This window comes from Cryptomeria japonica, chromosome 2 (genome assembly GCF_030272615.1).
Source record: "Cryptomeria japonica chromosome 2, Sugi_1.0, whole genome shotgun sequence".
Classification (NCBI taxonomy): Eukaryota; Viridiplantae; Streptophyta; class Pinopsida; order Cupressales; family Cupressaceae; genus Cryptomeria; species Cryptomeria japonica.
Window position 1 is genome coordinate 632457616 of NC_081406.1, and position 72089 is coordinate 632529704.

Genomic DNA, 72089 nt, shown 5'->3' on the forward strand with positions numbered 1-72089 from the left:
GGGTAGGTAGGAAAAATAGTAAAATACTCCACATGAGGTGCACCCATCAAAGGTGGAATGTATCACACCATAAAAGATGGAAATTATCCTACATACACACTCCCAATGTATCACATCTCCCTTTAGTGTTTCATATGCAAACTACAATGGTGTGCATACATCTAAGTAAATTTAAGTAAAGTGTAATTATATCCAAGATGAATAAATAATTACACCAACACCTCTATAATACATCCCAATTCATTTTGAATTAGGAACTCCCTTTTTTGAGTTCTAATTATCTTTAATGATTTGGTTTTATTCTTATAGGTATGGTATTTTATTCTTTTAAATTACAATTCATAATGCTTGTTATCTGTGTTGAAATATTTGAGAAAAAATTGTTATGCTTGTGAAAAATCATCTATGTTTTCTCTAGTTATCATAGTGGTGCTCATGTTTGATTTTTTTCTTATTTTGTTCCACATTTACATGGCAATATTTCTTATCCTTATCCTAGGTCTAATTGAGGACTTAGTCGAAAAATTGTAGTTTGTGTTCTATTTTAAGGTTGGCTTGCAATAGACAATCACATAATTCATCCTCTTAAAGTATCATCATCATCATCATTTATTATTTATTTATTTTGTGGGTAATGAACCTAACCAATCATCATTTACTTATTGTGAATATGTAGTTAAAAATTTTATTAAATAAGCATTGGGGGGTTACATATCTAATTTATTCTAGCTGTGTAAAAACAATAAAAGTTAGCTAATTACAACTTTGTAAGCCTCATTTTTACCTTAATTATTGACCCTTTTCTCATTTTTTCCATATTGGGTTTTCCACATAAAAATCTAGTGTTCATGTGTTTAGTGTTTGTTGTTTCATCTTTCATTAGTATTTAGTTGGTTAAAGGTCATTGATAAGTGTTTGTAATTGAAAAATTTTAAGGATTTATTCAACACTGGTCCACCCTACCCCCCTCTTAGTCTTGTGATGTTTTTAACATAAGGATGACACTTACTAAGTCTATAAAAAGACTCATGTTTCATGATGTCTCTATGCAAGTTACCATGACAATGGAGGTATCCAAAGACAAGTTTGTTAAGGTGTTGAAGGACAACACCATGAAAATTAACATATTTGAGATTAAATATGCATAACACTGGCCATTTAATAAATCAGATAATATCCCCTTTTGGAGACAATATTTTGAATTCCAAAGAAATGTAACATGAAATACGTTGTTGAGACATTAATAAAGGACCCATAATTTTAGGAAGGACCAAGTTTCCATATCAACAAAGGATATGAATTCTCAATTGAGGTAGTGAGATCCAATGATAACATATCAAAAATCAATCCAACAATTAGATGTAAAGAATTGGATGAGTTCAGTGATAGTAGAAACTTTTGATAGTTCTTTTTTAATTAATATATATGTATTGGTTGTAATGAATGATGTGAAAAAATGCATGACTAGTATAAACATAGTATATAGGATAGATGACCACTTATAGTAGACAACTTTAATATTTAGATACATTATTTTGGTATGGTTTGAAGTATTTAAGTCATGAATAGGCGTATGTTTTGTTAAGATAATGACCTTTCATGGTCTATATTTTTTTGTGAGCCTACATTGTTTGTTATACAATAGTGAGAGGCATAAAATTTTAACAAATATGTGATCTAATTTGATTGACTATCTAATTCAAAAAAATTAGTTTTGGGGGAATTACTTTCTTGTAAGTAGTTTGGGTAGTTTGTACGAGAGAATAATGACTTTATAAAGCCAAATATATTGAAATGCAAATCATCTAAAAATATCAAAAATGAAATCAACATATATTATTTTAGATATTATTTGTAATAATGGTTTGATTGCAATGTTTTTCTATGTTTACCATTTCAATAGTGGACTAATTGATTAATTTAATTTCCCTTTGTCATTCCATGTCTAATTAATTGATAATAATAAATAATAATAATTAATAAATGAACTCCTAATTAATCTATACAAATGTATCCAATTACAATAAATAAACAATCCTAATTATCCTCACACACATTTCACTCATGTTAGTTTAGTTAGTTCTACTTTTCAGTCACCAATAAAATTAGTTAACTTGTTAGTTGGTCAAGTTAACTCTCAATCAAATTTGTTGATTGATAAATTAGGATAGTTATCTAGCCAGTCAAGTTAGTCTATGAATCAATCAATTGAGTTCATTAGGTAATCAAATTAATTATCTCTAAATCAAATATTTGGTCCATCCATATTTTCACTTTAAAATTTATAAATTCACCATTCTTTTCAGAAATTAGGGGAGCTATATGAATAATCTCTAATCTATTTTTAAACATTTGAATTATATCATCATTATGTTGCTAAAAAGATTGCATGCATCCTTAATCATTTGTCAAAACATGAGCGAAAAATTCACTTCATGCTCCGTCTGTGGTGAGCATAATTTTAGAATAAGATTTTTTAAAAAAAATTTGGCTTTTAATTGTAGACTCATTGCATTCATAAACTGCTAAGTAAAATAATTTACTCTATTTTAACTTAATAACCAAATTAATCTCGATTATAATACTACAAAATTTGATAACAATTCTGACTTCACTCATTAAATTATTTTTTATATATCATTCATTTCTATTTTGAAGTCATATAATATATAATCTTAAAAATTATCCGTTTCATAAATTATAAAACATAAGTTTTGTCAACTCCACCCAATATTTGTATAAATCTATTTAAAATCTTTTTCCTTTTACTTTTAAGTAATCTATTCTTAAAATTTAATTATATTATAATATAAAAAGTTTAGTTCATAAATTATAAAACACAAGTTTTGTCAACTCCACTCAATAGTAATATAAATCTATTTAAAATCTTTTTCTTTTTACTTTCAACTATATGCAATCTTAAATTCAATTATCTTATAAAGTAAAAATGTAGTTTAACTAGTAAAATATAATTGGTGAGGGTGATAATATGTTCTTTGATTAGACCATCCACTGATATTTGTATCTCCTTGAAAATAGAATAAAAAGTAATGGAATGGGGTTATAATATATAATTTTAATAAAATTAACACTACAAAAAATATCAACTTAGATTTTACTCCCATTTCAAACTATAAAAACAATTTAACTTTAACCTAAAATTCCTTTTAAAAATAAAATAACACCATAGACTTATACTCCAATTACAAACTATAAAAACAAAGTAACTTGTTAATGATATCAGATTTCCACAATCCATAATATTAATCGATGCTGAATTTTTAGATTAGATTCCCTGTAAGTTTTTGCATGAATGTTTCGGATCACACTTCATGATTCATCATCCTTCTATCTTTCCTCCATTAGAATGATGGATCATTGAATGCGATCCAAAATGTATAAAAAACTAACATCCAACTTAATCCAAAAATTTAACATTGATTAAAATAACTTTCTTTATTGCAGACCCCATTAGAAAAAAAAAAAGAGTGGACGATTTAAAAGCGAATATTATTGTACCCAAGCTCTTTATGCAAATTAAAATATACTTTTCCAAATATATAAGTAAATTTGCAGGCACAATCATGCACCCACAGCCTGGTAATCCTTGTTGCAGAGATGGAGTCTGACAAAACAATGTTGTGGTCGATGATGGGTGTCATGTCGCTGCAATCCAACGGCCTACCAAGTTATCTTCACCAACTCTACAAGCTCTGGAAGCTCTACAGAGACAATCTAGGCGCATACGCCCACATAGAAATCCCCGAATTCGAAGAATCCTCAATGGGATGTTCAAACGAAATCTACTATTCTGTGGGAATGTATCTGAGCAGCCTAGAAGCAACAGCAAATGCCCCACGAGTCTCCATGACTCGACCCAGTCGAAACACCAAGCCAGCCTTCAATCTGCCCTCTGAACACACCATTAAAGACGAATTCCAGGGGACCCAAATATGGTGGACGCACCAGCTCAAGACAGATGAAAAGAATGGCGGTCGAGACAGAGGATGCAGGAGTACAGAGAGAAAGTATGTTCTAAAAGTTCCGAACAAAGACAGAGCAAGGATTTTGACATCATATATCGACCACATTTCGAAATTTGCAGAGGATGTGCAGAGGTGCGGCCAGGAGAGGAAGCTCTTCAGCAATAATGAAAACCGAGCAAGATGGAGCTCTGTGGCGTTCAAGCATCCATCGACTTTCGAAACTCTGGCCCTTGATCCTGTTCTAAAGCACAAGATTATGCAGGATCTCGACTGTTTTCAGCAAAGCAGGGACTTCTACCGCAGAACAGGGCGGGCATGGAAAAGGGGTTATCTTCTGTATGGTCCTCCTGGTACGGGTAAATCCAGCCTCATTGCCGCCATTGCTAACTACATGAACTATGATGTTTATGATCTTGAGCTCACTAAGGTTTTCGACAATTCATGTCTGCGTGAGCTTCTGCTTGGAACTTCAAGCAAATCTGTTATTGTCATTGAGGACATCGACTGTGCTGCAAATTTGTCCTCCAAGGCAATGTGCAGGAGGCCCAGTAAGTCTCACAAGGAGGGGTCTAAACAATCTCGACGGGGTTATTCTACCATTACTCTGTCTGGTTTGCTTAATTTTGCAGATGGGCTCTGGTCCAGCTGTGGTGAAGAGAGGATGGTGATTTTTACTACTAATCACAAGGACAGACTTGATCCTGCACTGTTGAGAAGTGGTCGCATGGATATGCATATACTTTTGTCTTTCTGTGGGTTTGCTGCTTTCAAGCAACTGGTTTTGAATTACTTGGATATGGAGGATCACAAGCTTTTTGCGTCTGTGGAGGAGAAGATGCAGTCTGGTGGGTGTCTGACACCGGCAGAGATTTGTGAAATTCTTATACAGAATCAATCTGATCCTGATTGTGCAATTAAGGCTGTTGTAGCTGCTCTTGAAGCCAATCTTGCTGGCTCGGGCATGGATGCAGGGGACTCTGTGAAAAGTGAGAGTGAGAGTGAATCTTCTGAGGAGGAGGAGGAGGAAGAAGATCTGTCATGTTCATCAGAGGAGGATGATGAATAATTGCAGGTGCTTGATGAAATTGTTTACTGTAGCAAATTTTAATGGAGTTCAGTAAGTTGGCAATGGTTACCACGCAATCATTGGGTGGAAGACCCACTTACGAGAGCTGGAAGACACATTCCTGATTCAGACCTGCAAGAACTTTTAAAGATCACAAATAAACAATGGGATTTCATTCCATTTGCATCTCGTTTAACTCTGCACGTTGTATTTTTATATGAGATTAATAAATAAAAAAGAATTTCTTTGTTGTACTCTGTGTCAAATCCTGATCAGACCATCACTTACAGACTTAAGATGTTGCTGTTTCTTGTTTTCCTTTTTGGGAAATGACGGTGTAGACACTCAAAATTGTCATGTCTAATTAAATAAATATTTTATTTATTTAATTATCTAAGCCTAATTTTTCTATTAATTAAATAAATCCTTATTTATTTAATTAATTCATTTATCCTCTTCTAGCCTTATTTCTCATTTAAATAAATACATTTATTTATTTAAATTATCCCTTCCCTAAATTAAATAAATATTTTATTTATTTAATTATCCCACTTCTTCTATTAATTAAATAAATCTTTATTTATTTAATTAATTCATTATCTTTTTCTACACATGACACATGTCATTCATCTCTTATTTCCTACACTACCTACCTCTTTCATTATTTTACTATTTCTTTTACCTACCCTCTAATCCTAGCCGACCTCTCTTTTTACACCTCTCAATCTTAACCCTCCATTTCTTATTGTGTCTTCTATTTAAGAAGATGCTTTCTTCATTGTCAAAACCCTAATGGCTAATGACACATGCTAATGATCTTTCATGCAACTTGGCTACACTACAATTCCACTTGCAACCACATTCCGTTCTTTGTTGAGCTCTTGTGCATACAAAAATCTGAGAGCAAGTATATCAAGCAAGATCAATGGAGATAGGAAGAATGGAGATCAAAACCCTATTGGACATGTGATGGTATAATCTTTATGATTTTGAGTTATTTTGCATTGTCTTAGGTTATCTTCATATGTTATGGTGGATCTTTGTTCATTGTTAGGCTAGGGTTTTGTGGTTGAATCCATTTTAGTCTTTCAATATTGTTGTTATTTGTTATCCATTTTCACCATAAACAGACGGCATTTATAAGTTATATAAATTTTTGGTGAGCTTTTAATTAAATTGCCTAATACTTTTAAGAGCTGGATGTACAGAGTTTCATTTGTTTTATGTGAGATATTTTAAGTCTCCCAGTGGGCACTATATAGGGGGAGAGGCCAGTAGTTGTAATGGGCACTATCTAGGGGAGAGGCTAGTAATTGTAGAGGGTTCGGTAATCATTATAGAAATTGTGGCTATTCATATTAATAGTAGAACAAATTAATGTTATATTTTGTAAATATTTATTTCATATATTAATCACAATATGATCAAATATATAATATATAGAATCAATTTGTACATTAAGAACTTGTAATTATCTAATATGGTGCGAGAGCATTTACGGTTAATGGTAATCGAGATCAATCAAAGAGAGTATTTTTTAATTTCTTAAGCTTTGGTAAATTATGTAGTTGGAGAATAAATTGCAATATTAGGTCAAAATATTATTTTAAATAATTAGTCTTCATTTAATATATCTAGATTTATTGTGGGAAATTGCTTAGGTAGTTTTCAAATTTCAAGTTCTAGGCAAGGGAGATGGGAGTTGTTGCTTAATGACAACTCATTAAATGCTCCTAGGAAATAGGGATTCCAATTTTGGGCATTCAAGTTGTGTTTTCAAATTTATTCTATTCTAGGCCTCTTATAGATGTGATGATTGAGAAGACCAATGAGAAGTAGGGAAATGCCATTAATGCATTTTCTAAAAGGGGTTTAATGGCTTTTCATGGTTTTGGTCGTGATATTTTGAGGGAGGCAAAAAATGGGGGTTTATGGAAGCTTTAATGCATTATTGGTTTGACAATTTTAGGGGGTCTTTTTTGGCCAAAAGTTGGATTTGTAGGTGTTGGGCATAGATATTTGGGAGGAGGTCTAAAAACTCATGATTTTTGGTTAAGGTGAGGGTTTTGCAGTAGAAAGATGGCTTCTAGAAGCCATTGTTGGAGACATACAAGCTATGACAAAGATTTGTAGGAGCTAAGATTGCTAGTGAGAAGAATCAGTTTGGTAATAAATAATTTTTAGCTTATTCTCCATGATTGTAAATGTTGTTGGAATCATTATATATCAGATTCCATTTGTTTTTATTAGCCCATGAGGTTGTAATTTTATGTTATATCAAATTTGTAGAGACTTAGTCTCATTTCAGGTGTTGTCGAATGAAGAAAATTGTTTGAGCCTATTCTACTCATTTTATGAGATTGGTTTGATGATGTTGTGTGGGTTTTAGAGGGGGTTTTGTGTGTGAGAAACCCTCTTGCATCAAAGTAAAACAATCATTTATACATATTGTTTATTGTTATGTAATATATTTTGCTCTGATTAATATTATATAACTTGTCTACAACAAGTGTATCAATTTTTAAAATAAAGAATCTTCCATGATTTTTTTTTATATCATGAGATAGCCCATCGACTTAGTCGAGCAACCCAACCACATCTTGCCTTGGTCTTACTTTTTGTCGAGTTTTGGGATATAAAGGGGGCAAGCTAAGGCAAGAATACCTCGATGGACGATTGAGTGAGAGTGTTGTGAAAATTAAATATATCCATTGCATATCACATTTAAAAATAAAATATATAAATATAAGATCCAATATGGACCAATACAAATTAAAAGTATCACAATTTAACATTTAATTTGTAATTGACAAACAATGCAACTTGTACAAGTTCACCAATATTTATTTTCTAAATGTCATCCTTCGATGTACAACTACTAGGAACTTGTTAAACCTAATACAATTTTTTTTGTAACGTTGTCCAACAAAGTACAATTTTTAGACTACTTGTCAAATCTACACAAATATTTTTTGTTAATATTGCCTAGTAGGGTACAACTACTAGAGTACTTGTCAAATCTAATGCCAACACTCTCTTCCAATTTTTCAATCCAATTTGCCCCGAATTGGTCTATTTATGTCATTTATTTGACCTCATCCACCATTGCACTGGTAAAAATAGACAACTTTTAAGGCTCGCCATAAATTCAAACACAATTAATGAAAATTCTTAATAAAAAGAAAAATTAAATATCTAATCAATAAAATCAAGTACATAAAATAAAGAGTCCATGTATTAAAATTCAAAATCATTCAATCCATGGCAATAAAATCCATCCAATAATTTAATTCACAGCAACAAAATCCAACCAATAAAAATTTAGTCCATGGATCAAGGAGTGTAGAGATATCATTCTTCAAAATGTTATAAAACACAAAGATAGAAGTGGTCTTTTTTTTCACCGTACCTATTTAGAAGTTTCAATATTTATGATTTTGTATAAATTGTTCACTCCAACATTACTACTACAACTATACAAAATTGGAACCAACTATATCTGCAACTCTTCTCATCATCCATTCTACACATATTTAGGTGCATGTAAGTTTCAATATATTTTTGTATTCACATTTTGTTTGTTTGAATCTTGCTATTATTTTTTCACATAAAGAATTACACAAATCAAAACTGTTGTTAGTTTAAATCCTACAATTAATTTTTGACATGAAAGAACTGCATAAATTTAAATAATTGTTATTTTTTTTAATCTTACTATTAACTTTTTACATAAAAGAAATTCATTTAACAAAAAAAATCATGAAATGACTACATATCTATTTGTTTTCTTCATTAAAGAACTACACAAATCCATTCAATGTCAAATGAGTTGCCTTTCATAGAAGGAACAACATAGACATTAGGACATATGAAGGTAACAATAAGTGCTAAATGAAATGAGTTGCCTTTCATAGGATAAACAACATGACATAAGGACTTGTAAAGGTACCAATAGGTGCTAAATGGAAACATATTATATGTAATGTTTTGTTATTTTATGGTTTTGTAGTTTTTTGGGAAGGAAATGGAATCTATTTTGCAAGTAACAATAAGTGCTTAATGGAAACATATATATCGTAATGTTTTGTTATTATTCTATGGCCATGCATTTTTTTTAAAGGAAATGCAGTCTATTTTGAAAGCTTAAGCAACCACATTTTTTACAATTATTATTAAGATAAATAAAAAATATAGATTGTAATGTTCGGTTATTCTATGGTTATGCATTTTTAAAATTTTATTTTTAAGAAAATGCAATCCATTTTGAAAGCTTAAGCCACCACATTTTTTATAATTAGCATTAAGAATAATTCATTTCTGTTAAAAGAAGATGTAGTCTTTGGTAACAAACAAAAGTTACAAATGGGCTACAATTTTACTTGAAAGACAACAAACAACTCGCATGGCTTGACAATACTAAATGCATGTATATGTTTATGTAAGAAAGGTTAGATTCTTTATATTGGTTTAGAAATGTAATATAAAATCTCTAACAAATTTGTAATTAGTTTAAGGTGTCATTAAAAAAAATTGGTTAACAATTTTTTTTCACTACGTTCAAGTATTGGTTATTTTTATTATTTGCTACATCAACTAGTTTTTTTTAATTACATGTTTTATTTATCTATTTTATTCATACGACAACTAGTTTTTTCAACATACATGTTTTATTTATTTAATTTTTTTCATGCAATATATTTCATGTAGACTACATATATTTCACCATGACAATTTCTAAGAAAAATCGATTTCAAAGAACAAGGCCTTTACCAAAGCATAAACGAGGGGTTATGCTTCATTGTAATCTTGAAAATGAAAGCATTAGTACAAATCCAATTGAAGCTACTAAATCAACCTTAGATACCAATTCCAAATGAGATACCAGATCCAACTAACATACCTTATGTGTAAGTTAGTGGTTATACTGCATCTAAGAATGCACCGAATGAGAAAATGTAGACAAAATTTGATATGGATTATGCAATCAAAGATGTGGAGGATAATGAGTACTCTTCCTGAGATATTGTCAAGAAATGGGGAATTCATTTTACAACCTTGTCATATTGGTTACAAGATCTCACAACTACGACAAAGAGAGGTCCACCAACTATATTATGTAGTGAAAAAGAAAATGGAGATATAATGCAATGGTGTCAAGACATGGTAGAGTTGGGATATGGTTTTAAAATAACACAATTGAAAACATATGTTGCTCACATTTGTGAGACTAGGACAAACCCCTTTAAGGATGAATTTCTTGGGAAGTTATGGTGGACCGATTTTAAAAAAGGTATCCTGAGTTGGCATTAAGAACTGGAAAATTTATAGATAGAAACATAACTACTATGCTTAAACCATTCATAGTAGCAACATTTTATGAGAAAAATGAAAAAAAATTACAAAGATAAACAAAATGGCCCACATCAAATTTGGAATTGTGATGAAACCTATGTTCAAGTTGGGAGAAGTTTTGGAATGAGGGTAGTAGCTAAAAACGTTCAAGAAGTGTGCCATACATAATGTCCAGAAGTAGAGAAAGGATTACCATATTAAGTTGTGTTAATGATGCAAGTCAAAGCATTCATGATTCTACATCTTCAAAGGTCAAAGGCAACCAAATTTTTTTATTGCAGGTTGTGAACTAAGGGCTTGAATGACAACCCAAACTCATGCATGGATGACTAAGGAATTGTTCCTCAATTGGTTACATCACTTTGCCAGATATGTACCTAGTGGAGTTTCACCTAACAATAGGTATTTTCAACTAACAATAGGCATTTTCACATAACAATAGGCATTTACTTATCTTTGATGGCCATGTCATCAATGTAGCACTTCCCACAATTCAAGTCGCAAGAATTTTAGAAATTGATCTCCTTACATTTCTAGCTCACATAAGTCACAAGCTCCAACCTTTATATGTAAGTGTATTTTCTCCTTTTAAGAACTATTTTAAAAGTGTGAGATCAGTGTGGATGAATAAGTATCATAAACTAGAAATCAATAGATTTGAATTAGCTAGTTGATGCAAACAGACTCCTAAAAATTAGGAGATAGACTGCCAACTATTTCCACAGAAGTAGGAGTTGATTTTTCTGATTGGACTACTGTCAATTTCAGTCTTTGTAGGAGTTCATTTTAGAGTTAATTATTTTGTTTAAGAGTGTTGTTGCTTAACAAATTTCATAGGATTTCATTTTTTTGTTTAGGAGGTAATTTGGGAGTTAGCTAATGAATAAAAAGGGATAGTAGGAATAATTTTTTGGAGATGTAATTTTCTTGTTCAGAATATTGAATATAGAATATATATTTCAAGGAATATGAAACCCTCTATTCTTGTTGTTATGTTCTATTGTACTTATTGTCATTAGTATGCATAGGATGTGTTTATTAACTTGCAAGATCTAAGGATTGTTTGCATCAATTTGGTATCAGAGCCAATCCACGTTGGAGAGGAAGCTGCAACAGAGATGGAGATCTTTGGGAGCCACATATGTGATAAAGATCTAATATTTTTAAAGAACACAACTTGTCAAAAACAACTAGAAGAATGTTTAGAGGATCCTGTTAGTGATGAAAAAGAAGTAGATCATAACTTCCCTAAGGAGAGAATAAGGATAATTGAGGGAGAGAGTAAAGATATGAATAATTATGGTATATAGGACAAATTCCAAATGGATTTTTGTGAAAAACATCACATTGAGCTAAGAAATGAAGGCCACCTCACAAGTACGAAAAAGAAAGCATGCCTAAATGGTATAATGCAAAAGAAGAGAAAGCACTTTTGGGAGATTTTTATTCCCTTAACTTTATTTGTCTTAAATGATTTATGTGCAGGTGATACAGATGGTGTAGAAAATAATAAAAAAAAATTCAATGGAGAAGAATTCATGAGCATTCGAGGAGCTAGGAAAAGAGGAAGAAGACCAACACGCAAAGGAGAATGAACTATATTCCAACAGGTGGGTGGAAGCAAAAAAAAACAAGAAAAAATGTGATGATGTGAAAAGATATTCAGTCTGGTGGAAGGGAATGTCGTGGCTTGCTCTTTTTTTAGCCAAAAGGATGGTTCTATCTTCTATTCCAATCTCCTTTCTAGATGTTTGATAGCCAAAAATGTAATAGTTAGGTTGTTGAGATTCTTAATGTTTTAATTATTGAAGTTCATGTAAATGGGCTTTGAAATAGGATGTTCAAAATTCTAAAAGAAGGGGAGAATGATGCAAACAAAAGTGGGAGTTGATTTTTCTGATTGAACTGTTGTTGATTTTCAGTCTTCATAGGGGGTATATGCACGAAGTTGTGGTACCGAAAAGGTGCCACACTTCAAAAAAAATGAAAAAAACTCATAAGGCGCACGCCTTATAAGGCGCACGCACTATAGGGCGCGCGCCTTATAGGCTTGGTGTGCCAAGCCTTAGGCTTGGTGTGGCTTGGCACACCAAGCCTATAAGGCGTGCGCCCTATAGTGCACGCGCCTTATAAGGCGTGCACCTTATGAGAGAATGTGGGCTTGGATCATGGGTCAAGGGTCCCATATAACCATTTTTTAGTGCAACTCATTTGGCTAGTGCCAAATATGGCGCTAGCCAAATGACTTCCATTGAAATTTTTTAACCTTTGATAAATTTATACTTTATACCCTATAATCTATACTCTATACCCTATAGTTTGATAGCCACAACCATAAAAATTAAACCATTTCAAACCTATAACAAATACCCTACATCGCATGACCAAATATGCTAAATCCTCAACCCTATACAATAACCATAGACCCTACAACCCAATATGCTAAACCATATGAGGTCGTTATCGGTAGTATGGTGTCATAAGGGGTTATATGGTGTCCTATGATCCCTTAGGACACCATATGACCCCTTAGGACACAATGTGAACCCTAACGACACGTAAGGGGATATATGGTATCCTAAGGGGTCATAGCACACTATATGACCCGTTAGGAGACCATATGACCCCTTAGGACACCATATGACCCATAACGACACTATATGGTGTTCTAAGGGGTCACATGGTGTCCTAAGGGGTCATATGGTGTCCTATGACCCCTTAGGACACCATATGACCCATAATGACACTATATGGTGTTCTAAGGGGTCACATGGTGTCCTAAGGGGTCATATGGTGTCCTATGACCCCTTAGGACACCATATGACCCATAACGACACTATATGGTGTTCTAAGGGGTCACATGGTGTCGTAAGGGGTCATATGGTATCCTGAGGGGTCATAGGACACTATATGACCACTTAGGACACCATACGACCCCTTAGGACACCATACGACCCATAACGACACCATATGACCCCTTAGGACACCATACGACCCATAACGACACCATATTGTGTCCTAAGGGGTTATATAGTGTCCTAAGGGGTCATATGGTGTCGTAGTGGGTCATATAGTGCCGTATGACCCCTTAGGATATCATATAACCCCTTACGTGTCGTTAGGGTTCACAATGTGTCCTAAGGAGTCATATGGTGTCCTATGACCCCTTAGGACACTATATGACCCCTTAGGACACCATATGGTGTCGTTATGGGTTGTGTGGTGTCCTAAGGGGTCATATGGTATCCTATGACCCCTTAGGACACCATATGACCCCATAGGACACAATATGGTGTCGTTATGGGTCGTATGGTGTCATAAGGGGTCATATGGTGTCCTATGACCCCTTAGGACACCATATGACCCCTTAGGACACAATATGGTGTTGTTATGGGTCGTATAGTGTCCTAAGGAGCCATATGGTATCCTATGGGGCCATAGGACACCATATGACCCCTTAGGTGTCGTTAGGGATCATATTGTGTCTTAACGGGTCATATGATGTGTTATGACCCCTTAAGACACCATATGATCCCTTAGGACACCATACGACCCATAATGACACCATATGGTGTCCTAAGGGGTCATATAGTGTCCTCAGGGGTCATAGGACACCATATGACCCCTTACGACACAATGTGAACCCTAACGACATGTAAGGGGTTATATGGTATCCTAAGGGGTCATAGGACACTATATGACCCGTTAGGATACCATATGACCCCTTAAGACACCATATGACACCTTAGGACACAATATGGTGTCGTTATGGGTCATACGGTGTCGTGAGGGGTCATATGGTATCCTATGACCCCTTAGCAAACCATATGACCCCTTAGGACACAATATGGTGTCGTTATGGGTCATATGGTGTCCTAAGGGGTCATATGGTGTCCTATGGGGCCATAGGACACCATATGACCCCTTAGGTGTCGTTAGGGATCATATTATGTCTTAATGGGTCATATGGTGTGTTATGACCCCTTAAGACACCCTATGACCCCTTAGGACACCATAGGACCCATAATCACACCATATGGTGTCTCAAGGGGTCATAGGACACCGTATGACCCCTTAGGACACAATGTGAACCCTAACGACATGTAAGGGTTTATATGGTATCCTAAGGGGTCATAAGACACTATATGACCCGTTAGGACACCATATGACCCCTTAGGACACCATATGACCCATAGCAACACTATATGGTGTTCTAAGGGGTCACATGATGTCGTAAGGGGTCATATGGTGTCGTTATGGGTCGTATGGTTTCCTGAGGGATCATATGGTGTCCTATGGGTTCATAGGACACCATATGACCCCATAAGGACACAATAAGATGTTGTTATGGGTCGTATGGTGACCTGTGGGGTCATAGGACACCATATGACATCATAGGACACAATAAGATGTTGTTATGGGTCGTATGGTGTCCTAAGGGGTCATATGGTGTCCTATGGGGCTATAGGACACCATATGACCCCTTAGGTGTCGTTAGGGATCATATTGAGTCCTAACGAGTTATATGGTGTGTTATGACCCGTTAAGACACCATATGACCCCTTAGGACACCATACGACCCTTAATGACACCATATGGTGTCCTAAGGGGTCACATAATGTCCTAAGGGGTCATGGGACACCATATGACCCATAATGACGCTATATGGTGTTCTAAGGGCTCACATTGTGTCGTAAGGGGTCATATGGTGTCCTATGACCCCTTAGCGCACCATATGACCCCTTAGGACACAATATGGTGTCATTATGGGTCGTATGGTGTCCTAAGGGGTCATTTGGTGTCCTAAGGGGTCATTTGGTGTCCTATGGGGTCATAGGACACCATATGAACTCTTAGGACATAATAAGGTGTCGTTATGGGTCGTATGGTGTCCTAAGGGGTCATATGGTGTCCTATGGGGCCATAGGAAACCATATGACCCCTTAGATGTCGGTAGGGATCATATTGTGTCTTAACAAGTTATATGGTGTGTTATGACCCCTTGAGACACCATATGACCCCTTAGGACACCATATGACCCATAATGACACCATATGGTGTCCTAAGGGGTCATATAGTGTGCTAAGGGGTCATAGGACACCATATGACCCCTTAGGACACAATGTGAGCCCTAACGACACGTAAGGGGTTATATGGTATCCTAAGGGGTCATAAGACACTATATGACCCGTTTGGACACCATATGACCCCTTAGGACACCATATGACCCCTTAGGACACAATATGGTGTTGTTATGTGTCGTATAGTGTCGTAAGGGGTCATATGGTATCCTATTACCCCTTAGGACACAATATGGTGTTGTTATGGGTCGTATGGTGTTGTAAGGGGTCATATGGTGTCCTATGACCCCTTAGGACACAATAAGGTGTCGTTGTGGGTCGTATGGTGTCCTAAGGGGTCATATGGTGTCCTATGGGGCCATAGGAGACCATATGACCCCTTAGGTGTCATTAGGGATCACATTGTGTCTTAACAGGTCAAAATGGTGTGTTGTGACCCCTTAAGACACCATATGACCCCTTAGGATACCATACGACCCATAATGACACCACGTGGTGTCCTAAGGGGTCATATAGTGCCCTAAGGGGTCATAGGACACCATATGACCCCTTAGGACACAATGTGAACCCTAACGACACATAAGGGGTTATATGGTATCCTAAGGGGACATATGACACTATATGACCCGTTACAACTTTATATGACCCCTTAGGACACCATATGACCCATTAGGACACAATATGGTGTCGTTATGGGTCGTATGGTGTCCTAAGTGGTCATATGTGTCCTATGACCCCTTAGGACACAATATGATGTCGTTATGGGTCGTATGGTGTCCTAAGGGGTCATATGGTTTCCTATAAGGCCATAGGACACCATATGACCCCTTAGGTGTCGTTAGGGATCACATTGTGTCTTAACAAGTCATATGGTGTGTTATGACCCCTTAAGACACCATATGACCCCTTAGGACACCATACGACCCATAATGACACCATATGGTGTCCTAAGGGGTCATATATTGTCCTAAGGGGTCATAGGACACCATATGACCCCTTAGGACACAATGTGAACCCTAACGACACGTAAGGGGTTATATGGTGTCCTAAGGGGTCATAGGACACTATATGACCCGTTAGGACACCATATGACCCATTAGGACACCATATGACCCATAATGACACTATATGGTGTTCTAAGGGGTCACATGGTGTCCTAAGGGCTCATCTGGTGTCCTAGGACCCCTTGGGACACTATATGACCCCTTAGGACACAATATGGTGTCGTTATGGGTCGTATGGTGTCGTAAGGGGTCATATAGTATCCTATGACCCCTTAGGACACAATATGACCCCTTAGGACACAATATGGTGTCATTATGGGTCGTATGGTGTCCTAAGGGGTCATAGGACACAATATAACCCCTTAAGACACAATGTGAACCCTAACGACACGTAAGGGGTTATGTGGTATCCTAAGGGGTCATAGGACACTATATGACCCATTAGGATACCATATGACCCCTTAGGACACCATATGACCCATAACGACACTATATGGTGTTCTAAGGGGTCACATGGTGTCCTAAGGGGTCATCTAGTATCCTATGACCCCTTAAGACACCATATGACCCTTTAGGACACAATATGGTGTCGTAAGGGGTCATATGGTGTCCTATGATTGCTTAGGACACCATATGACCCCTTAGGACACAATATGGTGTCGTTATGGGTTGTATGGTGCCTTAAGGGGTCATATGGTGTCCTGTGGGGTCATAAGACACCATATGACCCCTTAGGTGTCGTTAGGGATCATATTGTGTCTTAACGGGTCATATGATGTGTTATGACCCCTTAAGACACCATATGACCCTTTAGGACACCTTATGTTGTCATTATGGGTCGTATGGTGTCCTAAGGGGTCATATGGTGTCCTAAGGGATCATCGCACACGATAAGACCATACTGACCCCATATGGTGTACTAGGGGCTCATATGGTGTCCTAAGGGGTCATAGGACACCATACGAACCATACTGACACCATATGGTGTACTAAGGGGTCATATGGTGTACTAAGGGGTCATAGGATACCATATAACCCCTTAGGACACAATATGACCCCTAACGATTCCTAAGGGGTCATATGGTGTACTAAGGGGTCATAGGATACCATATAACCCCTTAGGACACAATATGACCCCTAACGACACCTAAGGGGTCATATGGTGTCCTATGACCCATTAAGACACCATATGGTGTCGTTATGGGTTGTATGGTGTCCTAAGGGGTCATATGGTGTCCTATGACCCATTAAGACACCATATGGTGTCGTTATGGGTTGTATGGTGTCCTGAGGGGTCATATGGTGTCCTATGACCCATTAAGACACCATATGGTGTCTTTATGGGTTGTATGGTGTCCTAAGGGGTCATATGGTGTCCTAAGGGGTCATACGGTGTCCTATGACCACTTAGGATAGAATATGGTGTCGTTATGGGTCCTATGATAACCTAAGAGGTCATATGGTGTCTTATGACCCCTTAGGACACCATATGACCCCTTAGGTGTCGTTAGGGGTCATATTGTGTCCTATGGGGTCATATGGTGTCCTATGACCCCTTAGGACCTAGAGAGAGGAGGGAGTGAGGAAGAAACTGAGGGAAAGAGGTGAGAGAGGGAATTAGATGGGTGTAAGGATAAAGAGGGAGATAGCTCGAGGGATCGGAGAATAAGGGAATTGTGAGAGCTAGAGAGAGGAGGGACAAACAAGACTATGTATCTATAAGAATGAAGAGCCTAAGAAGAGGCAAGGGGAGAGAGAGAATATGAGATCTAGTTCATAAAGAGAGATGGAACTACGAGATGGCGGTTTCTATGTACACATTTGGCACTCTCCCTATTTGGCGCGCACCAAATGTGGAATATGGACCACATTTGGCACGCGCCAAATGGAAAAATCCATTCATCACATTTGGCGCACGACAAATAGGATGAGCGCCATATTTGGCGTGCGCCAAATGACCCACTTTGGGAAACACCAAACCTATGGGTTGGATTTGCCTTGGGCATCCAACCCAAAGGTTTGGACGACCATTTCAGGCTAGAGACGTGTTTTTATCAGAACATTGAAAATTTTGACATATTTTTGGTCGTGCTTTCTGTCAGGTTTGCACGTGTTTCAATGAAGTTAAAAAAAATACCGTCATAAACTTGAGCTCCCTCTTAGCTATCCAACAACGTAATTTATTTCAAATTTTGATTTCGTTAAGTCTTTCATCTATAATTTCTTTTGTCAGTGTGTCTGTTTTTTGTGAAAAACCAACATGCACTATTTTAGGTATAGATTTTTCCACGTTCATCAGATTTTGAAAAAAACTTACATTTTTAGAAAGGAGACTCCATTCTACACAATTTAAAAAAAAAGTTTTGATTTTTTATTAGTTTTCAATGATTTTAGGGGGGAGCACGCTCAAATTTCTGTTTTTCAGGATGTGTCCACTTTGAAAACTAGTAAAAAATCATATACTCATTAAAAAAATTAGCTGAAAAATCTGGCATAAACTATAAGGTGTTAGCTAATTTCTCACTGAAGTGATTTTAAAAATTCAAAAAAAAGGTTAACATTTTAGGGGGGCCACAACAGATGCTATGTTATGTTTTTTGCATAAAAATAGGACCACTTTTTGTGGCCCCCCTTTTTGAAGCCCTTAATCTCCACCATTTTCAAAAAAAATTAGTAGTTTAGAAAGTAGACTCGAAACACTCCGACTCTTGTTCTTGTTGCATCTTCAAATTTGGACTGTAACTATCTTCAATTTGTCGTTGAAGTTCAAACTTTGCCGATTTCAGAAAAAAAAGTGGCATCTTAAGACCCCCTTTTGGTACCACAACTTGGTGCACATACCCTAGGAGTTCATTTTGGAGTTAATTATTTTGTTTAAGTTTGTTGTTGCTTAGCAAGTTTCACAGGTTTTAATCTAAGAGGTAATTTTTCTATTTAGGAGGTAATTTTGGAGTCAACTAATGAATAAAAAGGGATAGCAAGAATTGTAGGAATAAGTTTCTAGAGATATAATTTTCTTGAATACAAAAAAAAAGAGTTTTCAAGGAATATGAAGCCCTCTATTCTTGTTGCTTTATTCTATTGTTCTTATTGTCATTGTTATATAGAGGATGCGTTTATTAACTTGTAGGATATTAGGACTGTCTGCATCAAATTGTATTTTTCTTTTTATTAAGAATTTGCAATGATTATGTATGAATTTATGGCGAGTCTTACAAGTTGTGTATTTTTACAAGTGTAATGGTGGAGGAAGGGTCAAATAAATCACATAAATGCACCAACTCCAAACAAATTGGGTTGAAAAGTTGGAAGAGGGTGTTAGGATTAGATTTGACAAGTACTTGAGTAGTTGTACATTGTTGGATAATATTAACAAAAAATATTTGTATAGATTTGACAAGTAGTCGAAAAGTTGTATTTTGTTGAATAATCTTAGTACAAAATAATTATTATATTAAATTTGACAAGTTTGAGTAGTTGTACAAGTTGCAATGTTTGTCAATTATATATTAAATATTGAATTGTGATAAATTTTGTATTTGTATTAGTCTATATTGAATCTCATGTTTAGATTTTTATTTCACCGAGAGGCGATCTACAATGGGATCAATCTTGTTCGTAAACAAAAAAATCAATCCAAAAAAAATTAACATTCATTTTCTTGGCAGGATAGTTGGCATGATGGTGACAAAGTAGTGGTTTGTTCAGTTGAAACACCTCTTTTAATGCACCCTACAGTCACAATCTACATTACCTGCCAATTGCAGGAAAATATTATCGCCCAACCACCCAAGATGGAAAATCGCAACATGAGTGTCATAAATGAAGTATTCCGTCAACAAAATAGTGGATCTAAACTAAGAAAATCAAGAGCAATCATAATGGTAAATGCAACATTTTTTAAAATTTTGAAAGCCAAGAAATCGGAGCTTCTTGTTATAGCAGTAAAGAAACGAAAGAATAAATGAAAAATACAAGGTGAGTAATGCATGCGAAGGTATGTAAGGTATAATCTATCAAAACCGTTATAGAAGAGTGAACGACTTAAAATCTTTTTGTTTCCGGATCATTTTCATAGTTTGTTGATGTCAAAACCAGTTTATTAGCATTATTTTCGTTTCCACATTTAATAATAATTTGAGATGGGTTTACACCATTACAATGAAGTGTTATTACTAGAGTTTATTTGTGTTTGACTTTCAATACTTTTTATTTTTACAAACATTTTACACATTTTTAAAATATTTATCAATTTTGTTTTGTTTGACTTATATTATGATATAAGAGAAATAATACTTTTTTTTGGTAGGATTAGTGTGAGATATTATGTGAGGTTTCCATCAATATTGTTATATATACATACATTTTCTTCTATCAATTTGATTATTTATAATGCATGTGTTGAATTGTTCTTATCTTCTTGCAACATACCTATAATAATATATTTATAGTGATTCTATTAATTGTTGCAATAGTTTTCTTGCATAGTTCTCATTTGGCAAATAGAAGATATGGTGATTTATTTATTCATTTATGAATTTTGGGATACTATGTGAGATTTCTATTCGAAATTGCTATATTTAAATGCATTTTCCTCTATCAATATGATGATTTATAAAGCATGTGTTTGGTTATTTTGATCTTCTTGCATAAGGCCTCTAATAACATATTTATAGTGAATCTTTTGATTGATGCAAGTGTTTTCTTGCATAGCTCTCATTTGTCACATAGAAGGTAAAATGATTTATTCATTTTTATGAATGTTAAATATTTTAAAATTTGATATCTCTCGGCAAATTTTACATAGATTTTTTAAAATATAGGTATACTAGTTCTAGTCGCTATACAAGTTGCAATGTTTATCAATTATATATTAAATGTTGAATTGTGATATTTTGTATTTATATTAGTCTATACTGAATCTCATGTTTAGATTTTTATTTTTAAATTTAATATGTAATATTGAAATTGATATATGTATAAACAAGCTATATTATAATAATTAGAGCAAATCATATCGCATAACCTCAAAGAAATAAATTCACAGAGCTAATAGCAAAAAAGAGGGGGATAGAAATGGTTTTAGCTTGAGTTTGTAACATCTTTCCCATTGGAACAATCTGATTCTGAAACACTATAGATCAATTCTCATAGATTGTAAATGATGTATGGGAAACATTTTTAGCCGAAAGAATGTCAGTTACAAATTTCAAATAATTTGTGAGAAACTCAAGCAGCTTAGTGAACATATTCTAAGGGATTCTAAGGAAATCAGATAATTAGGCAAGGTTATGGAAAAAATCTGAGGTAAGAACAGAGCAGATTTGTTACAAAGAATTTAGAACGGATTGACGCGATCCATACATCGAATGGTATGAAAGCGGCTATGAAATTGTTGAGCACAGAATTTGCAGACATGAATGTACAACGCTTCATCATCCCATGGCTTTCCAGTGAGGTGACAAAGATCATCAATCTCACCTCCTACTGATTGCTTTGCACTAATCTCAAAGTAATTGATTTAAGCGGCGCTGTTCAGACATTTTCTTCGTCCTGATAAGATAACGCACCTTTCTCTGCCAGGTTAGGGTTTTGGGATTCCTAACTGCGCGAGGATTGTCTGCGTGACGGTCATTAACAAAGACATCAACAATGTCTCCATTTGCAACATCTGCATTCTGTTCTTCCCCTTTATTTAAAGGCACCTCCTCTTCTTCAAATGGCTCCTCAAAATCCTCGCATTTTCTTACAATACTGAGATGCAGAGCAGAAACCACGGCCTTGAGCGCCAGAAAAGGATCCTGATGCTTGTGCTTTATCAGAATCTCGCTAATCTCGGCAGGCGTGAGGGCACCCCCTGCTTGTATGCTCTGTTCAATAACAGGAAACAGGTTGTGTTCTTCAATTCCTAAATAGTTAAAAGCCAGGCATTTAAAGGCAGGGAAGCCACAATTTGAGAGCAAAATATGCATGTCCATTCTGCCGGATCTGATCAAAGCAGGATCGACATTGTCCTTGTGATTTGTAGTAAAGACTATGATGCGCTCCTCACCGCAGCAAGACCAGAGTCCATCGGTAAAATTCAGAAGTCCTGATAAAGTCACACGGCTGTCATCGGTCTCCAAATGTTCAACCGATTTGGTACTCTCCAGTCGTCTCGGCGCACCGGCAGGAAATTTCGACAGCCGGTCAGTGAGATCCAGTGAGCAGTCGATGTCCTCAATGACAATAATAGATTTATTAGTAGTCTGAATAAGAAGCGCCCGAAGCTCCGAATTGTCGGTGACCTTGGTGAGCTCCAGATCATAGACATCATAATGCAGATAATTGGCCATGGCGGCAATGAGGCTCGACTTTCCTGTTCCGGGCGGGCCGTGCAGAAGATAACCCCGTTTCCACGCCCGCCCGACTCTGTGATAAAAATCCTTCCCCTGCGCAAAGCTGTCGAGGTCGGCTTTAATGGTGTCCATCAGCTCAGGGTCCAACGCAAGCGTCGAAAATGTCGCCGGGTGACGGAACGGAACGGCAGTCCAACCGCAGTCATGAGATCCATGGCCATTGTTGGTGTAAAGTTTCCGGTCTCTGCTCCGGCTGTCGTACTCCTCTGCACAGTACGCCACATGTTCCAGGTAGTCGCCGAGAATTCGAGTCCGGTCCGGTTTCTTCATTTTGAGTGTAAAGCTACGCCTTTCATCCAGTGAATCTGGGACTGGATCGACATTGTGTGTCCACCAGAGACGAGCGCCGGCGAAAATGTCTTCCATTGTCTGATCCGGCGCAAGCGTGTAGGACAGATGACTGGAATTTTTGGCCCGGCTCACGCTCACTCTGCGAGAATGAGCGGCCGCATGAAGGCTGTTAAGATAGATCTGCACGCTTCTGTAAAGCTCATTCATGTCTACACCGCAGTAGCCGTTGAATTCCGGGATCTCCACATACGAATTAGGGCTGTAGAAATCCTTCAACCCTTCCCACCACCCATGGAGTAGCCGCACCAGCCGAGAGGGCAATACATTCTGCAACACAGTCAGGAGACCTAATACAGACCAGATCTGTGCCAACACCATGGTTAAAGCTTGATGATCTTTTGCTCTGTTTCTAGGGTTTTCGAAATAGCACTCTCAAATAATGTGCTAGGGTTGGGGTTTTTATGATCACAGGGAACGGCATTTGACGACTGAGGAAAGGGGAACCTGCAAGCTCCCATTTTGCAGAATATGAAAAGCAAAAGGCGCCGCTGTAATGGTGTCACAGGTCCCACACCGCCTTTATTCAATTCATCAGGTCGGTGACTTTGATATGCCCAAATCATTTTTTTGCTTCGTTTTGCGGATTTGCAGAAAGCAAAATACGAAATTGAGCACCTGCGTCTTTAAAGGAAAGGCAAATTATTTGTTTTTTTGTTACTTTAGCTTTGATATCCGCAAAATACGAAATTGAGCACCTGCGTCTTTAAAGGAAAGGCAAATTATTTGTTTTTTTGTTTACTTTAGCTTTGATAAACCAGAGGCTCCTTTTGGTTTAGTTGTGTCTGTGTCAAATTGCGATAAAGTCAGAGCGTGTTGAGAAAATTTTGTATGTTTTTTCCTGAAGAGGAGAATCAACTGTGCAAGCTTTCTCTCTTTACGTGAAAGTTTTTTTAAATAACAGTGAGTGCTTAAATCGCAGGCAAGTTGCAGTCAACATGCTGGTTTTTTTTATGTTGAGGTGGGCCTTCATATAAATACTTGAAATCTATCGGTGATCTGATTTACACTGAGCACAAATATTTGGTGTTCTTGCCTGAGCAGGTATGCTTTCACAAATACCCTCACAAGTCATAATTATGTAATTGGAAGGAATGAAATAAAGTGAATTGCTTGATTTTAATATGGTTGAGGTGTTATTTATCAAACTAGGCTACTTTAATGAGAGAGAAATTTAGTGTTGCTTTATTTGTGTAATAAATTTGGGTTTTAAATCTAATTTTTTAATTCAAATTTATATCTTTGGTATAGTGGAAAGTGATATGCAATGATTTTTATTTCTCCATTACCAATCATTATATTCTTTTATTTGAATTCATATCGGATGTTGTGATTTTTATCGCTCTCTAATCTATTTTGAGGTGGGGTGGGGTCTTAAAAAACTCAAATTTGAAAAATTGTATTTTCTTTAACAAACCATGTGCTATCTTAGGCTCACTCTTGCTTATATCTAGTGTTTAAAACATGCTATCATGTCCAAAAGATGACATGGGTTGAATTATATGATGGATTTATGTTATTACTCACACTACTCACTTTTTAAGATTCATGGCTACTAACTATCTAGGTTTATCACAAGTCTTAGGGATCATGTCCTCAAAACTCTTTTAGCTTAAATATGTCATTCCAAAAACCCTTGTGCCTTCAAGTGACTAAAGTTTGCCACTAAATGCAAGTCATTGACATGTATACTACTACAAGAGCTCATATCAAAGCCAAACTTCATTGATTGAAGATTTAGGATATAACTATTAAAAAGTTCTTACAAGCCTTGTGTGTGGATAATTCAAACCGAGAGATCAAAGGCAATGTTAGGTAAATAAATAAACACATTTAGAGATTGTTGAAATTTTGAATGCCTTTGTTCAACACTAGAATATTTTTTTTCAAAGCTTGAGATCCTTCATAGACTTATGAAGTGAAACTTAAAGCAATGTTTAGATGTGACCCCTATCATCTATCTTCCCCCAAATTGGCCTTGCAACAAACTGCTTTCATAGGAAGACCACCATTTAGCTATTTTTAGTATGACCAATGACAAGGTACTCATAATTGTGATGGTTTCCCGTGTAAATTCTACAAAATTCTTTGGGATGAAGTTTGTGATGGGCGAAAATTTTAAATTTAGGTTTATTTTAAAAATACGAAAGATTGATTTCTAGATTTTTACAAACATGTATAAATAATGAATTGTAATTTTCATATTCAAATATAGGTAAACATATAAATATTTAAACCAACAAATATTCTATGTTAAGATCATGAGAAAATATTAGAAATGCTTATTTATTAAGAAGGAAAAAATGCATGTATAAGACAACTTTATGGAATATGCCACACACACTTATAGAATAATTTATAGAGTATGTCCCTAGCCTATGGCCACAATCTAGAAGGAAATAAATTATTCGTGCATGCCCTAGCTAGAACCATCCAAAGTGTTTGTTTGAACCAAGGTGTGTTATTCACTTGCAAAGAGCTCCCTAATAGAGTTTATATGTACGAAATCGCAAAATGATGATTTATAATGTGGTAAGTTGTAACGAGTTCTAGATCTTGTGATGTGGTATGAAAGTTTGTATTATTCTTTTGGTGTTGTATTTCAACCACAAGTTATTTGGAGGAGAACTCAAAATAACATAATCATAGGTATGTCATGTAAGTGTACGTGATATTATGCATGTGCACTTACAACATTATTGGAATACATGTGGTGATAATCAAAAGCATGTGGTAATATTCTTATAGATTCTTAAAGGTACCAAGTAGTTATGTTCCATGAAGGGTTTATCTTTACTAACCGAAGCCATAGATAATATTTGACTATCACGTAGGGAGATAATTATATAGTTCAAGTAGAGTAGTGGTTACTTATATGGAGAAGTTATGGTACATGTAATGTGTGACATCCTAACATAATAATATGGTTGTGTAACGATTGATATATTGTGGCAGTTTTAGTTGATTGAGCGATTTGGATTCCTTATCGGATGGCTTTACAACTATAATTATCTATGCATATGTATGTACCGAGGTTAGAAGGTTAATTGGCTAGAGTTTGTGAAGGTTGATATGACAATAGACAAATGGGTGTTGTAATCTAATAGATTAGGGCTCAAAGATTGTCTTGGTGGTGGGTTTTATCTTGTAATTATTTTTCACATAATTTGGGTGTCCTGTATTTCATTTGGATTTCATAGAAGTTTCAATTGCTTCGTTCAATGTTGCTAAATAGATTATAAGAATATTATAACTACTTTGTAGTTTAAGTTTTTCCACTATCTCAATCTATCAATTAGTTGTAATAAGGATCTACATCCCAATATTTGGTATTAGAATACAATGCACTAGACTGAAGTATTTTGCATTAGAGTAGCCAATATCACTTTATTTCACAAACAAGAATATGCAAGATAGTAGCATATGACCAAGTCATAATGTATGGAGGAAATTCACATGATAGCATGAAATTTTTTTAAATTGGAATTAAAAAATTTGAATCTTAGACAAGATCATTTATTAGTGTATTCATAATTTTTTTAGTAGTGGTTTTACCATAAATTAGTCAATAAGCCTATAGAAATACTATCAAGTGCATAAAGCATTTACAATTAATGTGATATGTAATCCATTTCATTAGTAGCTATGGTACCATTTAGAGACTAGGATGCAAAATAGTAAAACTAAATAATTTAAATCAATTGAAGAAATTGAGGCATCTCATAAGCTCAAAAGTAAAATTTAACTATCAAGAAAGTTTAAAGTCAATAAGTGTAATATTGGATTGCTATTATTTATAATTATATTACACATTAATATAACATTGTGCAATGATACCAAGCTAGTATTGGCTCTACTTGTATGGTAGAAACTAGTTATAAGAAAAAATATCCTCACACATTTTATAAATGATTGTTCAAGTATTGAGGTCACATAAATATGCATATGCATGGTTGTGCTTTTTTGCGATTTTTTATAATGCAAAAAATGAAATGGTTGAAAATAAATAAAACACATGATGGCCAATGTTAGTATTAAGGTCACATAAATATGTATATGCATGGTTGTGCTTTTTTGCGATTTTTTATAAGGTAAAAAATGAAATGGTTGAAAATAAATAAATTACATGATGGCCAATGTCAAGTGTCAAGCTTTTTCATAGTATTTGAATGGAGCATGATGAAATTAAAATAATATAAATATAACTAAACAAAAGTAAAAATCTATTCTATAGATACTAATAAATTTTCTTAAGATTTGGCTTTAGGATAATTTTAAAACATGAGCACAACATGTCAATCTTCGCTACATCTAGGAAATTGAGAAGAATTATGTTATATTTCACAACTCTAGGACTAAATATAACCTATTAGAGGGTAGGGATTGGGACATTTTGTAGGTTGCAGATATAAATCAAGTAATTTAAATATATTTTTTCACATTTTTAAGCATCTTCAATCAATGTATCTTTTATTAAGAAAGCTATAAATATCAATTTTAGGGAATCATTTACATTTCCATGGGTAGCTAATTCACCATAGAGTGAAGGGTGTAATATCCAATTAGAACTGTGAAAGTTGATGTTGGGAGATTTGTTTGAAAATAAATTTATATTTTTGCATTCATCATTTGTAGAATTAAAATCCCCTTTCTCAGGTGATATATACAAGTCCATTTTCAAGCATGTTTCTTTACTATTTTATGATGGTGATTGCTAATTGTATGCTTGGTAACATATATTAAAGCATCTGCCATGAAAATGATACAATTTTTTTCTTTACAATCTATAAGTTTTTTTTGTCCTTTTTGATATTTTAGTTGAATGAAACACATGAAAGAGGAGGTTCTCACAAGTTGACTACTATAAACTTATATTATAAATAATGAATCCTTAATATTACGCTCTAAGGAATTTGACACATTTCCTACCATTTAAAACTAAAGGAATATATCAAGGAAATCAATAGTTCAAGAGGGACATTAGAATCTGATTTGTTATCTACCTTGAAAGGAATATGTGGATTCTATAAAATTTGTAGTCTTTTGGAGGAAGCATATATCAAAGCTTTGGGAAAAGAAATAAGTGAAGCACATCTCAAGGAATTTTCCATCCATAATAAACGCCTTCTAATTACAAAACATTATATTGAACACTATGAATATTGGTGGTTATGATTATGTTGTATGACAAAAATAACCCTTCTCATAGCATGTATTGGCTAAACTTTGTTAAGAACATTAAAAAATATATAAGTAAAGGAAGTAAAACAATACAAATAAAAAACCACCATATTCTTGTAAGATCTTTTAATTTAAAATATATTAGATGAACTAAGTAGTACCAGTTAATATTTCTTTAATATATGAAGAATTCGTTTACCATTTTCCTATGTCACAAGTAGGAACAATAAAAGTAAAAGCTAAAAAATAAAAAAACTTGGTGCTATGACAACTAATTGGCATTTTTTTTTCTCTTTTAGGTAGCAAACTTGCACTATGCTTTAGTTTGCATTGAACAAGATGAAAGCTCCTACATGGTAGGTTTTGAACTTTTGTGTAAAGGAAATGAATCGAATCCATATTAGAAGGTTGCAACATATTTTGTATAAATTCTCTCCTTTATTAGATAATTATTTTAATTTGAATGATAATATATGTTTACAACTCTTGAGAACAATTTATTTGAAGTCACTGCATGAGGACAATCTTGAACTTACAAATACAAGATACAATATGTAGCTAAATCCATCATTTTTATTTGTTGAAAAAATATTTAAAGCTTGTTGTTCCCTAGTTGCAAATGATGAAACGAGTCAAATGAGAAATTGTTCTTGTCTCAAAGTTCATGCCTGGGAAACTATCTCATTAGTGAAGGGTGAGTCTCTATCTGTCAAGGAGACAAATAGAGCATCCACTAATGCTAGAAGCTTTCCACTTTATTTAGTGGAAATGCACATGCATTATTTATACTTACAAGAGGTAAGTACAAACCAATTTTTTGGTTTGAAGTTTCTTAGGATACACTATGTTGGTTTCATGCACCTAGATGTTCTCTTTGGAGTAATTATAACTTTTGCATCTCAAGGTTGTATTACATGCCTTTATTTTTATTTGTATATTTAGATTTAGATAGATATATCAATTGTAAATGCTCTATGCATCCATATTTTATGTATCATACATGCTTGTTTACTTTTTTCCACAAAATATTAATGGGGATGGCAGTTTTGGATCCATAAGCATAATTCACAAATGGATCTTGATAGTGAATGTCATGTTGTCTATTGAGTATCGTCACAATTGGTTATGACTAGTCTCTCATATACATGTATTTCATAGGTGTTAATGGTCTTGGGTTTTATAGTCAAAACACTTTTATTTTATTTTAAAGATGACCATATTGCAATACTATAACATGATGAACGAGGTCCAAAGGCTATTGAAAATGGAGAGGACCATTTTTTTGTGATCCAAGTCCACTTTCATAGTAAATGTTTAATTAAGCATTGATGTTGCTCAATCTAAATATATTACATGAAACTCAATTTTGGAAACAAAATTAACCCCAAGTCCCAAAGCTACAACTTATAGAAATAAAGACAAGCCTGAGTGGTTAGAAGTTAAAAATCATCCATTAGGAAAAAAATTCCTTTGTGACAAGGGTGTTAATAATGTTGTCCAATTCCAATAAGGGTTGACATGTTGCATTCATCAAGGATTGATTAGTTGTCCTCAAAATTCTCCAACGAGAATTCTTCCCATGGGATTCACAGTAGCTTATGTCATAGAGGCTTGGGCCATTGTAGGCCTAAATTTGGTAGATATAGAGGAGGAATGAGCTATGGCCATTCGAGATGTTGTTGGAGTTTGAAGGTGGTCCAAAGGAGTGACCAACTATCATGTTTAATGTAGCATATTATGATACAAGAAATCTTCACTTTAATGTGTTTCATATACAATCAATATAAAAATTGATGTTTGTTAGGAATAAAAAGTGATGCTTAATTATGGGGAACACATGCTCCCCATGTGGGTTGGTAGTCCATTTTCAAGGTGATCATATTGGTGTCATAAACTGTGGGTATGATTTGAAGCATATTGGGTTGGATAACCAAAGTTGATTTTCATCATTTTCTCTAGGGGAGATTGAAGCAACACCGCCAACCATCATTTATAAACATACGATTTGTATTTCAACACTAGCTACATCTTCTCGATGATTTACCCCTAAGTTTCGTTGAACCTAAAAAAGATACTTGACCCCCTGGTCCCAACAATCTAATGTGGTATTCATCCTTTTTAATTTGAGTTCAATAGGAAGGGTCTGATAGAGATTCTTTTTCTTTGCAATGAATCTATTATGAGTTTGATTATATGATGCTTTATTCATTATAGGACCTCCAAAGGGGGAAGATGGATCTAATGAATGTAACAAGGTTGTCCCAAAAAACCTTGTCAAGGGAAAACTCGTGTTGATCAATTTGATACAAAATCAAGTTAAAAACCTCCAAAATATCAAATAAAAGCCTCTAAATTCTCACATAGATATAATCGTTTAGTGACAACTTGATCAATATTGGCAACTTGTATTTACATTAGTTTTTTTTTTTCTCATAATAGTATACTAGCATATGTTACGATCTTCCATTTTCCTTGTACAAAGTTTTTCCTTTTCTTTCCTAGGCCTTCATTTTTGCATCTCGGGTTTTTCTCGACACCAAGATTCAAGGCTCTAGTACTCTAGTTCATGTCAAAGGGAGGTTTTGAACAATAGTTGCACCAAGATTGCAAGTTGAGTTTAAAGATGAGATTGCACATTACACTAGATGTGGTGCATGCTATAGAATATTTACACCATGATTATTCTCATCTTGTTGTTTATTGTGATTCAAAACCCTCGATTTTATTAATTGATAATAGAATGATAGCCCATGTGGTTGATTTTGAGATTTGCTCATCTAATAACTTCCACCGATTCTACAAGCAGCAACATGGTTAGGTTGAAGGGAACACATGGCTAACCTACCCCAGGTAAATTCCTTTGCAATATGGAAATTCAAACTTTTGAACTAGATTTTTTATTTGTATCTCCACTTTTTCCACTTTATTAGTTACATTATGGATGTTTTGTTAATAAGAACAATGAAATGCTACAATCTATTGTAGAATATGGATCAGGGGTTCATGTGATGACTAGGAGCAATGTTTAAGAGTTCTCATCCTTGAAATGGTGACAAGAAACTGACCCACTGATGATTTTTTCTTCACTGGAAACAAAAGAAAAATATTTTCTTTAAAATATAATTAAGTATTTCCTTTAATTTCCTAAGGTGAGATACACCGTGAACCTCCTATTGGTACAAGTGCTAGCTTAATTCCTAAAGTGCATGTTTGTACTTTCTTAAACATGCCCTTCAATAATAAAATTCTTAGAACAACTTTTATTTATGTGTATTCTAATAAATTATTTCTATGTTACATCTTTAAAAGAGGAAGAATTAAATTTTTATTGTTGAGAAAAAAAAAAGGAAAGCTTCTTAAATAGGATGAATAGGGTGAAGTTAAATAATATAATTATTTGTTATTGCTTTTAGAGTGAACAAAGCTTAAATTATCATTCAATATTTTACTATCAATTGGATGATGTTTAATTAGAGTAATGCCAATACACACCTCAATAAACACTCAACAAAATAAAAATTAAAAATTAAAAAAAAATCAATATATACCTCAATAAGCACTCAACAAAATAAAATATATAAAGAAATTATATAATATTTTAAGATCTTATATTTCTCTAATAGCTATTGTGCATAAGGGTAAGTTTCCAAGGAGGGAGCTTCCTAAAAAAAATTAGTGGATGCTACTTATTTTTAAGTAATATTTTAAAGGTGGTGCTCCCATGAATTTAGTAGTGTGGTTCAACTTAAAAGTTTAAGCTCCGAAATTTAGGGAAGTTGGTTGTCTCATGATAAATGTTGTGAATAAAAAAATAATAAATAAATGTCATTTCAATCTATTTCTTTTTTGGCGTGAATCTAAAATATAGCTTATTGACTAGTGGCATAAAAAATTCATAAGTTGGTAGGGCAATTTCTAGCCCATCCCCAATTTCAACACTTGAAATATGCAAACCTAAAAAGTAGGGGGCTAAGATTCCAAATAATCTTTTAGCATGATTTTTTGTTTAATGGGACCTCCTCTCCCTAAGTAAAAAGTAGAATAGAATAAAATAAAATAGTATTAAAAAGTTTTTAACATCGACAGAGTTAAATATCTTTTTTTTAAATAGATAACCAAATCGTTTTAGTTTTCTATTATTAATCCTCTTATCATTTATTTTGATAATAAACTTTCTTATTTCTTCACAATATATATTATACATTCTAATAAAATAATTTAAAAAAAAAACACTACTACTAAAATGCGGACGCATCTATTCTGGCTCCAAAAGGGCAGTACAGATTGACTAACATGTGTTAGTTGCGCATTTTACACTGTCGATTTTGCAATAAATGACTGCGATTGACTAACATGTCGCTATCAGGCTGCTATCAGCTGAACGAAAAGATTCATTTTAGAACTATAATAGCCGCGGCCCTAAAATGCACAGTTAACTGACAGCCTTAACAACTGTTTTTTTGGTCCAGTATAGCTGTACGGTTTTCTATATTTACTTACCTTTTAAAATTTGCACTTAAATTTTTAATAACTAATTCATAAAATATATCTAATTTAAATATTTTTAAAATTTTGAACGGTGCGTATTATTATAGGCGGCATAAGGCCCTGCGTTAACATAATATGAATCGTTTTCAAAGAAAGAATGAAGTGCTTTTGAGTTGGCTCTCTTTTGCTTCAAAAGTAAAAGAAAAAAAGAAAAAATGGCAGACTTTTGGTCGGAATATTTGAGTGGAGTTAAAAGTGTCGTGCAAATCGTACTGTCCTCACAAATTTGCTGTTCGGGAAAGTAAAGTCACAACTGTCCTCTGTTCTCCTTTATCCGTCACGGGTTGTGTAGGATGTTTGAATTTGACGGTCGGCCAACAAATTTTCAGGACTTCTCTTTTTCACAAAGAAAGAGCACCAATTACTTTATTCACTTAATTACTGGCTTTACTTAATTAAAAAATGATAACTAAAAATTTATTAATAGGTTTCATTCGTTCATTTTTTAGCTTTTTTGTTCATATAATTGGTTTATTTGTGCACGATTAGTGGGCCATTTGTGTACGACTATTAGGTCATTTGTGCATAAGTATTGGCATTTTTTAAGTATACATTTATTGGGCCTTTTTTAAGCAGGTATCAGGGGACACTTTGAAATGTGTACTTTTTAATCCTTGCATGCATAATGGATTCTATAATGTGCCTTGTTACTACCCAGAAGCCAAAACAATAGATATAAGCAATTAAGTTGCATACGAAGACAACAAAAAAAATGTCAAAATCTTATCTATAGTTATCCTAACTCTCTCAATACATGGCATAACATGTAATTGATAAGGCCAATAAGTGTGCAAGTATCAATAAGAATGAAATTTTATGGAGGAATACATGATTCCCTTGATATGGCAATGGTGGTATGGCATGTGAAGAGGATAGAGTGGTGCCCCCAATGTAAGTATAAGTGCAGAAGATATAGAAAGGAAAATGCAAATGTCATGGAAGAAGACATGATGCCCTTAATGCGAAAGTATGATAATGAAAGTATAAAATGTAAGCGGGAAAGCATGATGCCCTTGATGTAAAGGTGTTGCAATGCATAATATGTAAGGGGGAAGGCATGATGCCCTTGATGTAAATATATAGCATAGAAGGTATGAGATATAAGGGGGTAAAACAAAATTCCCTTGATACAAAGGTATAACACTAAAAGCGTAAGAAAATAAGAGGAGGCATGATGCCCCTCAATATAATGTGTTAACTCTAAAAGTGTGATAGGTCAATGTAGGATCAATATGCAAGCTCTAAAAGTATGGTATGGCAATATAGGATCATAGCAAGTAGCCATTGGTCAAATGATAGATTATAAGCATTATAGTATGGCAAAATTCATAAGCATGTGCATGGTAATAAATGTGAGAAACATTAGCATAGCATAATAGTAGGCCTGGGAATGTGTGACATGTCATATGATAAGAAATAATAAGGCAATATGAGAAATCAAAATGGTAAGACAAGGGCCTCAAATTCATGAATAAGCATAAGGATATTCAAGGAAAAATAGGAAACTAATAGGTAAGCAGTCAACCCAAGTGGAAAATATATTCAAAGGCAAAGGTAAAAAAGCATAGGCATAAAGAGAATGTAAATAACTTCATAGGTTAAAATATACCAAAAAAACAAAATTGAAAATAAAACACCCCAGTAGGAAAGATAAGCATGAAACTAAAAATACAAGTTGACACAAGTGTGAAAATGCAACGAATAAGGAATAAACAAAAAAAACTAAAATAAAAGTTTACACAAGGCAAATGGAAAACTAAGCAAGTGGGATATGACATAAGAAAAAGGAAAAAGTAGAAATGGTACAAACCACAAGGAAGGAGTGAGATGAACAATACAACATATTTTAAATTCACTCAAGTGTCAACATGCATTAGTTAAGGTATATTTGCATCATCCGCATGCAAACTAGTAATATGGTAACATAAAGACAATAAAGGAAAGCAACAAGAATATAAATTTTTTAAGTAGTAGGAAGGATAAATAAAGATATCTAAGCAAAGAATTGATCTCTCATATTATGTGGTTTCTCCTTTATGTCATGTATAACCTTAGTATAGGGTGTATTATGGTAAGTAAGATTAATTTCTTGACATACAATTTTTTTTCCCATGACGTTGTAGGTGACAATGCAGCAAACTAAGAGGTGGGGTTTGAATCAGTTTGCTCAAAAACTTACTGCAAATTAAACCACAAATTAGATCTGATAATTAACTGTTTAAAGCATGAAACAACACCACATCAATAACACACATAAAACCAAGATTTTTGATGTGGAAAACCCGGTTAAGGGAAAAACCATGGTGGGAACCTACCCACAATGATATAATACCCTGTTAGGAGTAAGTGAATTATTACAATGGGGAATGCACATGCATTCAGCCACACTGCCTAGAGCTCATTGCTCAAACAAGAAACCCAGAAGGGCTACAACCCTTAGGGAAGGCGCACTGCCTTACAGGAAGTCTCGCTGACTTACAAAAGCAATTGGATTACATCTGAAGAATCATGAACTGATGAAATAGCATCTCCACATGCCTGAGTACAGTTTCGATTAAGCTCACTGTCAAATATTCTCTGCAACACACTTCTTTGCATAACTTCGCACAATTTCCCTGCTACTAAATGATTGATACAATATCCGCACATAGAATGATTCCTCTCAATGACTATTACATTCATTTATACAAGTCATCGACCCATGAAATAGAGGTCGGCTCAACACACGTTACATATTACAAAAATATAATTACACACGCTATAACAATGCATGCAGACCAAAACAATGTCGGTTAAGACATAGTCTGGACCTAAACAACCACCGCAAACACACAACACCTCTAACAATTACACCTTGATCATCTGCAACACGCTACAATCACCAAGAATGTCGCATAACACAAAGAACATCATCAAACAAGAAAAATCTTCAATAACACGCACGATAATCAATTTGGACCGCCAAAACGCATAGAACGTGATCTAGAAACATTCACAAGCAATGTGAATTGCACCACAACAACTGCAACAACTTGGGTTACTAGAATCGTCATCATCTCTCTATTGGAGCTCAAGAACACCAACATAACTAACTGTCATTCTAAAGGATTTGCTTGTGGATTTCCAAATCATAAGCCAATCAAACTGAGGACACACATCAACATCCAGAATACATCCCACACATCCACAACTAAAGATATTACAATTCTGGAGCAATACGGAGCACAAACTACAATACTGAATAACACGAACAACTGAATAACATCCTGGATACTAGACTTTATAACTCGATCAAATCAACATGCGGACCATTGAAACTTTTGCTGAATCAACTAGAGATAAGTATCTCAAAACCCATTAATCTGCATCATCTCATCTGCAACACACAGAATAAATCAACTCATTCAACCTAACTGCAACACTGGAATACGTAGAAGAATATGTTGACATCAATGACAACACATCATTCCAGCAAACTTCCCAACAATCTCCAACAAATGTATCTTATCAAGTGAAGGACTTGTGTGATCATTAGGGTTTTTAATGTGTATCTTCCAATTTTCTACAAGTTCTCAAATTTTATGGTTGACTACAATGTTTACATGCATGGAATATCCATATGTACGATGAAAATCAAATTTAGTATATGTATAAGCCATGTGCATTATAGGGAACACGGATTGAAAGATAAATTATGAGAAAATTACTAAGTCCATATTATCTAAATGTGGACAAGGACTATATAAAAATAGTTAATGAAAGCATGAGTTAAATTTGTGAAGAAGTCTTAAAGCAAACAAGATACATTGAACCATTGTATAAACTTAGCACTTGAGTATAATATAAAATCACTAATAAGGAACAAGGCATAATCTAAATGTTCATTATTAACAAGTAGGAATGATTTTACATAAAGAACTTGGCCTCCATAGAAATCATAGTAATCATTTATAATAATTGTTAACTAAGGCTTATAATATTATCATTCAATGTAGAAGGCAATGAACTATGAATAATAACTACATGTGAGACTAACGAAATATCATCAATATGTATGTTATCAGCACGAGAGGTATCTATATGTAAAAATCTATCTTGAATGTCTATAGTGTTCACACAAGGTCTCAAATAATTATCATCATGCATATACTAAGTTAGCATATCAAAATAACATGGCTCTATTAGTGTATTATCATCATGACATCTAGAGGGAATATCACCAAACGATTTAACAATATCACGATAGGTGAAGTAATTATACTTCATCGCATAATATTTTATTGGAAGGTATAAGTATATCCTAAGTATACTCCACAATAGATGTATCATAAATTGGTTGATGTGAAGAAAATGTGATTGAAGCTAGTATGGAATTATAATCATAATCACCCTATTACAATAATTCTCCATAGAAAAGGTATGCAACACATGGTAATTTTGGAGGGGAACATAAGACTATCTAATTTAGAGAAGGAAAAATGATGATAAAATCCATGAATGTATAAATTAAAATATATGGTGATATGATGCTTCTATGGACAAAGTGATTAGATATGTGCAATAAATGTCATAAGTGAATCAAGGACAAATGAATTACATGTCATAAAGTGTGTACAAATGTCAAAATGAATAGGAAAATCGATATATGTCAAGGATAAAGGACCATGAGAATCCATGACATGTTAAAATAATGACTTATTATAAGATAAGAGGTGTAGGGTTCACAAAACTATATTATAAAGTCTCAAAACCCCAATAGATGTAAATAAATGATGTGTGAATGAGGTATAATCTTTTATAAATAAAAATACAAATCCTAAATCATCTTAGGCACAAGTGTAAAATGTAAAGCCTAAAGCCAATGCTAGGGTGAGTGAAAGATAGAATATGTAAATAAGCACAATAAACCCTAGTTTAGATTTGTAACAATGAAGAACAAGAATATAAGAGGGTTAAAATGTAAAAATAAGACATAATATTAGAAAATGGTAGACCTTAAATCCTAATAATGATAAGAAATATTAGGGGATAAACTAGGTCATGTAAGAGTAGATAGGTTCGCAAAAATAAAATAAAAAATAACACGCCTTAAGCTTTGTTTAGACTAATCTAATATGATGTAGACAACTAAGCATAACTAAGTAACCTAGATTAATCAATGATAGTTGTGAGTAAAGATATCAAGAAATTAGAACATCAAATGTTAAAAGCAAAATATAAATACTAAAATAAAGGTATTTGGCTTAATATTCAAAGGAGAAGAGTAATTATATCAATGCATTGAATTCTAGACATTGAAGGAATGTGATTGTTTGTAGGTTGCCTCATGGTTTGGATAGTTGATTTGTGTTTTGTCTCTACAAATTAGGTTCATATTCATGCCCATGAAAATGCCCTACATCCATATAAATGATTTGGTAATAAATACACCTGTGCTTCCTAATTTGCTTATATTTCCTTTTCCTTTTCCAAGATCTAAGACTAGTGGTATTTTAAAATATCTATAGAGGATAGTCAATAGTTGCAAGGAGAAATGACCTCCTAGGCTAATTGTCGAAAAAAATTAGGTACATGATTAGAAATATTAAGTTTTGGTCAAGTGAAAATGCTCTATAGTGATAAGATGTAGAACTAGGTTCTTTTTTAGCACTTCAAGTGAAATATTCCTCGGATGTTCCTTTTATAAATACAAATGATACTCAGTGTTATGCAAGGTGTGTAATTGAATGTCTTAGATACAAGAATATGGCAACATATCACGTAAACTTGTGTTAAATCAATTAGACAAAAAACTAATAGATAAATCAACAAAAAGTTTAATTTTAATTTTAAAATTTGAGATATCAAATCTATGTCTAGTGCATATTTTGTCCATATTTTATTTTTATTTATCTTTCATTTTATCTTCAAATTTAATAATAAAAAAGCATGAGACCACTACTTTCCAAAAAACAATTAGAAAATTGGACTAGTATTAATAAGGTCAACTGGTATACCTTTAAGTCGAATGAACTATATTTTTATCTCTGATAATTTTTTATTTTCTTAATTGAAAATAATTTGAATTCGATGTATTAAGCTCCAAATCTTATATTGAAAACATAATAATTTAATCGATGACTAGCATGTTTAAAAGATTGAGAAAGAAATAATATTTGTAAAAGCATTCATAATCTTGGATATGATTTCTAATGCATTTTGTAAATATTTATGTGTTCAATCAAATCATAGAAAAATTAGATACCTCTTATGCATGTTTCTTTAGGATCCTTTGACACTTTAAAAATCATGTTAGACCTAATTCAGTTGGCTTTCCAAAAAGTTGATGTTGGTCTTAAAGATAAACTATCTCCAAAATTCTCAGCAAAGGACATGGGTCCCCAAATTTTTGAGGAGGTGAGCACCTCATCTATGAATTTACCTTGGCTCTTCCATTTTCTAAAGGACCTAAGTGAAGGTGGTGGCACCAATGAGTGGCATGTTATGCAGACAAAGATAAAGAATATCATCAAAGGTGAGGAGGCCTACAACAAAATGCTCCTCTGGTATCACTATAAACTAGATGCTAAGAACTTAACATAACTTATGCACTCTTAGGGATATTCTTTTGTCTAGGAGATCGCTTTGGATTATGCAATGCTTCCAACTTTTGATATACTTGTGTATTTGTGCCATGATTTTGTTAATGCCATGTTTTGTGTGGGCACCAGACTTGAGCCTTTACTATCAAATTATGCAAAACTTTTTATGTTAATTTAATGGGAGCAACCCTCATAACGAAAAAAATAGATTTAAAAAAGTTATTAGGGAATTTTGTTAAACTATTCTTAAGCTTTTTAGAATTGATTTTTATAAAATCATTCTTCATAATTATAATTTTGTATATCATTTTTTCAAAAGTTCATTCTATTTTTAATAGTTTTTGAAATTTGTACTTTGTTTTTAATTATTTTATTATATACAAAATAATTTAATAAATTTTTAATCATTATTTAAATCTTTTTCATTTATTCATTAGAAGAAAAGTGATTATTTCCACTATAGTGTCTATATTATAGTATATGATAATTATTAATAGGATTTTATTAAGGTGTAAGATTCAATTAATATTACATAAACATATTAAAATAATATAATCTTGAAATAATAATGAAAAATTATATTTAAGATTATAATTAAAATTATAAAAAAAAAATTGAATTAAACCAAAATTAAATTTTTAAGAAAGTATATTTACTGTATTATTTATATTATAATTAGTAATATTATTTTATTAAGATGAGATTAATTAATATTACATAAATATAATCAAAATAATAATGATTAAGAAATTATTGTTTTTTTATAGCAGCTGACTTGCTTTTTGAAGCTATATGTATATATTAATCAAACGCCCAAGATAACTACTATCATATGCAGACGCTTAAGATAACTCCTATGATATGCAATACCTTTTTTAGTGGCTTTCACATATTTATATCAACGATTTTAGGATGTAGAAAGCATGCAATTTTATGCTATAGGTTTTATTAATGAAGTATCTATCTCACCATAAGTATACACACATAGATGCAGGTGTGCTTATATAATGCAAGGCAGACATATTAACTCATTTGCATTTCATGTGGCTATAGGTATGATGTTGTAGATACTTTTTTTAATATTTCATCTTCATGCATCTATGATCATGTAGATGAGGTACATTGGGTAGCTTTAACTCCTCCAACTGTTTGACCACGGTTGTAATGGCCCTAGTTCATTTTATTTTTTTATTTTTTGTAGAATGCAATTCTGCAGGACAACCTTATTCTAGGAATTCTCTCTTTGGTGTTTTAACTAGTGGTATGTTGGGAAGAATTGGCCTTATTATGTCTCCGGAGAGGTTCTAGTCTGTGTTTTATCTTTGGTTTCTTTGTAAGGAGTTGTGGTGTCTTATTGATCCTTTTTCCGAATGGCTCCCCATATCCCAGTATAGTGCTATGATACGTCTATACTTTGATATAGGTAGGGTTCTGGATTTGAAGTTCTTTTCATTTCTAATAGCTCTGTGGTTGTTGTTGCTTTACTGATAAAGGCTTGGCATCATAGATGGAGTATATTTGCGGGCTAACATCTCTTGAAGTGATTTAATGTAGAACAGGTCTGAAGGTCTTTACAGGTATGGTCACGGTTAGCTTAAAGGGGCTTAACCCTTTGAGGGAAGTGGGGCATTATTAATCAAACAGGGAGTTTCTTGATGTTATTTATTTCATTCATGCTTTGTATTGTTCTTCCTAACATTGATCTTAGTCGTAAGGTGTGTTAAGGTCCTTTGCAGATCAGTGGAATAGTTTGTACCTATTTTTCGCGAGATAAGAACAAAGGAATAAAGGTTAGAGTTGTCTTTGGGGCATCATTTTCGAAGACATCATTCTCAAGAAAGGGTCGATTTTCAATGCATCAGAAATCTTGGTCGAAATTTTCTTTCAAGAAGTTTTAGCCTGGATGTGATTTACCCAGGGACTCATGTAACATTATTAGCTAACTGTAACATTAGATTCTAATCCTCCAATAGATCTGGGTGAGATCGGAGGTTTTCTTCCCTCCATTCTTTCCTACGGGTACCCACACTGAATGGAGTTGTAATTACTTTTTTAATTAATAAAATTTCTTTGGCTTCGGCCTTTTACCGATTAAAAAAAAATGATTAAGAAATTAAATCTATTATAATTATAATTTTTTTATGTGATTATAATTTCGCAATAAATATTTTTATTTTGAAAGTACCTACACTTGTTAAAAATATAATATATACATTTCCTTATTATTTTCCCATTAAAAAGGAGAGAGAGTGCAAGCTATCAAATTGCGATAAAGTGCCAATGATAATATACCCAATAAATAAAATAATAAAAAGGATGTGGTACCTGGGTAAAATGAATTTGGGAAAGTTATTTGCTCCACAGATACCTATATGGTTGGAAAATAATTTGCGAAATCTAATCCCATGTTCAATCTAAACTCACAATATTTGGGATTTGAAAAACCCCCCATACTTGGAAAAACGAACATAGCCAGAATAAGAGAACTCATAAAAATCACTGACCTAAAAAGCGCGAGCAGAAATTGGCCAAAATATGAAGATTGCACACCATTGATGACAAAAGACATGCCTTTGATGTAATTAATTATGAAAATTTAAAGGAACACAAATGTTTTAATAGTTTTTTAATAATATGCTATATAAAATTCACAAAATAAGCAGTTGAAGTAATTTATTGGCACTACAATCTTGTAGATTGGTTTGAAGGGTTAATGAAATTGGATCTAGACCACCACATATCCAATGTCGACTCTTTTAAACCTTAAGACTTGAGATCTCTATTGGTTGTGAGACTTTTCTCTAAGGTCCTATAATTTCACCTCCGAATGTGAAACAAACTTGTCACCAAATGAGCTTATTGATGAGTCATGATATATGTAACACCTTGATTATGCAAAAGAAGATGCAAGGCATCAATGGATGAAAAAATAGTGATAAATTTTAGTGATATAAAGAATAGGTTCACAAACATCTAAACCTTTTCAACTTAAAACTTTCTTTTATAAGTGAAATCAAAAAAGCTTTTTACATCTAATATTCATTTTTCTTGTTTCTTATGAACCCTTTAGACACTAAATAATTCCTCTAATCGTCATTAATTTTTCACATTACAATCCATCATTAATTATCCTTTAATCATCATTAGTTATTATTACATCATTAATTATCATCACTTCATTCATTATTATCATGAATTATTCACATTATTATCGCACTATTAATTATCGTAATTACCTATAGTTAATTATTTAATTAAATAATATTTATTATATAATTAATATGAGCTAATTATCCATTTAGATAAATTCTTAATTATCTCCCCACGAGTTAACTCATTACCCAAAGTAGTAACTTCCTCATCTAATTATCCATTTAATGAATTAATAAATTCATTATTATCTTCTCATGAGTCCAAAATGACAATTTACCTCAATCAATTAACCCATCCACCTATCCAAGTTAACTCTTGATCTTTGATTGAATCTCCATTGTCTACCCAATATTTTTAAAGTCTGTAAATTCATCTTCTCCCTCATCATTTTTAATCATGAATATTCATGCACAATAGCTTTATCATTTTCATCATTTAACCATCATTAATATTATGTTATTGAAGTGAGCATCTACACATTGTCAAAATCCTAAGAAAATTTATTTCCGTGCACTCAATCTAAGGTTTGCATTTGAGTTCGAAAGTAGGATTTAATTTTGTGCTTTTATTCTTATTTTATGTTTCAAGATTTAATTGCATATGCTCTCAAATCCAAATTCTAAGTTGGTGCTTAGGTCAATTAGGATTTGACACATCACTTGATAGTGGCATGAACTATAACACATTGTGTAAGATAAATGTAGATCTCAAACGTGACTACCATTCAATCACCTACATCGAAGGCTACCAAGTGCCAATTTTTTTCCTATTTCTTATGTCATATGTGTTGCATTAGATTTACTATAGAACACTATTAACCCTTGACCCAAACCCTAAACCTTGAAATATATTAAATGCTTTTGGGGTTTTTTTAGGTTTTCTTAGATCTTTTTTGTTTTTACTACATCTTTCTATGTTTTCTAGGTTTTCCTATATCTAGCTAAATTTTTCTAGGTGTTTTGATGTTAAACCCTTACTATACCCATCATTGACAATTGATTAGATAATTATTAAATGGGGATCCTTGGTCTATTTAAGCTTTGTCTTCATTATTTTTCCATGAGCTTTAAATTTCAAAAAATTATAAAAGTGTGAAGGTTTTTTATTATACTTTAAGGGATTGGGTAGAATTTTGAGGTTTCAATGTTTTCCTTCTTGGTATGCCTTCCTTCAACTACAACTTTTTTGCCTTACCTTGTCAAGATTTCAAAATTTCTCATCCCAGTTTGCCTTTCGTCCAACCCCTTTTTACCATTATCTTGTTGGGATTTTATAATTTCTCATCCTAGCATGCCTTTCTTTTGACCCCCTATTGTTTTCCTTACCTTGTCAAGATTTTGAACTTTCTCATCTTAGCATGCTTTTCCTCCAACCCCCATTTTCCCCTTACCTTTTTCAAGATTTTGATGGTGTTGAAAGACAAGTATAAGTAGGTTTTCAATTAATAAAGAAAAGGAATAAAAGGTTACAACATGCTAAAATAAAAGAGAAAGGGCTATAGATTGTGATGGATTCCTTCCAATAATGTTTAGGGTATTTTTGCATATTTTTTGCATTTTGTTCTAAAAAATGATACCAGATTGTAATATTAATGAAATGTTTTAATGTATTGATTTGAATCTTTTGAATGTCTCCATGAATACTATATATATTACAAATGATCTTATTGATCTTCTTCTTCATATTTTCAATTTGAGTGTTAGTATTGACTAGTTTGTCGATTGAAAAGGAAATAAATTTCCTTATAAATATTTTGTTGGGAATCTTATCAAAATAACATAATAAGTGCACGAGTTTTTTTATGGATAACTAAGGTATGCTCGATTGAATTTTCCAAATGATTTTATTCACTTGCTTAATAACATGTATAGAGCCTAGCTTATGTTTGAAATTAAGTTGTTGCCTTCATTAAGATATCATAAAATAAGTTTTAATAAATGTTCCCCTTTGCTTCATAAAATATGATTCTCTATCACCCTCACTAAACAAAAGCACCCATCTGGTTTATGTTCAACATCCCATCTCACCAACATATTCAAAACAACAACAAAAATCAATCTTTTTTAATATTATGTTATTTTGTCTATCTTTACTTCCATGTATAGATATGTGCAATATCATTAGGGGTTACCAAAGAAAAAAATTCAAACTCTTTACATGGTTATTCATCTACTTTACGAAGGTTCAAAATCCTTGTATTATTACATCAAAATTTAAGAACTTAGTGACAGATAAAGAGGAGTGTTATTGCAATGGATATGATTTGTTTTAGGGTTTTTTAATTTTCTATAGTTATCTTTAATACAACACCTCAAGGAATACCCCCTTAGTCTAGCAAAGTCTAAATATGAAGAAGGAATTACCCACTTAACAAATCGGTTCATCATTGTCCTTGTCTTATCATAATTGCATGTCTTTTACCTTAACTTTTATACGTATGGCACTAAAAAATGACCCAAATTTATGGATTTAGGAGTCTACAAGTTTGAACACATACATAAGTTCTTGGTTAATATTGTGAAGACTTCTATTAATAAAGGAAAGTTTGCCTCTTTTGAATGGAGAGTGTTGATTCTATTCTACTCAAACCTAGAACTACTTTACAACTCAAAAAAAATTAAAATAGAAAGAATAGGTCATTCAAGAGATCCCCAAGGACCCAAATATACGACAACGCAAGAAGAAAGACAATGTACTACACAAAAATCCAAAAACATAGCTATGTCAATAATAATTTTCCCTCAAGAAATGTTGTTGTAGACACCCAAAATTGTCCAATCTAATTAAATAAATATTTTATTTATTTAATTATCTAAGCCTAATTCTTCTATTAATTAAATAAATCTTTATTTATTTAATTAATTCATTTATCCTCTTCTAGCCTTATTTCTCATTTAAATAAATACATTTATTTATTTAAATTATCCCTTTCCTAAATTAAATAAATATTTTATTTATTTAATTATCCTACTTCTTCTATTAATTAAATAAATATTTATTTATTTAATCAATTCATTAGCTTTTTCTACACATGACACATGTCATTCATCTCTTAATTCATACACTACCTACCTCTTTCATTATTTTGGTATTTCTTTTACCTACCCTCTAATCTTAGCCGACCTCTCTTTTTACACCTCTCAATCTTATCCCTCCATTTCATATTGTGTCTTCTATTTAAGAAGATGCCTCCTTCATTATCAAACCCTAATCATTCTATGCATTCTAATCAATCATCCTAATGACCTAATCTTGAAGACTTGGCTACACTACGATCCTACTTGCAACCACATTCCGTTCTTTGTTGAGCTCTTGTGCATATAAAAATCTGAGAGCAAATATATCAAGCAAGATCAATGGAGATAGGAAGAATGGAGATCAAAACCCTATTGGGCATGTGATGGTATAATCTTTGTGATTTCATTTGATTTGCATTGTCTTAGGTAATCTTCATATGTTATGGTGGATCTTTGTTGATTGTTAGGCTAGGGTTTGGTGGTTGAATTCATTTAGCCTTTCAATATTGTTATTATTGCTATCCATTTTCACCATACACATTTTGGCACAGGGACAGAGATAGGGACAGGGACCTAGACATGTACCGAGACATTTCGGCATGCCCGGTGGGACTCTTGTCCCTTTGTATTTAACCCTTTTGTTGCAGATTTTGCATTTTTGAGGTTGCAGATCGGACAATTTTTCGACGACATTTTAGGTATTTCCGCGTCTACAAGTGGTCGGATCGCGTCTCTAAGTTTCAGGAGCGTCTGCGGAGGCGGGAATCGCATCTGTGTTTTCAACAAATTTTGTTTTGCAGGTCTCAGATAGGGGCGTCTGTGTTACATAATCGCGTCTGCATTACTTCTGATCGCGTCTGTGTCCGAGAAGGGCGTCTGTGTGTTTTGGCCGCGTCTGTGCATCACAGAACCACGTCTGTGTCATACAGACGCGTCTGTGTCTGGTATAACAGTGTCTGTGTTTTTACTGTTTCGGAATTTCAAACTTTCTTTGATTTGGTTTTCGGATTTCGCACCTAGGGTTTCAGATCTGGTTTATTTTTGGACTAACCCTTGCAGATTTAGCTAACCAAGTTTGTGCAGCTTGTCTTGGAAGCAAGAAAAAACGTTTTTGTTGAAGGCCCCTTTTTCACAAAGTCTTTTGGGTTTCTAAAATTTACCTAACTTGTGTGCTTGCAGGAAGGGGTGATCATTTGAAACAACCCAAACTACTAACAAATTTTGTTGCAGGTCCTTGGCTAGGGTTTTTGAGATTTTGTTGTGTGCCTTGTTTTCATAGATTAGCAAACACTTCCATTGGTGCACTAAAATTGAATCATTGTCTTTTGTGTCTTGAGCAATAGGCTCTTTTTGTTTAATCTTTAGAGGGCCTGTCTTCCCGTGTGGTCATTAGGACTACTAGTGAGAAGAGAACGACCCAAGTGGTAGCGAGAAAAACCCACCTCATCCGAACCACTATAATCAAATGTATTCATGGTGAAAACTATGAATAACGTGTGTTGATTAGTTCATACCGACACTATGTCTCCCCATAAACCCGTTTGATCAAATTTATTTGATCATTTGTAGGGCGTAACCCCTACCGGCTGGGAGCCTTCTGTATTTACAGAGCTAAAAGTGCCACATGTATGGCCACACGAGCGGATGCCCTTACTAGCACCTTTTTGTTTTACAAGCCCAAATCCTTCTAGTTGTTGAGGCAGGAGGTCGAACCTCTGGTAGCGGCCCACACACATATGGTTCTTAGTAGAGATACAAAGTTCGCCATGGGGAGTTTTCATGGGGACTAATGCTTGGCTGACCCGAGAAGTGAGTGCCGAGGGTGGAGCCAGTGAGGTCAAGCATCTAAGTATCCGCTCTGAATAGCGTAGCCTCGGGGGTAAAACCCTATGTGGGATCAACAACTATTGTCTTGGCCAGCCATAAGAATTGTGCTTGTCTTATGTTAAACATTCAAACATTCAAGACCAAACAACTAAACATTGTGTCTTTTGTGTCTTCAAGTGTATGCAAAACAACTTTACATCAAACAACACACTTTTGGAGTCTAAACACTTGCAAACATTGAGTCCTCATTAACATTGTGTCCTCTTGTCACGAAAAATAGTCAAACAATCGGATTTGGTCACAACAAAACAACTTCACAGATTGGAAAAATTGCACGAAATTTACAGAAACGCGTCTGTGTCTGTTCTAACCGCGTCTGAGTCATCTAAGCGCGTTTGTGAAGGGCAGAATAGCGTCTGTGTCAAACAGAGACACGTCTGTGTCTGGGAATCGTGTCTGTGAAGTATACAGAAGCGTCTATGTCCAGAATTGAAAATTTTTACAGTTCGGCAAACAAGAGAAATCAGTTTCGGAATACTTGAGCTTCCTAGGTTGTTTCTTCAGGTTTCATCTAGCATTCAACCTGTCCTTGGGTCTCATACAGTCCATCATTGCTTCACATCTCATTTTACATTCATACTTGTCTAAACTCGAGTCAAAAGGTCACTTGCTTGTCCTCATCATACTTTGTCAACACACTACATACAACAACACTTTGCTAAGTGGTCCCTCATCAAGGTTTCTTACCTTTGGGTCTCATTTGCTCTTACTTAGAGTCAAGGTCAACTCACCTCATCAAGAGAAACAATCATCTCTTTGGAAGTCACACCTACTCTACTACTTACATACTTGGTCTTCCACTTTGGACATTGCAAGTACACCTCAAGATTCATTTACACTCCATACAACTCTTGGTCTTCCATACTCTTTTCATTTTTCATATAGTCTCTCACATCTTGGTCAAACACCTAGTTCATGGTTGAAACCCGTCTTCAAAAATCTAGGAGAAAAGCTAAAGAAGCTCAAGAGTCCGCAAACATGAGTTCTTATGAGTATGACAATGACTTATTTTTCAATCCTGAGCACACTACATTGCCTAACATGGATGTTTATAGACACATTCCAAATGTGGAAAACACAGACACTACAAACAAAAATGCTACACACAATGACAATGTGGACAACTTTTCAATACAATCAGCAGATGTAGAAGAATCCATAATGAATCCTCATTTCAATAGATTGGTTGAAGAGATAATGAAGAGGGATAGACAATACTTCTTACACATGATGGCACAAAGTGGAGCTAAAATACCTCATGACTTTGACATGTCTCAACTTATGGAAAACCGACCCTCGCAACAAACTCACTCCAACATGGATCAAAGGAGACCCAATAGTGGAGGAAATAGAGGACCGCATATGGTACCTGAATCACCATCAGCTTTGCTTCAAAAACCAGAAATCCCACATACACACGGTCAAACATATGATACTTACCTTCAAAGACCATTATGGAAGTCTTATGCAGATAGATATGCTCAATCACATGCTCAATCTATGGATCAATCAAAACAAGTGGACATTCAAAGGCATGCTCAAAATTTGGACACAAGGAAACCTCATGTCAAATTTGGGGGCAACACAATAGAACATGACATGCCTATAGAATATGGTATACACGCACAAAATAGATATGGGGTTCCTCAACATGAAGCTATACCAAGTGCTCCCTATATGCCGCATCAATATAGACCTCCTCCATACGAACATGTCTATGATCAATATCATCCATACATGCAACAAGCTCCTCCTCAAATTGGTGTCTCAAACATGGGGTATGCTACAAGAAATCAATCGCCACCTAAGAATAATTTGGAGCAACAAATCAGAGATTCACAAAAGAAAATGGAGGACATGAGTACCCCAAAACCAACATACACTATGAGAGACATATGTCCTTATCCATTTGATAAGAGCATCCCAATGCCTCCATTTCCTGCACACTTTGTGACGCCAAAATTTGACAAGTATAGAGGAAAAGGAGACCCCAAGGCGCACATAAGACAATTTTTCACAGCTTGCATTGAGGTAGCGGCAGAAGAAACATATTTGATGAGGTTGTTCCCGCAAAGCTTAGGCGATCAAGCTATGGAATGGTTCTCTCAATTACCTCCTGGTATTAAGTCATGGGGTGACTTAGCAGAGGCATTTATTCAGCATTTCTCTTACAATATAGAAACAGATATCTCAATCACTACTTTGTGCAATACCAAGCAAAGAGAGGGAGAGTCTTTTGCATCATTTTTGCAAAGATGGAGAAATCTAGCCAGCAGATGCTCTTGTGAAATTCCACAAAAACAAATGGTAGAGATGTTCACACAAATTGTTAACAAGGACATTGGCTATGATCTAAGGAAAACTTGTTTGTCCACCTTCAAGGATGTTATTGAAAAGGGCTTAGCAACAGAAAAGGTCTTAATTGAACAAGGAGTCATTAAGATATTCAAGGAAAACAAAGATGACTTTAAAGGAAAAGACAAGCCAAGATTTTGGAATAAAAACAAAAACACAGTCAATGATGGTGTTGTTGATGCCAACACAGTGCGACCCAAATTCATCTTTTCGGGATCAAGTACTACAAACAATCAAGTGAATACTCAAACAACTTCTAGACCACGAAGGAAGTACACCCCATTGGGAGAACCACTTGAATCAGTCTTCAAAAAGCTTGTGGCAAACAAAGTGATCACAGTTCCAGATTTTCCTCCATATGAACCAAAGGTCAAACCAAATTGGTGGAATGATGATGAGTATTGTGAGTTTCATAAGAGAAAGGGTCACAAGACAAGTAATTGCCATCGACTGAAGAACATTGTGCAAGATCTCATTGATAGAGGTGATATTGAGATTGAGGGACACTCATCCAATCAAGAACATGAGATGTTTAAGGAACCATTCCCAAAGCATGACAAAGGAAAAGCCAAAGTCACAGATGATCAGGCCAACTATACTAGAGCACCTTACAACTATGACTCAACTATCAATCACATCTCGACGGACAATCATATCTCTACTATTACCATCAAGAACAAAAATCCTGAGAATCCTCCTCAGAGACCCAAGATTGTCCTAAGAGGTGTTGGATCTTCTTCCGAACATACCCCTGAATGTCATGTTACAACCCGTCGAGCTAAGATTACTTTGCCAGGTGCTTCCACTAAAAATGCCGCTTCTTCATCAACCGAACCTAAGTATGACCTTGTAGAACAGTTAGGGAAGACACCCGCGCTCATCTCCATCCTTGAGCTCCTACGTATATCCCCCGCTCATAAAGCTATTCTTGACAAAATCTTGAGAGATACTGTTGTTCCTACTGATCTGAACGTGGACCAGTTTCAAGCCATGGTGGGATACCTTTCCATTCCACATTCCCTTACATTCACAGAAGCCGATGATGCCTCCGTATGTTAGCCACATAATGCACCTTTACATGTTGAAGCCTTCATACACAAACATCGAATAAAGTGAGTCCTGATAGATGGAGGAGCAGGTCTAAACATTTGTACATTAAGCACCATTAAACAATTGGGATATTCTGATAAAGCTGTGAATTCAAAAAATCAAATCACCATCAAGGCATATGACGATGAAGAGCGCTCATCCAAGGGCACGGTCACCTTACCTCTAAGAATTGGGCCAGTTACAAAGTTTGTGGTTTGTCAAGTCCTAGATCTGGATCTCACATACAACATATTGCTAGGACGTCCTTGGATTCATGAAATGAGGGCAGTCCCATCGACATACCATCAATGCATTAAGTTTCCTCATAATGGAGTCGAGGTAATAGTTAACGGTGATCCTAATCTGTTCATATACTGCAATAACTTGAGATCACATACGGAGACCATCATTCCCAGTAATCGTGAAGCTGTTCCTTCTTCGGCATACATTGACCCTGAGTCATTGAAACCTTCGACATCAAAACAAGGTGAACTTAAAGGCAAATTTCAAGACAAAGGCATGGGAGAATACACTCTAAATCAGACAATGTATTTACGACAAGTCATGAGCTCTCCAAAAGAATATGGAAGGCCACATCCTAACAAGCAAATATCCATCATGATACTCAAAGGGGATCCTACTACCTTTCAAAGATGGGGCGAACTAGAAGAGGAAGATTTATACAGAATGCTCTATAAAGACATTGAAGAGGACACACAAGATCAGATCAATATACCCTGGGAGAAATATGGCAAAGGCTTCAAGATTCTACAAAAATTCGGGTATGATGGAAAAAGCCCTCTTGGGTTACGCAAAGAAGGCACTATGGAGCCCTTACAACCGGAATTGACTGTAAAAAGAGAACGCTCAAAGGGACTTGGTTTTCTGACTTCCAAGATCCACACTAAAAGGACAAAAGAGGCATCACAAATCAAAGTTGCCAAAGTTCAACAAGAAGATTACTATTCCACAGATTCCAACGAATGGGAATGGGGTTCAGACAAATCCTCCAGCGACTATGAGCTCACCGAGACATTCAGAGAGCCAAATGAACCGACAAAAGAAGAGGAATTTTATAAAAAGTTCAGGGTGGGTCAAGAAATAACCCATAAAGATTCTGCACAGTCTTCGTCTCAAGGTCTTAGGTCGAAATCACATAGGATGAGGACACCTGTCCCGAAAGGCGCTACTAGTGACGACAATTTGGATTCGCTTGCGATCGAAACTGATGAGGAGAGTGCCATCGATGACCTCGACGATTGCCTCGATATACCTGAATATAACCACATCTTCACTCTTAGCCCTGCAAACTCCGAAAACATTAAAGTCCTTCCCCTTGTTCACCACCAACTCATTGACTGGGATTATGAAGGACCAGCACAATTTGACACATTTCAAAATGACGAAGCTATTATTGACTATCTTAGCATACGAGATGATCTTCCCCCTGGGGACCATAAAGCAGGATACACCATAGAACTCAACAACATGGCATATTTTGGTGAGGGTGTCGGACCTTCCAGTCGCAAAAATATGAAAATAAGAACAAATCAAGGGTCTTATGGCGAAAACCACACTGTGGCGCTATCTGATCCCCAAAAAGTAAAAAGAAAGGACGTATCTAAGGGCGAAAACCTCTCTGAGGCACTCGAAGACGGAAGGCTCGACATTCTCCCAGCCTCGTATGAGGAAAAGTCATCCATGTTGGTAGAGGATACTATCAAGACAAACATTGGTACAGAAGAGGTTCCACACAACATATTCCTGGCTCAATCATTGACAGAGTCCGAAAGGTCAAAATTCATAAGCTTCTTCAAGGAACGACAAATCAACTTTGCATGGTCATACGCTGATATGCCTGGACTAGATCCGGATTTGGTAATGCATCATTTGACAGTCAAACCGGGGGCAAAGCCAGTGAAACAAAAATTAAAAAAAATGCATCCACAAGTGGCATGACTAGTCAAAGCAGAGCTGGAGAAATTATTGGATGTCGGATTCATACGCCCAATTGATTATCCTGAATGGATCTCCAATTTAGTACCTGTCAGTAAACCAGATCGCAACATCAAAATATGTACAGATTTCAGAGACATCAACAAAGCTTGTCCAAAAGATGACTTTCCATTACCAAATATCGACTTGATTGTTGATCTCACAGCAGGTCACGAAATGTTATCTTTAATGGATGGATTTTCTGGTTATAATCAAATCAGGATTGCTCCTGAGGATCAACACAAAACATCATTCACTTGTCCGTGGGGAACTTTCTGTTGGAATGTCATGCCCTTTGGGCTAAAAAATGCAGGTGCTACATATCAAAGAGCAATGACCACTATCTTTCATGATCTCATGCACATAACTGTGGAGGATTATGTTGATGATCTCTTGGGTAAATCAATAGACAGAGATACACATTTGGACATACTTTCAGTCGTCTTTGATCGGTTGGAAAAATACAAGGTAAGATTAAACCCCAAGAAATGTGTCTTTGGAGTAACCTCCGGGAAGCTCCTAGGATTCATTGTGTCCAAAAGAGGAATCAAAGCCGATCCAGCAAAAGTCAAGGCTATCATGGACATGCCGCCACCTAGAAATATCAGTCAACTTCGATCCTTACAAGGGAGACTCCAGTCTATACGAAGATTCATAGCACAACTTGCAGATAAGTGTAATCCTTTTCAGCACCTGCTACATAAAAATATCAAATTCAAATGGGATGATAACTGTCAACAAGCTTTTCAGACGCTCAAAGATTATCTTTTGAATCCACCAGTTTTGATGCCACCAGTTCCAGATCAGCCTTTGCTACTATACATATCAACTACTCCAACAGCACTGGGGGCACTCCTAGCACAACAAATTGCTGACGGCAAGGAAAAAGCAGTATACTATATCAGTCGCACATTGGTGGGATATGAGCTAAACTACACACCAATCGAGCGTGCATGTCTCACCGTGGTCTTTGCTTCGCAGAAATTACGACATTATATGCTCACTCATAAGACTAAGTTGATTGCAAGAATTGATCCCTTAAAATATCTTCTCAATAAAGCAACACTTACTGGGCGATTGGCCAAATGGGTAATGATCTTGAGTGAATTCGACATCGAGTATGTGGATAGAAAAGCAATAAAAGGACAAGCAATCGCGGATCAATTAGCAGATGCCCCCATGATTGATGATGCTCCTCTAAATTCAGAATTTCCAGATGAATCCATTTTAACAATATCACACGAAAGACCATGGCAACTATACTTTGATGGCTCATACACACAGCACGGGGCAGGAGCTGGTATTCTCTTTATAACTCCTCAAGGCGATTCTATACCAAAATCATACTGCTTATCATTTCCTTGCACTAACAATATAGCGGAATATGAGGCATTAACAACTGGATTACGAATTACAGTTCAATGGAAGATCCAAGAACTCCGTGTTTTTGGGGATTCTCAACTTGTCATCCGTCAAGCAACTGATGATTACCAAACGAAAGATGAAAAATTAATGCCTTACAAGCAACTGGTAGATGATTTGAAATGGCACTTTACAAAGATAGATTTTGAGCAGATACCAAGAGAGCAGAATCGTGTTGCAGATGCCATGGCTACAATCGCTTCACTAATTGACCTGCCTCAAAATGAAACCTGCTATGAGTTTCTGGTAGACAACCTGTTGGTTCCTTCATATGAGATCACTCCTACTGAAATGATATGCGTTGTCGGTCCCGAATCCCAGTTATATGGTTCCATATTCACATATCTTCGTGACAATATCTTACCTCCTGATCTATCAAACAACCAACGCCGCACTTTCATTCGCCAATCCTCTCGATATGTCATTTTAGCTGATATCCTATACTGACGAGGTCTAGATGGCACTCTTCTTAGATGTTTAGAAAGTGACGAAGCTCAGATTGCGTTACGTGAAGTGCATGAAGGGATATGTGGTCCGCATGCTAGTGGTCCTACCTTGGCCAAGAAACTCATCAGGACTGGATATTATTGGCCCAATATGGAAAAAGACTCATATCAGTTTGTCAAGAAATGTAAGCAATGTCAAATTCATGGAGACCTCATACATGCACCAGCACAAGAACTACAACCACTGGCATCTCCTTGGCCCTTTTGTCAGTGGGGACTCGATCTCATAGGCAAGATTCACCCTCCTTCTTCCAATGGTCATAAATTCATTATCACAGCCACAGAGTATTTCACAAAGTGGATTGAGGCTGTGCCTCTCACACAAGTCACTGGGAAACAAATTGCTATTTTCATCCTTAACTATATCATTTGCCGATATGGTATTCCTAAATCCATTATTACTGATAACGGGCGTCCCTTCAAAAATCAGGATGTTCGTGAACTCTGTGACCGCTTCCGTATTTCCCATCGTTTCTCCACACCATATTACCCCCAAGGTAATGGCCAAGCTGAGGCGTCTAATAAAACAATTCTTAAAATCCTCAAGAAGACAGTCGATGACGCTGGCCGTAACTGGCATATCCAACTCAATCCTGCACTTTGGGCCTACTGCAAAAGTGTCCGCACACCTACAGGGGCTACACCCTACTCACTTGTCTATGGCACTGAAGCCATCTTGCCTATTGAGGTTGAGTTACCTTCTTTACGGGTCTCTTTGCAAAACATCATCAGTGATGAAGATTACAGGGTCTCTCGCTTACAAGAACTAGAACTGTTGGATGAACGGAGACAAACTGCTTTTAATCATCTCAAGGCTTACCAACAACAAATGAGTCGCAGTTACAATCACAAAGTCAAGCCTCGCACGTTTGAGGTAGGTGACTTGGTTCTCAGAGAAAATCCCAAAAATCAGCAAGACAGAGAGAAGAAGGGCAAGTTCGAACCAAATTGGCTTGGCCCCTACATCATTACAGCAGTCTATGGATCTGGGGCATATCAGCTCTCAACTACAGAAGGTGAACCTTTGGAGGATCCTATCAATAGCATGCACCTTCGCAGGTTCTACACATAGCTCTTTGGAATATCCTAATTCAAAAATACAAAAAAAATCAAAAAATTTCAAAAATACAAAAAAAAATTATAAAACACAAAAAAATCGTTACTTGGTGAAAACCTGGCAAACAGGCGCCTTGTGACACAAAAAAAACATTGAAAAATCGAAAAAAGTAAAGAGAAATAATTTCGTCCAACGGTGAAAACCACTTCGATGGCGCCCTGGGCAAGTACCATGGTGAAAACTGGGTCACCAGCGCCATGTGTAGAGACATTGCTCCTCCCTCCTTCAGGATTCACTTTCATCCTTCACTTTGCACACACTCGCAACCTATTCATTCATAATAAACTTACCCATTCCCATCATGGCTTGTTATTGATCTACCCAAGATTGGTTAGCCATTCATAATAAACCTCCCTTTTCGCCTCCCTTTCCATTCATAACAAATCAGACCCTATCTGTAGCTAAGGCAAAATCCTACGTCTAGTGATGGGTGTGGAACTGAGAACATCACATGTTTTGAGGAGTAAAGTTTCTTCCAGCTTTCTTCAGTCTATTCGCGCACAATCCACAATAAAGCAACATTTGCATCGCAGATCCGCCATAAAGTTTCATCTTCTCCGCAATAAAGTATCAGTTTCATGGATTCAGTCAGTTTTGGATGAGACACAGCAACAACAATGGGCTTCAACAAAATCAAATCTTTCAACAGACTCAGACAACATATGGTTCAGTGCTATCTATCCTTTTTTTGAAAGTGAACATTGTGACCACAATCAAATAAGACTTATACAAGTGACAAGAGACACTAAACTTGAGGACTACAGTGGATGTTGGTGTCGAGTCTTGGTTTTCTTTTGATTTTATCTTTTGGTGACATGTCTTTTAGCTTTTCTGGGATGTCTCTGACTAGAGAATCTATCTCCAGGATGTTTTTGACTAGAAAGGCGAGGATGGGGTATCGTCACCTATTTGTATTTGCTGTATGTGGATTGTCTCTTAGTAATGCTATGACTTGTCCAAGGATATGAGGACACTATGAGTCTAGTGTGAACTGGGGCATTCCTTGTTTGTGACTGTCTTATCTCCATGCAAACAGGTACAATGACTTTCTGGGTCGAACATATGCCTCGATTGTCATAACCTACTTGCCATAATAAAGCTCAATGATGATAACGCACAAGAAGCTCTTTCACGTTCATATCTTCTGTCTTCCATCCCCCTTTCTTGATTGACTTCCATCATTCTTCTTGAGTCTGCATAGCCTGCTATCACATGACTGAGTATAATGACACACCAAAAACATTTGCATTTCATGTAGCTGCACCGGCATTACCACATATAAGCATTTCACACATACATATAGATATCACAATTGCATCACATCCTGCACACAACACTTGTTAGCACAATTTACATTTGCATTATCATATTCATCTGCATTACATACATTCACATTTGCGTCATGCATCACATATAAAACATAAAAGAACAAAAATATTGCATTGTATCATATACATATTTGCATCCATATCATAAGCATACATTCTAAGAACATCTCATCACATAGGTACACATGCATATAGCTGCCACAAAAATGAATCATCTCTCATATATAATCAAATGTGTCATGATACAATGATGTCAAAAGAATCATATGGCTACAAAATCACCCGCAGGTGTCTACAATACAAAAAAATGGTACAAATACTGATACAAGGGAGCCCTCTATGGCTATGATGAACTCCCTCCCTCGGAGCCGCCTGGCCTCGACGGAATCTGAGCTCTAGACGGACCCGCTCCAAGATCACCCTGCCTGTCTGGTGGTGGAGGAGGACCCATGACCCCACCACTCGATGCCTGTCTCCTCCGGCTCCCTCCCGTAGCCGTCGCTGTCCGCGATGGTCTATGAAAGCTCCTCGCCCGCTGATCTGCTGGCACGGCACCATAATACAGGTCCCTCCAGTAGGCAATCTCCTCTCCGGCTCGCAGGACATATGCATAGCCTGCTCCTGTGTCCTCCGCCGCCTGCCTCCCTGCCTTCAGCGTTGTCTCAGCCTTAGTGTAGCGCTGAATCGCCTGATCCCTCTCACACTCAGTATCCCTGAGCTGGGTCCTGAGCCGATCCCTCTCCCTCTCCAACTCCTGAATCTCATCTGCTTGGCCCTGGCAGATCTCCCTGAGCTCAATCAGCTCATCCTCCTCTGGATCCCCACCCTTTGCCTCTGCCTGTGGCTCTCCCTCTGCGGGTGCCTGCTCCTATACCTGTCCCTATACCTGTCTCAGTACATGTCTAGGTCCCTGTCCCTGTCTCTGTCCCTGTGCCTGTACTGGCACCTGTCCCTGCACCTGTCATTGTCTCTGTCCTTGTGCCTTAGGACCCTGTGCTGCTGGTACCTGCAGGGGCACTCCACCGCGACCCCTCACCACCTGGGCCTGTCCCTCCTGTCCACCCTCCCTCCGAGGTGCCACCCTCCTCTCCCCAACTACTCCCCTCCGCCTCCGTCGGCCTCTGCCCCCATCGCCTCCACCATCATCATCGTCATCTCCTCCTACCTCTCCCTCCAGTAGCTCCCCTGGATCTGTCAGTCGCGGGAACGGATGCTCTGCCCAATATGTTGTATACTCTGCATCCATGCCTGCATCCTCAATCTCTGGCCACATATCCCAGGGTAGGGGCATCATCTCTGCCAGCTGTGTAACTGCTTGATCATATGACAACAATGGCCCGAACTGCGCCTGATCCCTCACTGTACGGGCATACATACCCGAGCCTCGTGGCATCCTCTGGATCCTGCCATACTGCCTGCATACTTTGTCTACCAGCTGCCTCTCCAATATATAGGGCGTCCGCCCAATCAGATATCTGCTCCTGAAGGTATAAGGTAGCTCCACTGCATCATCCTCCCACTCCTCACATCCCAGATATGGCCTCCAGATGACTACGTCAATGTCATCTATCACTTGCCTCCAATGCTCTAACCTGCCAATCCGAGGCTGCAAAGTGATCATGTCATATAAATGCACAAAGCTCCGTCTGTGACCCCTGCCTCTGAAATGTATCGGTCGTGTGATAGGCAGATGCTCATATGCCCAAACCTGCAGAAGTGTCACTCCACAGCCCAGTCCCACTGATCCATGGTAGACGAACTGGTGAAGCTCATAATATAGGTGGGCCAACACACATGGACCCCACGCATATCTGGTGTGTTGAGTCACCAATATCTCCAGTGCTCCTCCCCAGCCCCCTGCCAACCCCCGTGTCGCCCCGTCCGGACATAGGAACCCACTGATAGCTCCTCCGATCACAGCTGGTAAAGCTAATCCTGTCGCGGTCATGGTGTCCCATGCCACATGTTCTGCTCTCATCTCTAGGTCGAGATCCTGAAACACCCGTCTCAAAGCCTCTCTTTCTCCATCGTGATCGTATGGAATCAGCTCTCCATCGATCGGTATCCGCAGAATCCTATAAACATCCTCAAGGGTGACTGTCATCTCACCCATCGGCAAATGAAATGTACATGTCTCTGAATGCCATCTCTCGGCCAGCGCAGTCAGCAAACCCATGTTTGCCCGAAACTCAGGCACATACAGCACGTGTCTCAATCCCATCTCCTCAATGGCAGCTCTATCCTGAAATGACAACTCTGGTCACAACCTCTGTGTGGACGGGAATCTCTCCCGTGACTCCAACATAGGCATATACTCCTGCAGTCAAGCAAATCAATCATGTCAGTCAGGGTGGCATTCACTATTCATCACAAAATGCTACTCGCTATCTAAATGCATATGGTTATCTATTCTAGTGACACTCACTGTTCATCACAAAGTGTTGCTTCTATCCTAGTAGTGCTCCCTGTTCATCACAAAGTACTACGTGTGTGACACTCCCTATTCATCACAAAGTGTCACTCACATTTTGCACTCCTGTTCATCACAAAGTGCTGCTCATACTTTGGGTACTCCATGTTCATCACAAAGTACTCTATCTTGGTGCTCCCTGTTCATCACAAAGTGCCTTGATCTATCCTAGTCTTCCTCGAGGACCTGCTTGAGTGTATCCTCTCAGCAGCTTATCCAATCGACAGCGTATGTTCATCACAGAACTGCCGATTTGACCTAGAAGACTAAAACCGTGCATTTTTTTGACATATACGCACTTTTAACTCACAAACGCGCCTATAGACTGCACAAGCACGCCTAAACAACACAGACGCGCCTGTTGGACACAGACGCGCCTGGCACCGACGCAGACGCGGTTGCATGTTTTTGCACTTTTTTGTGCCCTATTCCTAAGCGCATTTATTGCTAACTAGCATGCATTAATGACAAAATTGAATGCGTCAAAGTACGAGGAGGTTTGGTGGTACTTACCGGCTCTCCTGCCTCTGCTGGCCTCTGAAATCGTCGAACGCGGTCGAATCTGTGTACGAAGGCCATCGCTGCTGACTACTGCTGCTCTTTTTCTTGCTCTGCACTGTGATCTCGTGAAGGTGTAGATGACAATGAGGATGTCTTTTGCCCGTGGTCTATCTTATAGCCTACCCTAGCCCTCGCCTTCATTTCCCGGGTCAGTCTTCTTCATCCCGTGACTCTGTCACTTTATCCGGTCTATCCATTCTAGCCTTTCTTTCTTATTGAGAGATTGTCTGCAATCTTTTCAGACATTTTCATCCAATCTCTCGAGGGGGCATATTATTCCCATCTTGGGGCAACTCTGTATCAGTTCATCTTATCTTCTTTGAAACAACGCGACAAGCCGCATTGTCTCAAAGAGGGGCAAAATGTAGACACCCAAAATTGTCCAATCTAATTAAATAAATATTTTATTTATTTAATTATCTAAGCCTAATTCTTCTATTAATTAAATAAATATTTATTTATTTAATCAATTCATTTATCCTCTTCTAGCCTTATTTCTCATTTAAATAAATACATTTATTTATTTAAATTATCCCTTTCCTAAATTAAATAAATATTTTATTTATTTAATTATCCTACTTCTTCTATTAATTAAATAAATATTTATTTATTTAATCAATTCATTAGCTTTTTCTACACATGACACATGTCATTCATCTCTTAATTCATACACTACCTACCTCTTTTATTATTTTGGTATTTCTTTTACCTACCCTCTAATCTTAGCCGACCTCTCTTTTTACACCTCTCAATCTTATCCCTCCATTTCATATTGTGTCTTCTATTTAAGAAGATGCCTCCTTCATTATCAAACCCTAATCATTCTATGCATTCTAATCAATCATCCTAATGACCTAATCTTGAAGACTTGGCTACACTATGATCCTACTTGCAACCACATTCCGTTCTTTGTTGAGCTCTTGTGCATATAAAAATCTGAGAGCAAATATATCAAGCAAGATCAATAGAGATAGGAAGAATGGAGATCAAAACCCTATTGGGCATGTGATGGTATAATCTTTGTGATTTCATTTGATTTGCATTGTCTTAGGTAATCTTCATATGTTATGGTGGATCTTTGTTGATTGTTAGGCTAGGGTTTGGTGGTTGAATTCATTTAGCCTTTCAATATTGTTATTATTGTTATCCATTTTCACCATACACAGTTGTTGGTACTTCTAGTAGAAATAGCAGGCTTCTTGATTTCAAAGATCAATACCCATCTGCTTTTGATTGCAAAAATGATAAAATGATTAGAGCCAATACGAGAAATCATGGACATGAATCTAGTATGCCAAGAAATGAAATGAATATGGGTGGAAGAAAGAGAAATATATCCTATGAGACACATACTCAAGATATGGATCTACCAAATCCTCTTTATGTAAGAACCAATAGAATAGGTTCACATCTTGATTCCACTACATCATCATGTGGACTTTATCACATGAGGACTCTCCATTTTGTAATGCTAATGCATCCACACATGATTAGATAATAAGTATAGGGATACAAAAATTAGAGGATAGATTTGGTTGACCACCTCAAACAAAGGTAGTAAGAACTTCAAGCTCAAATTGAGTTGCAATAAGCTTATCGTGCTTAGAATTTCCAACAAAAAATTACCCTTTGGCTTAAGATGTTCCTAATTAGAAAATACTAAACCAATTATAACTAAAAACTCAATAATCAACACAATGTGAGAGCCCATTTATGAAAACATGAACCTTAAATATTTTCACCATTGAAACAACCCTTAGGAATTTAAAGATATAGGAAACTAGATGTTTATGGTTTCCTTAATTATCCCAATTAGATACCTAATAGAATTAGAGAAAACATTCTAAAATTTTAGGGTGATAATTTTGTTTCTAGAGAAAAATACCTAAAACACTTCATCATTGTTATTGATGAATATGAAATTGAAGGTGAAGATCTCATGATGAAGCTATGTGTGCAATCCTTGATGAATTGCAAAATAATGGTATTGAATCCTTCTAGATAACAACATTAACTGGGAGAAATTTATGAGGGTTCTTTAGTTTATGATATGGGAAAAGGGTTGAACCCAAGCTTGTAATTCATGAGTCAAGACATACCATAAAAGGAGACAAATGAGGTTATTTTTTATTTTAATAATATATTTATCTTGAAAGAGAGGAAGTTGATTCCCAATTTGAGGCCTAAAATGTTCTTGGTTCTTTATTGTGGATCAATTGATGCTAATTTGGGATATTTCCTTCATGACAAGAACCCCTAGACTTTTAGAGAAACTTATAGCTTGTAAATCAAAATAGAAAGTAATCTAAGAGAATTCAACAAACATGTTGAACAAGTTGATGTAAATATTTTAAGGTTGAATACAATAACCGTGAATAAACCTCATAGGAAAAGATAATCTTGACAAGATGATGGGTGCAATGAAGGATCTATCATCTAGGGTTGTAAGATATTTGCATGGTGTGAAGCATGCTATTTGCTTCATGATTTAGTAAGTGTGTTGTTACAATCACACTTCTAAAAGAGGAAGAATTCCCTAATGAAGATGGTGCCCTATAGTATTATGAAGATTATTATGTGGACCAACTTGATGCATATTAATATAATGAATTATTTTAATGTAATCATTATAGATATCAATTTTAGTACTACTTTCCAAAACATGATTTTGCATATCTTAAGAAAATTATATAATAAAGGTACAAAAGAGCAAGGCCTTCAACTAAAGACATTAAAGCTCATGTTGATGCAACCATCATCCGGGTGAAATATAAGTATCAACTTAGAGGTAGAAAGGTGAATAATGAAAATGACATTGGAAATGTGGTTATACCAAAAATACTAACTATACCTCTAAATAAAATAAAGGAAAATGTAGACACTAAAATTAGAAACAGACATTATAGAGAAGAATGTGAACAAGGCTACAAAAAATCCTACATAAAACAAAGGATTATTCATGCTAGATACCTCTACACAAAAAATGTATGTTTCAAAGAATAAACATGCAAATTAGTCACAACTAAAGTAATAAAAATCCAGAAGTGATGGAAGCAGGTGGCAAAACAAATTGAAAAAAGAAGACATCAAATGAAGGGAACAATACAACACATAAAAGACTTGGAAATGTAATTAATAAAAGAGGTGTAACTACTAGTGGTTAGGTAATGCCTTTTGTCAATGTTCATGACATAACTATTCATTTATCCACTCCTTCACCAAAATATGCCCCCATTAACATGGCCCTCAACTAGGGCCAAGTGAAGGAATAAGTACTAGTGAGAGAAATGATTAGAATCCTAAAGCATAAAAAAAGAGCCTTTTTTGTAAAATCAATGCCTCAACAACATTTCACCTTCCTATTAATTCTTTGAGTGATTGACAGGATGATGCAAATATTGAAGCTAACACTCAAGAGGCACCTAACTTCAACCTTGATACAATATCTATGCAAAGTAAATAATTATTTACCTAATTTGCACCTCCATTTTGATAAAATAATAGTTTGTCCATAATTGCATGTTGGATTTTAGAGCTTCAAGCAATGTTATGTCACTTGAGGTCATGAATAAGTTAGGATTGAAGGCTTCCAACTCTTATGTTATGTAATAGATTCTAGAGCTTCAAGCAATTTTATGTCACTTAAGGTCATGAATCAATTGCGAATGAAGGTTTCCAAGTGTTATATTATGCAATGGATCCTAGGGAAGTCAATGTCATATGAGTTTTTAATAATGTGGAAATGCAACTTATTGCATATCCTTGTAAATGTGTCATGATGGATATAATCATTATTTAATATCCAACAAAATGGGATATGTTGCTACCAAGAAAGTGAGAAATTTGGTGGTAGCATTCATATCGATTTGTCATAGACCACTATACTGTTACATTGAAAAGAGGCATGATTGCATAAGGAGATAAAAAATGTTCACATTGTGGAGGACCTAGAAGAAGCAGAAAATGGGGTTATTTATATAGAAAGTAATCCTAGTAATATAATCAATTACTGGATTATATTGTTGACAACCATGGTGACCTTGATGCATGCCCTCAACTTCCTTGTTTTGAAAATAATGACATATTATTTTGGTAGTGCTTACTCTAGGAAAGAAAATGGTACAAGTATTACTTTGATGTCACTATTATCAATTAAATTGCACCCTTGGGAGAGTAATAGGTTAACTCTATCTTCAGTTGATACCATGGAAACACTCCAAGGACATGGGTTGCCCATGAATTGGAGTGAATCTCCTAAGAAGGTTGGTTCTCCTAGTACATTGCCTAAACTAACCTATCCTAATATGTACAAAAATGCAAGTCATCACCATGATAACAATGTTTGAGATGTATCACATTGACTAGGATAGGCAGCTCCTCTTCATCTAGTTTAAATAGCTAAAAGGCATTATGTTGTTTGTAATAAAAAAAAACATATAAGACCCACTCCACATGGAGTCAAATATAATATGCCTACTAGATCTACTTTTCAACTCATCCCACCTGAAGACAATGTCTTCTTCCTTGAAATTTCTTGGGACACCTTTATGACCTTTCAACTTGAGCTTGATGAATCTCCATTATATGCATTACTTAGTTTTTGGTTTCCTATGTTAGGATTTAGGTGTCATTAACCTTGTAAAACTTATGACATGGTTCTAACATCCTTGGAAAGTGTTGTAAGACACTTAGGGTGTATTGGGAAAATATTTTCTTCTATTTATTCCCACTACTATTTGTAATATATTTATAAGGGGCGATGGGTTTCACTAGCAATGGTAAAGGCAAATTATGAACACAATTACTTAATATTGTTTTTCCCACATGTGGATGCCTTGAATGGAATAATTAATTACATAGGAAGATGACAAATAAGTGACCTTTGGGATTCTCTAAGTGGGAGATTGGAAGGGGCAACAAGTCTCTCTTGGTATTGTATCATTTACTACATTTAATGTAATGTTTATCTTCCATGTTTGGGCACCCAAATTGGAAGGAAAGTATTAGAGCCAAATTTGGTGCCCTTTCAAATTTTGTGAAGGCAATCCAAGGGTTGGGGTTGTTTGGAATGAAGAACCTTCTTTGGAAACCTTGTTTGGTGGTTTTGGGGCTCTTGTCATTCTATAAATTCAACTCTATAGATTTAAAATTTATGAGGAATAGTTGAATGTAGAGTTACTCTGCAAGAACAAGGATCGCTGGGAGGCATAAGGAGGTTTTTCATAAGTACACATGTGATGACAAATTGGAGGCAAAGAGGAGAAAGAAATTAAATGTTTTGTAATCACATTTATTTGTTTATAATGCATACTTGATCTATCTTCTTGGTGGAGTTTTTTTCTACAAGGGTTTCTCCATGTAAATTATATGCTATGTAATGCTCTTATGTTGTTGATTTGTGCCTCTTTGTTGGTATCTTTTGGTGATGTTATTAATTTTTTATTATTATTATAAGTTCATATAGGGTAGTGTTTTTTATTAAGGTAAAAACTGGTTTTGAAGGGACTCGAAACCCTTTACAAACAGATTTTGAGAGGATCTGGAACCCTCAACTAGAAATTTATCCAAACAAAAGGAACAAGAAGGCACTAGACAACCATGGGTAAAAAGGACACCCATAACCAAAAACATGGGTTTTAAAAAAAATAGGCCCCCACAACCTAAAACAAAGCTGCAAAAAGAACAACCAGCAGCCAACCTAAAACCATCCCCCACCCGAGAACCATCAAGATTTACATTTAGAATTGTTCTTATGGGATTGGAGAGTCATGTCAAAAGAAGGCTTAGAGAACTTAGCTTTCTTGCCCTTAACAGAAATCCATCCCTTCCACTTACGTTGCCTTAAAATCTAGCGCACCAAAATCTTGAGAATGAATGTCAGCAACCACTATCACAACCTCACCAAAACCAGCATACGGCAAAGGCAAAACCCCAGCATCACCAATCCGCCTTATCCCAACAGACACAACCGCACCAAAACTAGCAAGCGGCAAAACCCCAACATCATTAGGCAAGGCCAAATCAGAAGAGTCACCTTATTTGGAATTTACAGGAGAGCCGCCAGGAATGATAGCTAAATCGTTATCACCAAAAGAAGCCTCTTGAGTCCCATTCACTCAAGAAACATTAGGTGATAGTTGCACAGTTTCAATAGCCCCACCAAGAGAGACAACCGGAGGGGATGCCCCAAGATCCTGTGGTTCCAAAGCAATCACCTGATAAAAACTCCTAGGTTGATCGGATATCTTTGAAACCGTATAATGTTGTACAGAAGTGCCTTTCCACCATGTGGCCTTAGTTGCCTTTTTCTCAAAAACGCAATGCTCAATTGCATGCCCAGTTTTAAAACATCTTCTACAACGAAAGGGAACCCCTTCATAGTCCAAAGATTGGACACAAGAACCCTTTGAAGAATTAAGTAAAATTTCAGCAGGCAGCCCATTTGAAATATCCAAATCAACAAGTATGCAGGAAAAGGTGGAGTGGAAAATATCAAAGGATTCAACATCCACCATCAAAAAATCACCAAGGGCATCTCCCACTTCCTCTAAAAGGGAATAATTCCATAAATGAAGTGGGAGATTAGGAAGTCGAACCCAAGTCAGAATCTTAATAAACATTTCAGTAGAAGGGTTAAAATCAAAGTGTCAAGGCTTAATCATCAACAAAAATTTATCCTCCCAGCTAAAAAAATGATCACATAAAATTTTGTTTCTATCTTGAGCATTATCAAACTTTGCAACGAAAAACCCCTTAGCCATGGGGAAATTAGGAACTTTACCCGTGATAAGAGCCTCCCAATGTTTAGATATCCAAGCGTGCAGCTGAGTAAGAGAAGCCCAAAACCCCCTAAACTAGAAGATCGCACCATGTAAAGAGATGATAGAAGCATTATAAACAATTTCCTGTGTTGTATCATCTTTCGAATTGATGGATATGGCATTAGTTACCGAAACAAACCCACCAAACGGTTGTCTAGGTCTTGGCTTCCAAGTCACACCATGCCCACCAAGTCGCACACCAACAGCACTGGGACGGGAGGAATCAAACATCAGGGAGGAGCCCTCGGCACCCATATCCCCTGCAGGGGCGGCTGAGGGTTGAGAGGCATCATCCCTAGAATTAGAAGACGCCCCTGGGCGTGAGGATCGACACCAAACTCCTTCTGAGCATTGTCGCCCTACGCAGCCAACGTAGCAGAGGATCCGGCGCGAGAAGGGGAGGGAGAATTTGAAAACTTCTGAGCGGGAGAAATCACGGCTTTGCACACTTTCCCTCATATAAGGTAGTGTTAATAAGCATGACATTTAAGGTAAATTTTGACTATATTGTAATCACATTTATTTATTGATAATGTATACTTGACCTCTCTTCTTGGTGGTGTTTTTTTCACAAGGGCTTTTCCATGTAAATCCTATGCTATGTGATGCTCTTGTGTTGTTGATATGTGTCTGTATTTTTTGGTGATGTTATTCATTATTTATTATTGTTTAAAGTTCATATAAGGTAGTGTTAATAAACATGACATGTAGGGTGATTTTTGACATCATTAAGAAGGATCTAATCATGGTAATTCCATATTAAGGTAACTTAATTTTTAGATTTGCATATAAGTTTCATATTTTCATGTTGTAGTTATTTGATTCTTGTATCTCATCCTTCAATTGGTTTATTGGATAGAGATTTAATTTCACAACCTTTGGTATTGAACTATATATTTTTCAAGATTTGGTATCAGAATTGAAGGTTTAATTGGTTCTAAGTATTCCACTATATTTTATTTCTTACCTTGGAAAGCCTATAGGAATTCATTAAAAGGTATCAAAGGTTGTTGATGGCTTATGAGGTTGCAATGAATGTTATGTGAGTTAAAAGTTGTTTTGCAAATATGTGATAAATTAGAAGTCATGGATATTGTCAATATGATCAATGTTGGGTATTGGAAGCTCATGATTGTGGATCTTCATGCAGTTGGTTATGTTTCGGTACCCTATAGCTCTTATTTGATATTATGAGTGTACTCTTTACCTTATGGTCATGTAGGTGCTCATTTTGGATGGTATTGACATCCTAGTCACATGGAGAAACGTTGACTATTTGGACTATGGAATGAAGTGCTAATGTTGGGTTCATGGTTTTGGCCCATGGTTACATGAAAGTACTAGAATATAAGCCACTAGCCTCTTTGTGAGTTGTGAAATTGATGTTTCATATGTGTTAGGCTATGTACAACTTGGTTTTCTTGTTGGCTTGTAGTTTCTCTTGTTTCCAGTTATTTGTTTATAGATTTGTGATTATTCCATTGTTCAGACGACATATTTGACATGAATGACTAGATGTTAAAGTGGATTTCAGATTTACAAAGATGGTTTTGCAAGTTTTACATGTTAACTAAAAGCCATGGTATGCAGATTTGTGATAAGATTGTATTCAAGGTGTTATGGATGAAGATAGTTACAGGTTTGCCTGGTTGCTTGAAAGGTTTTTATTCATCTATGATTATCCCTATGTATGTTTGTCTGATAAAACATATCTAGTATTGATTTTGGTGTTTGAGTCTTGGAAATCCACATGTTATGCTTGATTATCTTTGTTTTGCATGATACTAATGTGGGGTTGAATCTTTCAATTATTTGATATTAGAGAATTGGTTGTGTATTTCTCCTTTGAGATGTTGCATATGTGCAGATCTTGTAAATTGTCTAATGAAAATTCAGTTCAGTAGGCCTTGCTATTTTTCACCATTCTTACATTGTTATGTTTATTGCAATGAGAAAGGGGTATTTTTCAAGCGCCTGATATAGTTGTTCATCTAAATTTTTAGCAGTACTTTATGGTTCATGAAAAGCTTTGTTCACTTTTAATAGAGTTTTGGTAATGATGTCGGTCATGATGTCATGTATAACTCGATATCACTTTTACTGGGAGCTTTATGCAATTATATAATGTGTTTTATCTTCTGTGTTTCAATATTTTGGTTCTAAGTTGTTTTTATAGTGATCCACATGGATAATCTTTAATTAGAAGATGGATGATCTTTTGCAATGGGTGTTGGTGTCATGTGGAGCTCTTGGATTTTGCCTTTAAATTGTAGTGATAGTTTTCTTTGATTCTATTAACAAAGGATTTTTATTTTGTGTCTTCTTGTTTTGGAGATCGTGGTTTGACTCTTCCCTTTGGGAGCTCTTGGTCTTGAGCTCTTTGATCATCTTGGGACCATGGAGGATATTTAGTTAGGAGATGGTTATCATGATTCATAGAGAGATTGGTTACACATTTTATTGGGAGCTTTGGCAATGATGTGGATTCATCATTTGATGATTGATGGTTATATTCATGTGTTTGGAGATGTTGATACTTGGTTTAGAGTATGGATCTTTGGGACAACTATCAACACTTAGGTTGGAATATTAATGACAATGAGTAGACCTAATTTCACACAATATATCCAACACAAAGATTGAAATATAAGTGAAAGATATAAAACTTGAATTTGTTTCTTCACCACACCATGAAAGAAAATGAATGCTTAGTTAATAGTTATCATGTTTACACATAAAATGATAACCAAATATTCATTGAAGCACACAAACTTGCAAATAAACATCACAACATAGGATTCAAATTCACACATATAGATGTGAATCTCTTCAAAATGGGCATAGCTTTTTCCTTCTTTTGATTGTGGCTTACTATCACACTACAATGTGATGGGGGATAAAAATTGGACCTTTAAAATGTCTTAAAGTTACATATTTAAAGACTCGTGAATGTAACTGCTACAAAGTCCTGAAACTGATTCTCAAAAAGAAAATAATTAAAGAGTTTAATACAATTGAAACATTATAAACTTTAAATATCATATGAAACAAAAGACTATTGCAGAGGGGGCGGGTCTTGTGGACCCATATTGGCTCCATCCACGGGTGCTTGATGAGATGTCACTTATCTTGCTTTGTCACTCTTCAATGTCTAGGTGACAATTGGGATCTTGGTGTGTTGTGGTATGTTCACATTCTTAGTTGTCAACTTCCAAAGAGCTTTATTGTTGTGAATGCTATCTATTTTAGCAATGAAATCAGCTGGATGACTCTCATATCGAGATAAAGCATCATCAATCTTTACCAATTTCTTCATATTATCTTTGCAAATGGATTGTTCACTGGACAACTCATCTATATTCTTCTCAAATAATTCTTTCAATTCATCCACCATTGTAGTGCTAGTATTATCTTTTTTCTTCGGCTAGCACAAAAATGTAAAATCTCTTTGAGGACATCATCAACGCAATTGCATTTGTTTAATTTATTTTGTTCCTTAATATTTTGTTTCCAAAAGGATTCTTCCACTCAATATCGTTCCTCTACATGATGCATTGAGGGTCATCTACACTTTGAACAATTTGTTTTGTTGCTTCCTTGTCCAAGCCCATATTTAAAATTTCTTTGAGTTCCAAATCAACGTGCAGACAGAAATACTCCTTATGTTTGGTATGTATTATTTCAATGTTTATAGCATACATCAGCAAAATTAGATCAGCATGTATCTTTTTGATACGTTCTATAAATGGAGGACATTTAACTTTAATGTATTTTACACATTCTTGGGTAACTCTGTCATAGGAGCTATCATTTTGCACCTTACTCGCCATTTATTTCCTAGAAACTAAGCTTGGATCAAAAGAAGCACTTGCTTGACTAATTGGCATGGGGGAGGGATCTACCAAAGACTTTAAACAAACTAGTAAGAAGATCTACGACCTTTTTCAACTCATCTCTGTGTTGCTTATCTTTGGTTGTCCTTTCAGCAAGCTTGGAGGTTATTACTTGGAAATAGTGTACATCCTCATCTCTATTGGGAGGCCCCAAATAAATCTTTGTCATGCTAGAGTCAGCTGCTATAGCCTAACTAGGTTCTTTCTGGACAGAGGGGTGTGCAATTTCTACAACAAGATTGCATGTAGCACTATCCCCCATTAACATTGATGTAGTTTTAAACTTTTTAGGTTGAGAAGTTCTTTGTAGCAATCGCCCTACAATTTTGTCATCAAGCAAACTCACAGGTATCATTTTCCTCTTCTTTGATAGAATTCTCTCCAACCATGAGGGGGAGGAATTACTTGTAGCTTGAGTGTTTGATCGAGAACCAAGAGCTGAAAATTGCAAGGCTCTTCTAAATGGAGGTGTTTTAGTTACATTTTTTAATTTGAAAGGAAAAGAAGTGGGAGATTTAATGTTGAGAGCAAACTTGTCTGTTACATTTTGAGGAAGCTGAGAAGAGTCAGAATGAGGCCCAAATGAATCAAGATTAATCTTCTATGTCTCTACTTCTTCATTTCCTTTTTCTTTTTCCTTTTTTGGTTCCTTCTCCACCTCACTATCTTTAGGTGGGCCATCCCCACGGGTCTTTTCAAAACTTTTCCTCTTTTCAAGAGGTTCCTCTCCATCTCCACCACCTCCTAGTGCAATTACCTATTAGGTGGAGGGCAACATTGTGCTTGATGAGGCCTCAATTTGACTAGGATTACCTTGTCCTACATTTTGACCTCTTTTAGGCTACATTTGTTAAGTCTCAACCTTTTTCTTTGCAAGCCATATTTGAGTCCTTTTTAGGACTACAACAGTTCTTGTCTCAAGGTCTTTTG

The 72089-nt window shown here is 35.6% G+C and overlaps 2 protein-coding genes across 2 annotated transcripts in view; one reads left to right on the forward strand and one right to left on the reverse strand.

Moving 5' to 3' along the window:
- Nucleotides 1-5052, forward strand: part of LOC131042919 (AAA-ATPase At4g25835) — a 19296-nt gene extending 14244 nt beyond the window's left edge. The window contains exon 2 of the mRNA XM_059215707.1: nt 3577-5052. Within this exon, the coding sequence (XP_059071690.1) occupies nt 3577-5052 (1476 nt within the window). The remainder of the gene's footprint in view (nt 1-3576) is intronic.
- Nucleotides 5053-21650: 16598 nt separating this feature from the next.
- Nucleotides 21651-23879, reverse strand: LOC131057457 (AAA-ATPase At4g25835). The gene has a single exon (XM_057991642.2). The coding sequence runs from the start codon at nt 23554-23556 to the stop codon at nt 21997-21999; it is 1560 nt and encodes a 519-aa protein (XP_057847625.2). The 5' UTR covers nt 23557-23879; the 3' UTR covers nt 21651-21996.
- Between the last annotated feature and the right edge of the window lie 48210 nt (nt 23880-72089).

Excerpts from the sequence above, each read along its gene's own strand:
- LOC131057457 (XM_057991642.2), bottom strand. The coding sequence starts at position 23,556 with ATGGTGTTGGCACAGATCTGGTCTGTATTAGGTCTCCTGACTGTGTTG.